We start from the raw sequence: 72,089 nt of genomic DNA, 5'->3' as shown, positions 1-72,089 counted from the left end.
TACTCCTCTCACACAGACATACGTACACACACTCTATCATATCACTGTTAGCTTCCTCACACATGTAACTCCTTTAATCACACAGATAGAAGATTTGACTTAAAAGCCACTCGGTGTAAAACAAAAGAAAGCCATGTACTTTGCAGTGTTCTGTACCATTTATATGAATTACTGGAAATCAGTTTGGTTTGACTTTTGTTTGTGTTAATCTTCATTTGTCTACCACATCACTGACTGTTATCTGGTATTGATGTTTGTCTCTAATGGTTTCTTCAATAGAAATGGCATTGCTAGTCAAACACCATCAGATTAGGTAACAGACAATGTCAGTCCATTTATATTCACTTTGTTTGTCTAGTTACTAATCATTGGCTTCTATTACCACTGATAAAAGCCCACACAATCGCAGATGGAGCGTGAAAGAGCAAAACGCCATTTAAATCAAATCGATGTCAAACTGAACTAGAATAGAATAGAATAGAATTACTTTAATGATCCCAGACTGGGAAATTATTTTGTAACAGCAGTAGTGGGTCAGCAAATAAAAACTTTGTACATAACATAAATAGAATCCAATATATACATAGTGTATATATACAGTGCACAGTGTGCTATAAACAATAAACTATAATAATTTATACAACAAAATATGCAAAATATACTATAACAATAATAATATATACAAAACGAAGAAAAAAACAGTAGAGAGAGCAGAGTTCTCTGTCAGGCAGAGGTGAGAGAGTTATTATAAAAAGTGATGGATTTGGTTGATGGAAGATTTCCTGAATCTGTTGCTACGACAGCGAAGCTGAAGCAGCCTTTTGGAGAAGGTGCTCGGCTGTCTGACCAGTGTGAGTTGGAGAGGGGGGAGAGGATTATCCATGATGGATAACAGTTTTTTCAGTGTCCTCCTCTCCACCACAGCCTCCAGAGTGTCCTGTTTGCAGCCAATCACAGAGCAAGTCTTCCTGATCAGTTTGTTGAGTCTGTTGGTGTCGCTGGCGCCAATGCTGTTTCCCCAACAAACCACAGCAAAGAAAAGTACACTGGCCACCACAGACTGATAAAAGATCTCCAACATATTGCTGCACACGTTGAAGGATCTCAGCTTCCTCAGGAAGTAAAGTCTGCTCATCCCCTTCTTGTAAACAGCTTCAGTGTTAGATCTCCAGTCCAGTCTGTGGTTGATGGTAACACCCAGGTACTTGTAATCCTCCACCGCCTCCACATCCTTTCCCAGAATGCACAAATGTTGGAAAGCCGTGTTCCTCTTCTTCCTGAAATCTATCACCATCTCTCTGGTCTTGCTGATGTTCAGCCGCAGGTGATTCAGTCCAGTCCACTTCACAAAGTTGTCTTCCAGTGCCCTGTACTCCTCCTCCTGTCCCTCACTTATACACCCAACAACATCCGAGTCGTCAGAAAACTTTTGCAGGTGACAGGACTCAGTGTTGTACTGAAAGTCAGTGTTGTATAAGGTGAACAGGAAAGGAGACAGTACAGTCCCCTGTGGAGCTCCTGTATCACTTACCACCTAACCTGGCCTGCAGTCACAGTCATGCGGGGGAGGCTGCTGGTGTCTTCAGTGGAGGACGAGGAGATGGAGGAGGAGGTGAAGGTGGAGGAGGTGGAGGCAGAGGAGGAGGAGGTGGAAGAGGTGGAGGAGGAAGAGGTGGAGGAGGAGGAGAGGTGCAGCACAGGAGAGCTCACAGCAGGGGATTGAGGGGGGAGGGGAGGAAGCATTTGGGGCAGTGAGGGTGTGTGGGGGTCTGGAGGTGTCATGGAGACGACAGAAGGCTGTGAGCTGAACCTATTGAAGATTCTGTTCAGCTCGTTTGCCCTCTCCAGGCTGCCTGATGACTGTCTGCCGCTCACCTTACACCCAGTGATCTGCTTCATACCAGTCCACACATTCCTCACATTGTTCTTGGCCTCCAGCTTCCTCCTGTAGGCGTCTTTACAGGTCCTCAGCATATCCCTTGATGGTAACACCCAGGTACTTGTAATCCTCCACCGCCTCCACATCCTTTCCCAGAATGCACAGATGTTGGAAAGCCGTGTTCCTCTTCTTCCTGAAATCTATCACCATCTCTCTGGTCTTGCTGATGTCCTGTCCACTTCACAAAGTTGTCAACCAGTGCCCTGTACTCCTCCTCCTGTCCCTCACTTATACACCCAACAACAGCCGAGTCGTCAGAAAACTTTTGCAGGTGACACGACTCAGTGTTGTACTGAAAGTCAGTGGTGTATAAGATGGGTCTATTAATTCACGCGTAAATAAACTCATGGTGTCATACAAATAGTGTTTTAAGTGACCTCTAACCGCGCATTCACACCAAAAGTGATGGAGGCGATGAAAGTGTCAAGCTGCCATTTACAGTACAATCAATGTAAATGACGCTATGACACGCGATGCCGCTTCAGGCGACAAGTTCTGAGCGATAAGATCAATGCGATGAAGTGTCCATCGAGTCTATTGCCTCATCGCGTAAAGCTGTGCCACGACAGCTAATCAGCTTTGAGATTGCGGTAAGCGTCATCGAAGTTCTCCCTGAAACATCCAGGGGCTCACTGGGCTCCCCAAAGACGCCATTGTTGCAGTCCTTGGGGGAAACCAGTCTGTTCCTATGGATATAATATAATGGATATAACTATGAACTGTGGGTGGCAGCGCCGTACCTTTAGGCATCTAGTCTGCTGGAAATCCAGAAGAAGCAGACATTGCAGAGTGAAGCTGAGGAGGAGACCAGGCAGCACCTGTTACGGCTACAGAGGTTAAATCACTGATGGCCTGATCTCACTACAACACAAGAGCTAATTTCTGTTCTTTTAGAAGCATTCAGACCCCTGTTAGCACTAGCATCACTTCCATTTAGCACAACAGCAGAGTAGGCTGAGCTGGGGGCTAGCTTCAGTTAGCTAGCCGCCTCTGCTGCTACCTGCGAAAGATGCAAATATCAAAAATGCTACAAATGTTAGCCAGCGTCGTGTAACTCGCATTCTGGGCGATTTAATCACCTCCATCGCTTTTGGTGTGAATGCACGGCTAAGCACGTCTCTTGAATGAAATTAAAGCAATTCTTACCTTTCTGTCATTTTCTACACTTTTCTTTTGTAATCTTGTGATGGAGTGTGAGAAATTACCAAAGATTGACCTACCTTATTTATCTATGATGTAAATCCTTGATTAACATAACAGTCAAGCTGAGAATGAGTGCTGGGGGGATTGTGGATAGGAGTCACATGGGGGTTTGCAAATGGTGGCATTTGGGGTGTCGTAAAACACTGATAAACATCCACTGGGGTCATAAACATTGGGTAGTGTGTTTTGGTTACTTTGATGTCATTGTGTCTGTAAGGAGCTTTGATGTAACTGTATAAATGTTGAAGTGACTTGAAGACAGGCAGAGATTGTTGAGACCCGGCTGTTGGTAGACCTCTCTCCTGTTATGCATACAGTATTTAGTAAAGACATGATTTGAGAACTGAGGACTCTAGAGAATTTCTTTCACAGGAGTTCATCCCGGTGGACGAGAAGGTCGCCTCCTTACGCCTGCGGGTGGTAGGGGGGAAAACTCTGACTGTTTGTGCATATTCACCGAACAGCAGTTCAGAGTATTCGGCCTTCTTGGAGACCCTGAATGGAGTCCTGCATGGGGCTCCAGTAGGGGACTCCATTGTTCTGCTGGGAGACTTCAACGCCCACGTAGGCAATGATGGAGACACCTGGAGAGGCGTGGTTGGGAGGAACGGCCTCCCTGATCTAAATCCGAACGGTCGTCTGTTATTAGACTTCTGTGCTAGTCACGGATTGTCTTGAACATAAGGATGCTCATAAGTGTACGTGGTACCAGAGCACCCTAGGCCAAAGGTGGATGATCGATTTTGTGATCGTATCATCTGATCTGAGGCCGTATGTTTTCGACACTCGAGTGAAGAGAGGGGCAGAGCTGTCAACTTATCACCATCTGGTGATGAGTTGGGTCAGAGGATGGGAGAAGATTCAGGACAGACCAGGTAAGCCCAAATGAGTAGTGCGAGTGAACTGGTAATGTCTGGAGGAGGCCCCTGTCCGAGAGATCTTCAACTCACACCTCCGGCGGAGCTTTTCTGGCATCCCTGTGGAGGTTGGGGGCATTGAACTGGAGTGGGCAATGTTCAAAGCTTCCATTGCTGAAGCTGCAGCGGTGAACTGTGGCCTCAAGGTCTTAGGTGCCTCAAGGAGCGGTAACCCTCGAACACAGTGGTGGACACCGGTGGACAGGGAAGCTGTCCGACTGAAGAAGGAGGCCTTCCGGGATATGTTATCACAGAAGACTCCGGAGGCAGTTGCAAGGTACCGACAGGCCAGAAGGGCTGCAGCCTCTGCTGTGTCAGAGGCAAAGCAGCAAGTGTGGGAGGAGTTCGGAGAAGTTATGGAGAAGGACTTTCGGGCAGCACCAAGGGGCTTCTGGAAAACCATTCGACATCTCATGAGGGGGAAACGGGGAACCGTCCAAGCTGTTTACAGTAAGGACGGGACGCTGGTGACCTCAGCTGATGAGATAATCGGGCGGTGGAAGGAGCACTTTGAGGAACTCCTCAATCCGACTAACACGCCCTCTTTTGTAGAGGCAGAGCTGGAGGATGATGGGGAATCAAAGGCAAAGCCCCAGGGATTGATGAGATTCGTCCAGAAATGCTTAAAGCTTTGGGTTTGGAGGGGCTGTCTTGGTTGACATGTCTCTTCAACATTGCGTGGAAGTCTGGGACAGTGCCAAGTGAGTGGCAGACTGGGGTGGTGGTTCCCCTTTTTAAAAAGGAGGACAAGAGGGAGTGTGCCAATTACAGGGGTATCACACTACTCAGCCTCCCTGGTAAAGTCTACTCCAAGGTGCTGGAAAGAAGGTTTCCTCCTATAGTCGAAACTCAGATTGCAAGGATTCTGGAGGGGGCCTGGGAGTATGCTCATCCAGTCTACATGTGCTTTGTGGATCTGGAGAAGGAGCATGACCGGGTCCCTCGGGAGATACACCGGGAGGTGCTGCGGGAGTATGGGGTGAGGGGGTCACTTCTGTGGGCCATCCAATCTCTGTACACCCAAAGCGAGAGCTGTGTCCGGATCCTCAGCAGTAAGTCGGATTCGTTCCCGGTGGGGGTTGGCCTCCGCCAGGGGTGCGTTTTTTCACCAATCCTGTTCGTGATTTTCATGGACAGGATATCAAGGCGTAGTCGTGGTGGGGAGGGGTTGCAGTTCGGTGGGCTGAGGATCTCGTCTCTGATTTTTACAGATGATTTGGTCCTGATGGCATTGTCGGTCAGTGACCTTCAGCACTCACTGGATCGGTTCGCAGCCGAGTGTGAAAAGGGGACGATGGAGCGTGAGTTTGGCCGGAAATTCGAAGCAGCGGTGGCGGTGTTACAGTCCCTCTACCGCACCGTTGTGACGAAAAGAGAGCTGAGCCGGAAGGCAAAGCTCTCAATCTACCGGTCAATCTTCGTTCCTACCCTAACCTATGGTCATGAAAGCTGGGTCATGACCGAAAGAACTAGGTTGTGGGTACAGGCGGCCGGAATGGGTTTTCTCGGGAGGGTGGCTGGAGTCTCCCTTAGAGATAGGGTTAGAAGTTCAGCCATCCGTGAGAAACTCTGAGTAGAGCCGCTGCTCCTTTGCGTTGAAAGGAGCCAGTTGAGGTGTTTCGGGCATCTAGTAAGGATGCCCCCTGGGCGCCTTCCTAGGGAGGAGTTCCAGGCACGTCCAGCTGGGAGGAGGCCGCGGGGAAGACCCAAGACTAGGTGGAGAGATTATATCTCCACACTGGCCTGGGAACGCCCTACCCCCCAGTTAGAGCTGGTTAATGTGGCCCGGGAAAGGGAAGTTAAGGGTCCCCTGCTAAAGCTGCTGCCCCCCGCGACCCGACCCTGGATAAGCGGATGAAGATAAGATGAGATTAGAGATCTTAAAATGCTCCTAATATATGTATGGCATTCTGAATGTAAAAGAAATACACCAGGTGTTAAATCTCATCAATATTCAGTTCTCACATATTTCTGATAAATGTCTGACCAATTTGACGAGCTTTCTACCTGACGCAGCACCCCTTCCAGTTGCCTACCCATGCCATTTCTTGCGAAAGGGAGGGAGGAGGGAGAGTCAGAGGGCAGGCAGGGGGAATAGGGTGGGGTTCTGTGTAAAACTAACTGATAAATGATGCACCCGTGTGGTTGCACGTGGCATCTGTGGTGTATGTAGCAGCTTCAATAGGATATAATGGATGCTTTCTGCTGCGGGCCTACCACAACAGCCACGGGTGTGTGTGCAGTGCACCCCATGTATTTTGGCAACAACAATCGCAGCATGTTTTGTTCACATACAAGGGGTGGTGTTTGCAGCATAGGACCAATCGCATGGACATCTACTGGCAGCAGAGCAGCATATTTTACACAGCAAACTATGATATTATATTATATTTTATTATATTAGACATATACCAAGAAGTTACCCACAATTCAGGCTAAAAGCAACACAGTTGCAGCAGCAAAAAGTAGAAAGGATAGCTGGCAAAAAAAAATAACCCTAACCCCACTGTGTGAATGCGTAAATGAGAAGATTTAAATATCACTGTAAAATGAAAAAATAGCGGCAGGCACAGCTCCAAATCTTGAACAGAGTGTCAGGTGAATGGCAGTTATATCATAAAAGAAACTCTGGCACTTATAGATAAATAGCCTTATTTATTGTGAGCAAATCTGAACACAATTTAAGCTGAAATTCTTTGGCAATAAAAAAGGAAACTATTTATTTGTGAGTGCTGGAGTTTTCTTTCCTTTATAATGTCACTGCCCATAAAGGGCAAAAGTAGACCTGACTTTTATTAAATCTGTGTATTGCACTCATTTAATGTGCTGTTTCGATGTATAATGGTGGGTTTTATACATGGTGTGTATAACAATTTTGGTCTATTTTCTCAGCTGCAACCCCGTCTGTATCTCTCATGTAATTGATCATATAGGCCAGTAGGCAGTACTTTTATACATGTTGAGATATTAACTGGGACATAAGCTGTGTTTCCGTGTCAAAAAATAGATGCAAATAAGTTTTGTTTTCCATCAGCTTGTTGTGAGTGCGGTTTGGTCAGACGTTAGCGCTGCGGTGGTGTGGTGGTTAGCACTGTCGCCTCACAGCAAAGGGTTCCTGGTTTGAATCCCGGCTGGGGCCCTTCTGTGTGGAGTTTGCATGTTCTCCCCGTGTCTGCGTGGGTTTTCTCCGGGTTCTCCGGCTTCCTCCCACAGTCCAAAGACATGCCGGTGTTCGTTTCATTGGTGACTCTAAATTGCCTGTAGGTGTGAATGTGAGTGTGAATGGTTTGTTTGTCTCTGTCTGTCTCTGTGTCCTGTGATAGACTGGCGTCAGTTAGGATCGGCTCCAGCCCCCCCGAGACCCGATAGGGACAAGAGGTTGAAGATGGATGGATGGATGGTTTGTTTTGTTTGTTTAAATGACCCCCAATTTTCAGTTAATTCCCATTAATTCCCATGGAAAGTTTCCATTTTGGAATACTTAAAAAATTCCCCAGCTTAACTTCCCATGGAAAGTTTCTAGAACGTTCTCTGGAAATATACCGGTAATTTACCACCCCCTTTGCAACCCTAATTGGTGCTCATATGTGTTGCTCCCATTTAGAGATTGGAATTGGTACTTTACAATCTTTGTTAAAGTGAAATTTCGGCGTAAAAACATCCCAGGGTCTTTTGAGGCAAATTGGGTCATCAAATAAGCCATCGAGTTATTTTTTCTTGTATGAACTACTAACGGAGATTTTCCGGAGGATCGCTATTAGCCTGTATTGGTTAACACAGTAGGTTTAACCTAAGCCTGTACCTCATAGAAATGCAGCCTCGGCTAATCAGTTAGCACGCCTCTTTACATTTCAGTCGGTCTGATCAACTAAATACGTATTTATCAAATAAATACTGAATGTTTGCAAACATTTTTATGATAATGCTTTAACATCCACTACTTGCCACCACCATGTCTCTCAAAAATGACTGCATCTACTGTTGGCAAACGTGTGTGTGTGTGTGCGTGTGTGCGTGTGCGTGTGCGCGCGCGTGTGTGTGTGTGTGTGTGTGTGTGTGTTGAATTTTTGCCGTCGGGACATCTCTAGTTTAAATCAACTGTAGAAGTGAAGTTGTTTATTTGACTCTTCTCTGGTCTTCTCTCTCTCTCTCTCTCTCTGCTTTTTAAAGGAGACTGGAGGCAACCAAAATGGTTACCCTTTGTATTTCATGAAGGTGTCGAGAAAAACAAATGGACCGAAAACACTATTACACTTAAGTTAGTTTACAGCTGCCCCTCGAGACCAAACAACATTGAAAAACTCAGCAAAACTCAAAGAGCATTCCAGCGTTTTCCCCCTTGATGAAATCAATGCCCAAATAGCAGATCAGATTTCCGGGCAGTCACATGCCTTGCACTGCAGAGGCTACTTTGTAATTCGAATACAGCCAAATAATATAATTATAGATCACTGCTCAGACAGCCAGGGTCTATAATGTTGATGCTTATCACATTGTTAGACATCTGCAATGGTGAGACTCAGAAGCCCTTTCCAATCTTACCTCATTAACTCCGCAGCAAAAGCTTCAACTAGGTTAATCTGATACCCAGGGATTAGAAGGTTAATAGTGTCACACACACACACCTTACTGCGTGAGCCTTTTTTTTTTTCTTCTTGCCTCTTCACATTCCCTCCGTCTGTTTCTCTGTCACTGTAGTGTCATTAGATACGCAGGTTCAACATTTTTATAATTTTAGATTAACAATAAACATTTATTTATAACAAATTGCTTATAAGTTTATGTTGCTTTTCAAGATAAGACATATTTGGGCTATTTTGAGTGAATAACATTTAGATAAACAACCATAACCATCATAATAATGAACAGAAACCAAACTACATTCCACTGTAATGTGGAGGTCAGACACTGATTAAAAACCCTTTCACAGAGCACAGACTGAGGCTCTGAGTCCTTAAAGAGGAGGAGGAGCAGACCCTCCCCTCTGCTTCCTCCACTCTCCATATATACAGCAGTCGTACACAAGCCAGTCGTCTATTAAAACGTCTTTTTTTAATTCATTTTTTAAATTGTCCTCCTCGTCCACTTTTTGTTCTGTTGCAGCCAGCGGCCTCTTCACGCCAGCAACACGCCGCCACATTTTTCCTTTTTCTTCTTCTTCTCGTTTTTTATTTTGAAAGTCCAAGAAAACGGCAGGGCTTGCTCAGCAACAATAGGCTTCCTGATTGGTCAATAACACACAACACTTGCTCAGTGTTGTGCTGTCTTATTGGCTACACGCCAGCGTGGCAGGTAGATTGACAGTTTCACCCGCCAATCACAAAAGTTACTCGCATTTGGCGTGTGGTCGGGGGCCAATTTATTGCCCTGATGTGGACAAAACAAGACATTTGAAGACCTGACCTTGGGCTTCGGGAAACACTGATAGAATTGGAAATTGTATTTCTTCATCAAATACAATGGTAGAATGTAGTGAAACTGATTCATAAATCAGTGCCTTTAAGCCATGCTTGGGGTTGAGTGTTCTGCTTCCTCATGTGGACAAGCAGTTCATAGACCAAACAAAATCCAGTAATGGAGTTATAATGGTCAGATCAACCGACAGTGAAAATAATTGTTAGGTGTAGCCCTGTGTCGTTTACTCTCTCTCTCTCTCTGATCATGTCTGTTTCTAGTTGTATCTGCTGGTGCGTCATTGTGAGAAGAGGAAAATGCCCCTTGACAGCATTATTAGGACTGTCTCCACGTAGCTGTTTGAGTCACTTGTGGTGACAGTCTCAGAGCTCACTGAGTAGCCCCTCAGCAAGAGCAGCTACCAGTTATGTACAAACCTGCTGCAAAGAATGGAGCCATTTTATCTAATGCAGTGTCAGGCAGTTGCTTGCAGCATGTCACTGTGTGACTATGAGAAAGCTCTTCCGGCATTACTATGGGAGATTAAGTGTGACAGGGACCACTCCGTCTATCCATGTGAGAGGCTGGGTCAGAGTTAAAATAGGCTATGACTTAAAATATGACCTTTTGTTCAAGGATGGGTTGTAGGAAGGTAGACAGTCATCCATCACATCAGCTTACTGGTGATCTGAGGGCTTTGTTGACTCTGGATTATGGTACAGCCTTTAAATGTCCTTAAAGACTTTGAGCACAACACCGCCATCTAGTGTCTCAAGATCGTAGTCGCAACAACAGCAAATAATTCCAGCAGTCCGGTTGCTAACGTTAAATACTGTTGTAAATTAATAGATTAGTCTAAATGAGTGGTTCCCCTGCTTGATTCATCACTGACATGGAGCAGGCTGATCACTGACACACTCAGCAACAAACCTGGCAACCCAACCAATTCTTTTTTGTTGCGACTTGGACCTTAAGATGTTCTGCTCATTCTCCATATTCAACCTCTAATCTCTATTTTTCAAGTATAGAAAATGGGAGTTTCTGTTCTTTCTGTCTGTCTTTCTGTTGTATGGCAGCAGAGACAGGAGCAGTTTCCAGGGCTGCTGTCTGTCACTGAAACCTTCTCACGTCTTTGACTCTTCTCACCTTCACATCCCTCTGTGGTGCGAGAAAGAGGACCCAAGGGATAGTGAGGAAGTGAGTAAGTGAGGAAGAGCAACAAATTCCTCCTGCTCTCTTTTCAAGAAATGCGTAGAGCCCGAAGCCTAGTTAATCGACTTCCCCCTAAAACTAGACAATACAATGGGATCACAGCAGCTGTGACTGAATTTATTATTCAAAACTATGGATGGGAAAAGACACACAAGTATTATTTTAGTCCCGTCATCCCGTCCTAGTCTTCCTACTGAATAGAGGGTTCAGCACCTACTCATAGAACTGGAGTTACATTTAGGTAACTACTACATATGTCCACAAGATTCAGACAGTAAACATGAACACGTTGTGATCGACTCCAGCCCAGTTGAAACTGACATTCACTAGTTCAGTTTTTTAGCTTGACTTGAGCGTAAAGGACTGGATGATTATCTCCAAGATGTTGAAACATGTTCATAGTGTTTGAACCTTTACACTCACCTTTAGACGCCACACTTTGCAAGCTGGATATTTATCTTCAACAACTCCTAGACATCCAAAATGCTCTACACTGCTGATTCAAGGTGCTTTTTTAGTGGAAAGTGCTGGAATTTCAGTTCTCTGAAATGTTTTCCCTCACAAGATTAGTTTTCGCAGGACAACAGTGCAGGAATCAGGACACAAAGATATCGCTGCTTCTCAGTTCTTACGGTTATGAACTTGTGACCTCTCATCTCTCATCTACATCCGCTTATCCGGGGTCGGGTCGCGGGGGCAGCAGCTTTAGCAGGTGACCCCAAACTTCCCTTTCCCGGGCCACATTAACCAGCTCTAACTGGGGGATCCCGAGGCGTTCCCAGGCCAGTGTGGAGATTGTGACCATTTTCTTAAAATGAGTTAAGTTACTGGTTTCCTTAAAAAAAGAATTATTTTGTTAGAGGCAGATTCTGGGCTTGAAATTAACCTGGATGAAATAATATAGACATTTATTACTAGGCCTAAATATCATAACTGTAAGTTCATATTTGAGAGTGCATTGCTACTTAAGTACACCACCTGATATTTTGGTTTCTGCTGTTTTGCCGTAGGTTATGTGTGTATATTGAATGAAGTTTGATTGCAGTGAATAGGGACAGTGGGTGTAGGGCAACCTTCAGCATAGGAACGATGACACTCAAAACAAAAATTGCGGCTCCCAAAGAGGTTAGCTTAGATGCTAAAATAGCGTCATCAGATGTTTTTCTTTATTGGGAGAAGGTAACGTCACTGAAGGCTATTTTTGATGGATGGTTCTGTGAAATAAACCATCTGAGTCAGGTTACACAAACACAAACTGATAAGATGTAAACAATACCAGCGTCACTGGCTGGTAACCAGAGAGACTTGCTCTAAACCATCACCTGATTTGAATTTAAGATGTCTTCATTAGTTTACTGTGATTGAGAGTGCATCATAGACTGTTTAAAAAATGGATGTAACCTCTCCGTCAGGGTCCGTTCTCTCAACTTAATCCAATCGTCCTCGCCTACAGGAGTCTCCGTCTTGTCAGACTTTGACTCCACCTCATTTCCTCTTACCAAAAAAGGGCATGTATGTGACGTTGGGGGGAGGGAGGTACGTCCATCTGGCTGATGTTTACCTCTGAGGAGATGTGAGGGCCAGCGGCTAGCTGTCACTCAAGAGGCCACGCCCCTAATTGGTCATACACTTTAACCTCCAATAAAATAAAAACAGACTAGAATGTTTTTTTTTTGTACCAGGCCTTAAACAGGTTTAATGATGCTGTGAAAACGGCCTGTTTAACATGGGGGTCAATGAGAAACTGCTCTGTTATGAAACATGCCCCTAGTGGACACTCAGAGAACTGCAGTTTTTGGCACTTCCTTATTGGATCAACCAGGAAGTCACTGTGGTGGGGGTGTGGAGCATAGACATATAAAGAGAAGACGCCGCATCGAACGTTGGGCCGCGAGAAATGCGGCCGCCATCTTGGACCGGTCATTCTCCCAGATCAGTTCTATGATTGACTAGTTCAGCCTATGAGTTGAGCAGCAGAAGGAACAAGATGCCAGAGCACTGTGCAGCGTATTCCTGCTCTAATCTAATATTACAATATTACAATTCATAATCAGTACGGTACAGTACAATTTTAAACAATTATACATAAATCCATGCATTTTTGAATGTTATGGTGAGTCCCTCAGGCTGTCCCTTATTATATTATTATTATCTTGTCACAGCAGAGGCGTGGAGATTAGCCTCTGTGGGAATGTTAGTTAATTTACCCCCGGCCAGATGTGTGTGTGCGTGTGCGCGTGCGTGCGCGTGCGTGCGCGTGCGTGCGTGCGTGCGTGCGTGCGTGCATGCCTGTGTAGATATGAAAGGAGAAGCAGGGAGGAGAGGGGTTGTCGTACATGTGGTCTAGTGTAAATGGATTGCATATCCAGCAGTAGGTCAGGGGTGTGGTGTGGTTTCATGAGAGGAAGACACTTCAGAGACAGTTAATCTCAGGTCACCTCAGATATTCTCAGTTTTGTTTTTTTAAATATTGAACATGACATTGACATGAATTATGAGATAATTTTTCATGTCATGTCACTTTTTTTTAAAAGTTTAGACTATCAAAGGAGAAGTGGCAGAATCTGATCAATATCCTTTGCTGTGAAACTGTTTCATCAAACAGGAGCAACATGATGTGGGGTTTATTATAAAGAATGAATTAGAGATTTACGAGGCAAGCGTGAACATGTATTTCCACTCTGTGCCCGATATTCGCACAGCTGAACAAAATGTTCCATACATTTTTACTTGGTTCTCCACATCTCCACTTAAAGCAGGACGAACGTCACATGTTTGTAAACCAGAACTGATGAGTCCAGGCTTTTTTAGTTCAGTTGTACCACAGAAGTTGAAACAGTCTGAAAAGAAAAAATCATAGATTTATTTAACTATCGTTAACGTTAAATCGTTTGTATAATTTAAAATGGATATAACTGAACTATGCCCCGTGTTTTTGTTTGCACATTAAATACAATTACTACATCATTAAAATATGTAATAAAGAAGACATTCACATAATTAGACCTTGCCTAAAAACAAGGACACAGCCATTTTAGATACTATACAAAGTACTCCTACAACATCACTGTCTTTACCAATTAGAGCTTCACTCAAATTGGTAACTGTGCAAGAACAAAACAGTGTGAAAATGATCGATTTAACAAAATGTTATACAGTGGGTACGGAAAGTATTCAGACCCCCTTAAATTTTTTACTCTTTGTTAAATTGCAGCCATGTGCTAAAATCATTTAAGTTCATTTTTTTCCTCATTAATGTACACACAGCACCCCATATTGACAGAAAAACACAGAATTGTAGACATTTTTACAGATTTATTAAAAAAGAAAAACTGAAATATCACATGGACATAAGTATTCAGACCTTTTGCTCAGTATTGAGTGGAAGCACCCTTTTGAGCTAATACAGCCGTGAGTCTTCTTGGGAATGATGCAACTAGTTTTTCACACCTGGATTTGGGGATCCTCTGCCATTCCTCCTTGCAGATCCTCTCCAGTTCTGTCAGGTTGGATGGTGAACGTTGGTGGACAGCCATTTTGAGGTCTCTCCAGAGATGCTCAATTGGGTTCAAGTCAGGGCTCTGGCTGGGCCATTCAAGAACAGTCACAGAGTTGTTCCGAAGCCACTCCTTCGTCATTTTAGCTGTGTGCTTAGGGTCATTGTCTTGTTGGAAGGTGAACCGTCGGCCCAGTCTGAGGTCCATAGCACTCTGGAAAAGGTTTTCGTCCAGGATATCTCTGTACTTGGCCGCATTCATCTTTCCTTCAATTGCAACCAGTCGTCCTGTCCCTGCAGCTGCAAAACACCCCCACAGCATGATGCTCCCACCACCACACTTGACTGTAGGGATGGTGTTGGGCAGGTGATGAGCGGTGCCTGGTTTTCTCCACACATACCGCTTAGAATTAAGGCCAAAAAGTTCTATCTTTGTCTCATCAGACCAGAGAATCTTATTTATCATAGTCTGGGAGTCCTTCATGTGTTTTTTGGCAAATTCTATGCGGGCTTTCATGTGTCTTACTCTGAGGAGAGGCTTCCGTTGGGCCACTCTGCCATAAAGCCCTGACTGGTGGAGGGCTGCAGTGATGGTTGACTTTCTTGAACTTTCTCCCATCTCCTCACTGCATCTCTGGAGTTCAGCCACTGTGATCTTTGGGTTCTTCTTTACCTCTCTCACCAAGGCTCTTCTCCCCCGATTGCTCAGTTTGGTTGGACGGCCAGCTCTTGGAAGAGTTCTTGTCATCCCATACGTCTTCCATTTAAGGATTATGGAGGCCACTGTGCTCTTGGGAACTTTAAGTGCAGCAGACATTTTTTTGTATCCATGGCCAGATCTGTGCCTTGCCACAATTCTGTCTCTGAGCTCTTCAGGCAGTTCCTTCGACCTCATGATTCTCATCTGCTCTGACATGCACTGTGAGCTGTAAGGTCTTATATAGACAGGTGTGTGGCTTCTTTAATCAAGTCCAATCATTAGAATTAAACACAGCTGGACTCCAATGAAGGTGTAGAACCATCTCATGGATGATCAGAAGAAATGGACAGTACCTGAGGTAAATATACAAGTGTCACAGCAAAGGGTCTGAATACTTATGTCCATGTGATATTTCAGTTTTTCTTTTTTAATAAATCTGTAAAAATGTCTACAATTCTGTGTTTTTCTGTCAATATGGGGTGCTGTGTGTACATTAAAAGGAAAAAAAATGAACTTAAATGATTTTAGCACATGGCTGCAATTTAACAAAGAGTAAAAAATTTAAGGGGGTCTGAATACTTTCAGTACCCACTGTATATATTTTTATACCACACACACTCGCTCAAATGTGGACCCTCCCTCTCCTCTCCACTACCATGACTATGCGACTGGCAGAGCATGGATCATTTCTGAATATTTATTAACATATAGGGTTTGGCTCTTGTTTTTTTTTAGTGCTTTAAATGGAAGTGTGTCTGTTTGACTTGTATTTAGTTGTGTCCAAAATTTCATCTCTCTCTCTGACCTAATTGTATTGATACTCTTGATTTATATGTATTTTAATTTTCTCTGAGTGTGTGTATGTGTATGTATGTATGTATGTATGTATGTGTGTGTGTGTGTGTGTGTGTGTGTGTGTGTGTGTGTGTGTGTGTGTGTGTGTGTGTGTGTGTGTGTGTGTGTGTGTGTGTGTGTGTGTGTGTGTGTGTGTGTGTGTGTGTGTGTGTGTGTGTGTGTGTGTGTGTGTGTGTGTGTGTGTGTGTGTGTGTGTGTGTGTGTGTGTGTGTGTGTGTGTGTGTGTGTGTGTGTGTGTGTGTGTGTGTGTGTGTGTGTGTGTGTGTGTGTGTGTGTGTGTGTGTGTGTGTGTGTGTGTGTGTGTGAGAGAGAAAGAGAGAGAGATTTATGTATTCATGTATGAAATATAGCCTATTAATACTCTATAAATTATTTCTATTGTTGTGTTTATATTTATAGTGTTTGTAAAACACCTATCATACATCACATATATCATATATCAGAATATTCTATTACTGTTAATCCCACTATGAATATTAAAATACGCCGAACCGTGTCCTGTCCTTACACTGAGTGGAGCGGGCGACCGGTCCAAGATGGCGGCCCCACCGCTCGTCAGCGCCAATAGGCCCAACGTTCGATGAGGCGTCTACTCTTTATATGTCCATTGTGTGGAGAGCATGCGTGACATGAAAGCTGTAGCGATTTCATTCATGTTCTGTGTAAATGGAGGCAGGTCAGATTTCATAGTTACCCCCTCTAGTTAACACAGCTGGATGTGTCACTGGTAACCAGTGATACCCACACTTCTACTCTTTTGAATTCTTGCAGCATTGCTTCCCCCTAAGGAGTTTATCACAACTGTGGAAGTTGACAAATGATCTAAGGATTACTTATTGTCATGGCAACACTGAATTCTTATTGGAAGATTTGAGTGCATCTGAATGTGACACATACAGTATCTGAAATGCAGCTTTTTGTTGTTCACAAAAGATTTGAGGCAACTTAAATCAGTGCTTTATTACACAGTAATAGTCAATGCTGATTTAACTATAGCAACTACAGCTACATGTACAGCTGTCATCTATTAAATCCCTATTGTGCACTAAATGCAAGTTCCTTTATCTATTCCTAGTCTTTCAGCTAAACACTATTGTAAATAGAAATGTTATGCCTGTTAGGACAAAATAATGTCCGGCATTCCTCTGTATACTGCAACTTGCCTGAAGTGCAGAAGTTACTTTATAAATTCTCCTCTGTTGAGAATGGCCTTTGAAAAACTGCCCATTGTTTAGTGTGCATCCACACCACAAAAATGTTGACTATAGTCCATCAACTTATGTAGAAATATCTACTCTACTCTCACTTGCTGACATTGCTTCTGGCCCACAGAGCTCATTCTTGGTGATTAAGGCTATTAATCTAAAGCTGTTTTCCTGCATCTATTTACCTCAGATTGAACCGATACAGCAGTTTTCTGTTAACAAGTGCAGCCTTATGTTGTGGCTGCCTGATAGGAAAGCTGATTAACAATAGATTACTCATTTTACATCTCAAAAGTCTCTAGTCTGTTTGAAATGAAATAATGTCAGATACATACTTTTTCATTGGTGTTTGAACAAAGTTTGCTGTGTTGTCTATTTTCGGTAACAAACACATTTATGCACACAGTTTTTAGGGGTTTGAGAAAGAAAATACCACTGCGTCGTGAGTGACATGTCTTTATTCTTTGACTTTTAGTTGCTGAAAAAATTATTCCTGACAATGACTGATACATGACTGATTTTTGAACAAACGTAAGCTTGAACGTGATTGTGTTACATCCCTTGACTGTTTGCATTGAAAATTGGAATACTGAATATTAAATGTGGTTTATCAAACTTACATTTGAAAAATGATTGAACTTACAGTATAATTATTTAAGAAATCACGCATGACTGATTAACATTTAAAGAAGTCTCAAGTACGCATGCTCTGTCGATTATTACTCCCCCTCCTCACTCCGCAGCAGTGGCTTTGGACCCTGAAATAGAATAAACCAGGAAGCAACAGCGCCAAAAACAACGTGAAAAAACAACAACACCACAAGCTTTACCTTTAAACCGAGGGAAGTCTTCACCATGGTAAATAACGTCACTACAAAGAAGACCCGTTTCTGTCGAAATTCTGTTCAAAAGTCGGCCATTTTCTTCGAGTTACTCAGTCATTTTCCCATTCTCCCCTGCTCATGTATACATGGGGACAGGGCCAATTTCAGCCGTGCTGGGTAACACAGTTGCACCTACTCGCCAATTTGGCTGGTTGAATTTAATTGAAGTCTTCTCAAAGGGCATCTGAATTAATAAACTAATGGCAAAGTAAAACAATGACACTACAACTCCCGAGATTGGCAACTATCAATATGTGGTGGAAAAAGGAAAGAGTCTTCAACGACAAGTGCAAGGCAGGTAGAGAGTGTCTAACGTATGATGCCTTTAGGAAAACAAAGTACTGCGCAGATTGTATTTTCTTACGGCGGGGGAAAAGGAAAAGCGGTTTCGTTTGTGATTTGTAATACAAACTTCAAATGTGAAACTGTAAAAGAACACAAAGTTTCCGTAACTGATCTAATATACGGGGGAAATGTCATGATGGTCAAATGTTTTGAGATGCACCTGTACATGATTACTGCTTGGATATCCTGTATACAGAGTCATTACTAAGGCTTTCAATGAAAAATATTTAAATGTTCTATGGTTTATGAATTGTATGAATTTGGCTTCTGTGTTTGTTGTTGTTATAGATACAGTACATGATCAAGAAGAAATATTAATAAATGCTGTATTCAAACAGACAGAATTCATCTTGCCAGGTTTTTTACAGTAGAGTTATCCCTCTAATTAATCTTCTACATCTCTGCACCGTTTTTTATTTTATGGATAAGAAGCTGACCTTTATATAGGGTATTTTTTTCTTAATATACTATATATACACATTTGTGGCTAGTGAGAATGCTGAGTGGCTTGTAACTTTTGAAAACCACTAGCAATAGTGTCTGCTCAGCAAAAAAGTAAGTGTCAAGCCCTGCATGGGGAACTTCAATAACCTGATTATTCCCTTAACCAGGGTAAGACCATTTTCAGGTTACTGATGTGCATGTAAACACACTGAGTGACACAGAGGACTGATTGTTCTTCAGACACTCAGTTCGTTACATGCACAGCAGTAACCTGAATATGGTCTTCCCCCTGTTAAGGGAATAATTGGATTATTATAGTTCCCCGCATGTACATGAGAGGGGGGGGGGGGGTGAATGGGAAAATGACGGAGTAACTCGACCTCCAGTACAGTTGGTGGCGCTGCATCAACATACAGCTGGTTGTAGTCGTCCCTCTGTTTAAAGGAAACTCTCATGTTGTTGTTTTTTTCAAATTGTTTTCGGCTGCTTCCTGATATATGGTATTTCCGGTTCAGAAACCACTGCCGCAGAGTAGGGAGGGGCAGTTACAACCAACGGAGCATGCACAGATGTTTCACCAATCATACTTCGGGAAAGCTGTTTACATGCACGAATAGTCGGGTTACTGAAGGAGATATCGGAGTCTGTTAACGTGGGTTGTAGGGATGGGCGTGAGTGTTTCAATTCAATAACATTTTATTTATAGTGCCAAATCATAACAAAAGTTATCTCAGGACACTTTAAAGAGTAGGTAAAGACCACACTCTATGACTTATTTATGATTTACACAGACCCAACAATTCCTCCGTAGAGTACGGTGGCAACGAAAACCTTCCCTATAACAGGCAGGAACGTCAGACAGACCCAGCTCTGCGGAGGACGGACATCGGTCAGCACCCGTTGGGGAGGAAGAAAAGGAGAGAGAAAGAGAGAAAAGACAGACAGATGGACAGAGAGAGAGACAAAGACAGACAGAGAGACAAAGACAGGCACAAAGACAGACAGAGAAACAGTCCCAGAGGAGGACTAGTTAGAAAATATGGATGTCAACAAGCTGTTTCAGTGAGTCATGCATTCGTCCTCAGAAAAACCCACTGGTGTGTTGGAAGTCCAACAGGCACCAGTACAAAAAAACTGAGCGTTGTGTGAAAGCAGCACCTGCTGATACCTGCCACAACAGTGCCAGAGGAGTGCCTGTTCTTCAGAGCAGGACTGATCATTAACAGAATGGGAATGCAGATTTAATTATGTTTCTGTAAGGAGACAATGTTTTGAAGTTGTAGTTGTAATGTGTAAAAATGTAAAAAATAAAAAATAAAATAAAAAATAAATCCTTCAAGGGAAACTGTGACTGTTTTGATTGAGAATAAGTGTTCGCGATCCCTCGATCTTGGAATGAACTACTCGTGCCCATGAAAACTCTGATTTTACCCGGGCCAAAGTGGTTACATGGCATACATGTATCTTATTACTTCTATTGTACACAGTAATGACATAGCATTTTCTGGTAATTCAATAAATACATAGTCGACATGAGATGACCACGTGGTAAAGCCTATTTATGTATACTCCATACTTCATGTTAGCTAAACAGAAGCCCTATGGTTTGCTTTGTTCCCACGCGCAAGGATTAGAACGCTAAATGTCCAAATAACATTAATATTGGCCCAACACAGTACAATACATACGATAGACAATTTTATATAATGTTGCTGGTATTTGTTGTCTTATCTCCCAGCCCTAATGTGCATGTATGGAAGGATGAAAAGACTCTTTGCAGTCTGTGTACAAGACAGATGAGGAATGTCAACACTTAAAATGGTGACACTGGTCAGTGTAGACTGGGGTAACTTCTGTTATGGCAGTTATGGCAGTGGAGGGCTCACAGTTCTCAGGCACCATGCCTGATTTTAGGCATAGAGCTGTTTTAAATTCATATAATACTTCATTAAATACATTGGGCCTAAAAAATGTTTTGTCCGGTTCCGGTTTGCGGCTTCCAGTTCTTTCTTTTTTAAATAAAAACAACGGCCTCTCGTTGGATCTGCATGCAGACGACTGGATATACGGGAGTGCTTATTAATGTTATATGGTCGCAGGAGAAAGATGGACATATGTAATATCTCCATTGTTTTCCCATGCAACAGCGTTACAAACAAAACTGTAGGATTGGGTTTGAAATACTTCAAAAACGGTACTAAAGAAGTCAGGCAGTGCACTTTTTCATTCGTGTCTGCAGCCGGCAAAGTGGACCGAGTTGACGGATGGACTGACACCGCCAGATGTTTATTTCCGGAAAATCCTTAACTATGTGTCCTAGCAGGCGAGATGAGCGAGTGTCACCAATAAAATCACTTTGATTACTTTGTCTCCTGTGGTAATGCCCTATAACTGCTGCACTTTTGTCTGACGCCCAGTGCGTGTTGAAAGTGCCACGATGGACAAAGTACAAAATCTGTGCTAAAGTGCCCTTATGGGAGTCAAAATCTGTGCTAAAGTGCCCTCTAGGAGCCAAAACGTGTGCTTATGTGACCTCATGGGAGTCAATATGTGTGCTAAAGTGCCCTCTAGGAGCCAAAACGTGTGCTAATGTGCCCTCACAGGAGTAAAAACGTGTGCTAAAGTGCCCTCTTGGAGCCCAAACGTGTGCTAAAGTGCCCTCTTGGAGCCAAAACGTGTGCTAAAGTGTCCTCATGGAAGCCAAAACGTGTGCTTAAGTGCACTCTAGGAGCCAAAACCTGTGCTAAAGTGCCCTCTTAATAGGCGAGGAAGCGCTATATGTGCCCCTTTTTCCTTTTCGCCCCTGCCCTTCAAAAAGTCTGTGCACGCCACTCCTTCTGACATGTGACAATGGAGATCTATGGTTTGGTCAGATACATTTTAATATTGCTTAAGATGTCTTCAATGCCAATGGTCCAGAACTAGTTTTTAGGAGTAGAAAAAAGTACACAAAAAATAGTAAAGAGTATCCATCACTGCCGTAAAGGAAAATTACAAATAAAATACATTTCCTACCTATCTATTAACAACTTTTAAGGCTCACAAAATCGTCTCTTGCTTTAAGAGCGGCACAGAACAACCAGAGTTTGCATCAAGGGCTGGATTCCAAAGCAGTGTCATCCCGCCTGCCTATGTTTGGATGGATAGTCTCTGCAGCAGTAGCAGCTGGCACTGGGCCTTAGGACGGATGCCTCTCCTCCTCGTCTTCTTCCCTTTTGTATTCCTCTCGCCTCTCTCCAGGACTGAAGACTAATGGAAAGAAAAGGAAGGGAAGGGAGTGAAGGAAAAGTCCAAAGACACTAGCAGGGCTGGCAGGGAGACGGCAGGAAAGAGAGACAAGTAGTTGGTTCATGCTTTCTGTGCAGCTAAACATGAAGGAGCACTGTACAAATGCAGACATGCCATCTGTTTACTTTGGCACTCTTCTGTCTTACACCTCCTATGATGATTAAAGACCTGAAAACTTTAGTACATAAGTCCTGCTGTAAGTAAATCCAGCTCTACACAGCAAATACAAAATCTCCCAGAAGTGCTTATTATGTTTGCTTATCGTTCATTCCATTCCTGCAGGGCACTTATTTAGTTTACCATGACAATGCTGGCAGATTCACCTCCCTAAATTTGTCGTAGACTTTAAAATGCTTCTAGCTGACACCTCTTGACTGTCTCAGTTCATTTTCTATTTCCAAGCGGCCTTATCAATGATAACAACGAAACATGACTTACAACCAACCACAGCAACGCAGTTTGACCTATAACTAATCACAGCAACAAAGTGTGACCTACAACAAACCACAGCAACAAAGTGTGACCTACAACCAACCACAGCAACGAAGTGTGATCTACAACCAACCACAGCAACGAAGTGTGACCTACAACAAACCACAGCAACGAAGTGTGACCTACAACAAACCACAGCAACGAAGTGTGAACTACAACCAACCACAGCAACGAAGTGTGACCTACAACAAACCACAGCAAGGAAGTGTGACCTACAACCAACCACAGCAACGAAGTGTGACCTACAACCAACCACAGCAACGAAAAGTGTGACCTACAACAAACCACAGCAACGAAGTGTGACCTACAACCAACCACAGCAACGAAATGTGACCTACAACCAACCACAGCAACGAAGTGTGACCTACAACAGCCACAGCAACGAAGTGTGACCTACAACCAACCACAGCAACGAAGTGTGACCTACAACAAACCACAGCAACGAAGTGTGACCTACAACCAACCACAGCAACGAAGTGTGACCTACAACCAACCACTGCAACGAAGTGTGGCCTACAACCAACCACTGCAACGAAGTGTGACCTACAACAAACCACAGCAACGAAGTGTGACCTACAACCTACCATAGCAACGAAGTGTGACCTACAACTAATCATAGCAACGAAGTGTGACCTACAACCAACCACAGCAACAAAGTGTGACCTACAACCAACCACAGCAACAAAGTTTGACCTACAACCAACCACAGCAACGAAGTGTGTTCTACAACCAACCACAGCAACGAAGTGTGACCTACAACTAATCACAGCAACGAAGCTTGACCTATTACCAATCACAGCAGCGAAGTGTGACCTACAACAAACCGATTTTATCAGGGTTTTTTACATGGATTTTTGCAAGTTACTGAACAGTGCAACCAAAGTATTTCCATGTAAATAGGCTATAGCCCTAAAAGAGAAAAATATAACAGAGCATTTAGGCCAAAGAAGCTTTCTGAACAGATTTGAATTAGGGTGCCAAATACAATGGACATTTAAAAAAGAGCTCCCTAAAGCTGCCAGATTCCTCTGCTGGATGTGGTGTGGCTGGACTCTGTTTCACTATCAGCAGTCTGTCTCTTTAGGTGGTTGAAAAGGTTTGTTGTGTTACCATCATGTACCAAGCTTTGGGCAGAAAGGCAGCATCTGTTAAGTTACGTGCTCGCTGGTGCACAGGACATTTATCTGTTTTCTTAGGTGCATATTTTACAGCTTATTCCACACATTCTGTGAATAAGTGTGGACAGTGTTAATGCAACGTCCTAGTCTGATGCTCATGTGCTGTTAGGACACGGTAGTTTAGTTTTCATTTTCTGATGAGATATTCACATCACTGCCTGTAGTTTGCTATGATTGGTTGATCGGTGTGTGTTTAGGGCGGTACATGAGGCAGACTAGCCAATAGTTTTGATTTTGACTGAAGCTGATGTGTCTGTGCAGAGAATAGAACAGTAGTGGATAGAATGTGCTCTATAGACGATACTATGATCTCTCTTCTTTGGCAGATCTTCAGCACGTTCTCATCCTTCACGATCTAATATTGTCATATCGCCCACCTACAACCACAGCAACGAAACATGACCCACAACTAATCACTGCAACGAAACGTGACCCACGACTAACCACTGCAGTGAAACGACCTACATCTTAGTCTTAGTATTATCAGATCTCAGTGCTGCATTCAACACAGATGATCACAGCATGCTTCAGGACCGTCTGGGTGGGACTTTCTGGCACAGTATTAAAATGGTTTGAATCCTACTTGAAGGACAGGGACTACTTTGTGTCTATAGATAACTACACATCTGAGCGGGCAAAAAAGTTTCCCCAAGGCTCCATTCTGGGGCCTCTTCTGGTCAATATCTACATGCTGCCACTGGCTCAGATCATGAAAAAAAAACACAACATATGTTACCACAGCTACGCAGATGACACACAGATTTACATAACAATTTCACCAGGATAGTAGTAGTACCAGACTATAGTCCAATACACGCACTGAGTAGATCAAAGTCAGAAACTGGTGTAGTCATGGACTCAGACCTAAACTTCAACAGCCACATTAAAACAATTCCAAAGTCAGCCTACTATCACCTAAAGAATATATCAAAGATTAAAGGACGTATGTGTCAGCTGGATTTAGAAAAACTTGTCCATGCATTTATCTTCAGCAGGCTCGACTACTAACAGTGTCTTTACAGGTCTCCCTAAATAGTCCATCAGACAGCTGCAATTAATCCAGAATACTGCTGCTCGAGTCCTCACTAAGACCAAAAAAGTATGTAAATGACACTGGTACAGTATGGAGCAGTTGGTTTGATAAGAAGCAGAAAGTCATTAAGGGTCTGATGGACCTCTAAAGTGATTCATCCACCTCTGCTGCACATCTGGCAGCAGAGTGATCGTTTGAGGCTCACTTGATCCATCAGACCCTTGATGATTTACTGCTGTTTATCCAACCAACTGCTCCATACTGTACCAGTGTCATTCGTGGTGATGTTGATGAGTGTGTAAAGCCTGTAGCTTAATACACAAGAAGAATCCAGGCTGGAATTCCTTCCAAAGGTGCTTCCAACAGCGTACGGAGAAAAAGGAATCATACACTTTTGCACATGTTATATTTCACATTTTTTATTACTAAAAATCTGTTTTTGCTTTGTCAATATGATTTATTGTGTGTAGACTGAAGGGGAATAAGATGGATATTATATACGATAAATTGAGTCTAAATTGCAACAAAGCACTGTATGTGAGAAATAGACAATACTGGAACAGTTTGTCTGTATCAGTCTAGTTTGATCAGAGTTCAGAGCGGTCATTGACACTGTTTCAGAGACTGCTTGTCTCTCTTTGGTCATCGGCCGGGCTTAGTGGATCTAGAAGGTGAAGAATGAAAAAGTGTCTCATGGAAGAAAGAAGTGATCAAAAAAGGTTTACAGGTTCATCCATTGTGGTTTGTTTTGTTCGATGGACCCACAAATAGTATTTTGAAAGGGTGACACGTCAGACTCGAAGACTGGATAGATTCAGTTCTTTTTTGTTGAGCCAGTCCTTAGTTAGAGGAAGTTAGATGCAGCCTTTTCAGCATTTTTGACAAGATTCAGTTGGTACACAATTTCACAAACAAGACTTCAAGTGTAGATGCTGTTTCCATTTTCTAAGTAGCCAAAAACAGTTTTTCATCCAAATTAGGTTAACAGCAATTTCTGTTGGACATCAGTGATGCGGAGCACTAAATGTCCCAATTCCAAAAACAGTCATAACATCACCAAATGGGATTTTACACTCACAGTGAAATACATTTTTTGCCAATGTAACAGAACTAGTCCATAACAGTATGTACGCTGTCAATAGGTCAGTTTAAACGGAATGGAAGTGATCGCTTTGGTTGTAAGTTGCATGTACTGTAGGTCATGCAGCGTTCACCTAAATCCAAATTACAGCATGGAGCAATGATTAAAAGGCGGCGAGAAAGCCTGAGAAAAATCTGTGTTACAGCAGGGGTTCGAAGGATGGGAAGCCACAAGAAAAAAGTGAGGGAGAGAGAGAAGCGGTATCAAGATGCAGGGAACAATCAACACTTAAATGTAAGACAGTATGGCAGATATGACAAAGGAGCGTTCGACTGCGTGAGAGAAGCTATAAGGCATAAGACGTGTGTAAATGTGGTGTGAAAGGGACAGAGAAAGGCCGACTTTATTCCAACAGTCTATAGCTGCGAGTCAGACTAGGTTATGGGGAGATGGAAAGGGCTAAAAGTGCATGAAGAAGAGTAAGATGATAAAAGGTGGATGAAGAAAAAGAAGAGGGAGGAAATATTGAGCTGGGAGATGAAAGCTGGAGAAGGAGGTTTTTTGTGATATGCCACTTCACTGCTACCCTTAATTCAGCTGTCAGAAAAGAAATATTGTAAGTGCTCTGTAAGTGCACCCATTTCTTTTAGTGATTGGACAAATGCGATGCTATCTAATTCAGATACAGAGTGTAACGACTCATAAATCCAGGAAAAGAAAGGTGAGTGAATAACTGAAGAGAGAAAGCCATGTCCTTTTACTTCAAAGTAATGACTAGGTGGTCAAGTATATATCTGAACTGTCACAGTTCAGACGGTAAAGAAGCACTGCGAGGGAGGAGGGACACAAACTAAGGGAAGGACCAGAAAGAAAAGGGGGAGAGAGGCAGTCCCACAAATTACAGTTTGTGACAAACTTTTAGGATAGAGTGAAGGATAATATTGATCTTTCGTGACAAGAGAAGGCAGACCGTGGATTAATAACGAGCGTGGTACAAAAAAATAGATGGAGACGTAAAGTTTTTTGGATTTAAGGAAGACAAGCACACATACCAATGTACTAATTTAGTAGGCCCATAGGCTAACACAGTGCTGAAACCACTGGGGCCGCCCCGTCTTAGTCGACTTATCAGTAATTTAGGTCTCAGTCGAAAAAGATTTATTTAGTCGATTACAGGTTTTTTTCTTCATTATAAATTCCGCCGCTTCCGCTGAAATTGTCTGCCGCCGCGCTGGAATCTTGATTGAAAAACAGTTGAGTTCTATCGAAGCTCAATCAAACTTAAAGCAGACTGACTTGATAACTTCAGAATCAAACTTAAAGCAGACTGACTTGATAACTTCAGAATCAAACTTAAAGCAGACTGACTTGATAACTTCAGAATCAAACTTAAAGCAGACTGACTTGATAACTTCAGAATCAAACTTAAAGCAGACAGACTTGATAACTTCAGAATCAAACTTAAAGCACACTGACTTGATAACTTCAGAATCAAACTTATAGCAGGCTGACTTGATAACTTCAGAATCAAACTTAAAGCAGACTGACTTGATAACTTCAGAATCAAACTTAAAGCAGACAGACTTGGTAACTTCAGAATCAAACTTAAAGCAGACTGACTTGATAACTTCAGAATCAAACTTAAAGCAGACTGACTTGATAACTTCAGAATCAAACTTAAAGCAGACTGACTTAATAACTTCAGAATCAAACTTAAAGCAGACTGACTTGATAACTTCAGAATCAAACTTAAAGCAAACCTGGCCTGTGTAGACCCTGTTTTAGAGACCTTGTGATGAGAGAAGTTCAGAGAGGGATTGTAATGTCTAAGTCATGTTTTGTTTGGTCCAACGACGTCACCCAACCAAGGCTTAGCTCGTTCTATTACCTTGTGACCATGTCTGTCTGGATGGGGTGTCTCCTCCTCTAAAAGGTTGAGCACCAGTGGGATCGGGGTCATTCCTGCTAAACTCTGAGCCTTGTGAGGAAGCAGGGGTGAAAGTATTTATGTCTGCAGAAGAAAATACTTGCTGATCCTGTTGGTTGATCTTTGTTTGAGAAATCCATTTCCACAACAGTATCAAGAAGCTTACAGTGAGTTCAGATACATGCATGTTCAATTCAATTCAATTCAATTCAATTCAATTTTATTTATAGTGCCAAATCATAACAGAAGTTATCTCAGGACACTTTACAGACTAGGTAAAGACCACACTCTATGATAAACAAAGACCCAACAATTCCCCCGTAGAGTACGGTTGCAACGAAAACCTTCCCTATTACAGGCAGGAACGTCAGATAGACCCAGCTCTGTGGAGGACGGACATCTGTCTGCAGCAGTTGGGGAGGAAGAAAAGGAGAGAGAAAGAGAGAAAAGAAGGACAGATGGACAGAGAAAGACAAAGACAGACACAAAGACAGAGACAGACACACTTCCAGTAACTATAATAATATCTATAGTAATGTGAATATGACTTATATGTTATGGCAGTTGATACAGCAGAATAGTAGAAACAAGCACAGCTAAGGTTATAGATTATAATAGTAGCAGGAAGCGTCATGCAGGACCACGGCAGCAGGCACCACCACGATCAGCAGAGACCTGCAAGACGACAAAGCACAAACAACTCCGGGGAAGAAGCTGAATTAGTAACATGCATTGATGAGACATGAATGATACAGACAGAAAGGAGAGAAGCTCAGAGTATCTGGAAAAGTATTATCCCCCGGCAGACTAGGCCTATAGCAGGATAATTAAGCAGAACAAAATCAGCTTAAAAATAAACAAATTGCTAAGGGCTCGTAAGTCCTAGCTGTAAGATTTATTAAAAAGGAAAGTTTTAAGTTTACTCTTATATAAGGGGACAGTGTCTGTATTCCGAATAACACTTGGGAGTTGGTTCCACAGGAGAGGAGCTTGGTAGCTGAAGGCTCTGCCTCCCATTCTACTTTTGGAGACTCTAGGAACGACAAGTAGCACTGCATTCTCAGAGCGCAGTGATCTAGTCGGATAATACGGTACTATGAGCTCTTTAAGATACGACGGAGCCTGACCAAAGCCTGTTCAGATGCTTCACGCTACACAAACACAAGTGGTGTTATCACGGCTTCAAGGGCACAGTTACAGTGACATGTGGGAACTCCTTAGCAATAATCACACAGCATATTTAGTAATCCATGACTTTGAACTTTTTTTCAACTCATTGATGATCTATATTATTATTTTGCTGACATTTGGCTTTGTTTTTACAAGTTCACTTTTATAATTAGATAGTAGCAGTTGCAATCCAGCCCCTACTGACAACAGAAAGGTGAGTTTTGTTGCATTAAAGATGCTCAGATCAATTCATGGTTTGGTTCAGGAATTGGTCTCTCACCAGCAGAAATATCTGTTGGCACCTCCTAGCATCACAACATGGGACTCAGTTTCTTCAATATTTCAATCACACACAGCACGCTTGCATGACACACACAAACACACACACACACACACACACACACACACACACACACACACACACACACACACACACACACACACACTATTGCATTACTCCTTTGAATTCCTCCAGCAGAAACATGTATCTGATGTGATTAATTGGGCTCTTGGGAGCTGTTGTTCTCTCTTTTCTGTCTCTTTCTATCTTTAGACACCTCACTTTTCCGTATAAAAGGTGTGGACACGGAAATACTTGCCTGTGAATATTTCAGCAGTGATGCAAGTGTGCGACAGTTGTTAAATAAAGGGTTTGAATATTTCAACCAGCTCATCTGTCACGGCTGATTTGGGACAGAGGTCCTTGTGGGGATGCTGCTGAAGAGAGGGTGTGTTTGTGTGTGTGGGGGGGGGGGGGGGATGGTAGTTGTGGATGAGAGAGCGATCATCAGAGCAGAGGAGAGACAAAGTTTATCTGTGAAGATATCAAGTGAATAAATGAGAGCTACAGTTTGCAGTTTGAGCACAAATAAATGCTGCAGCTCCCCCAGACCAGAACAGGAGTCTCGTATCTTGGTTCCGCAGCTGCCCCAGAGTGGTGTTGTGACGGGGGTTAGCTCCAAAGTGAATATCGATTCTGGTCAGGAGAAAAAAATGTCTCCCCTTGTCCTTTCCAACCACAGGCTAACACTGAGCTACATGGACATGTGTGTGTGTCGCTGTTATTTGTACATGAATGTATTAAAAAAAAAGCTGCAGGTCAAAAGTCATGGCTTCATGGTGCATTACTGCCAACTAGTTGACTGGAGTCACAACACTCTCATTCATGGACTCACTCTGTCCCACTCAGGAGCAGCTGCTCAGTCAAATGAGCCACCTAGTGGTAAAAGTCAGTATACCGTTGCGCTGGGGTGTTTAATATGTTGGACTCTGTAAGATTTCCATCTATTTAATTGCCTTTTAAATAAAGATCTATCACAGGGTACGTTAAAACAATTGCGACCCACTAATAAAAGCACTTGTTGCCTTTTTGCAAATTATTCCAATATATGTGTGTCTGTGGCGACATTCGCAGGCTGGATGTAAACAAACTGCCATGTTAGGGATGCTGCTGACCCAGATCGTCACCAACAGTTATGCTGCATTCACTTATAATCGTAATTTCCAACTTCTGAGTCAGGCTTGTAGTTGGGACAGAAGTGTAATATGTGTGAGGGGGACGGACTGAGAGAGGTGTATGTGTTTCAATAAAGTTAATAAAAGAGCAAAAAAAATCGAAATACTGGTAAATGGAGAACGCACATAGTGACCGTGAACGTGACAAGAAGGAGGCTCTAAAAGAACAGGCTCACCTGCAGTTACATCGTACTGCCAAAGAAACAAAATATCTAAAAAGTTATGGAGCAACTTTAATATCAAACTGGTTTGAAATGTTTTCTACTGACCCAAGCCGTTTCAAAGCAAATGATTCCGGCAGTCCCAGGCCTGACATCCATTGACACATGAACACATTATACTGTTTTTGTTTCATGTTACATGAGATGAGTTGCATTTGTATCTCCAATATACAAGCAGATGCATATTTCAATAGTTGTCGAACTGACTGCTTGCCTGCTCCATTGGTGTCATGTCTGCTTTGGGATGCTAAGGATGATTCCAGAAGCCTTATGAATCATACAAAAGCAAATACCTCACAGCCAAGTAATGACAGCAATTAATTAGCGTCAAGAGTTCAAAGGGCAGCACTATTTTTGCTGTTGACTTTAATGTTTGAGAACAAAATTAAACCTCGTGAATGTCCCCTTGGCCCCCCTTCGGAAATGTCTCTGACAATGTCATTACTGGATGTCCTCGCCATTTTTAATTTCCTATTTTGGGAACACGATGCCCCTGTAAACCTTTTGTGTTGTTCCTCAATATGCAAATCCCCCATCTGCGATGATAACTTTGTGACCCTTTGTCAGTTTCCGAGACCTCTGGGAAAACAAATCGTCGGTCCTTTCATCCAAAAAAGTTTCAGACTGCCTGTTAATCTCAGTGAGGCAGCCCTACCAAACTGCATAGTAAATTTTAATTCTAAAGTATCTACAAAAAGTTTCTTCAGATTCAGAATGTGTCCGGATGAATTTAAGATAATGTGCCTAAAATGAAGCAAAGGACTTCCCGAATACTTATTTAAAGCATTAAACTTAAAGTTTGAACAAGATAATTTGAATATATTTGTCATATTCACACCCTACAGTTAAGTGTTTTCTTTTTTTTTGCACTACTATTCTGCACTGTAATTGTCTCCCTGTTGTATCGAAAATAGTATCGAGTATTTTCCAGGGTATCAGTATTAGCTTTGAAATTCTAGTATCGTGCCAACTCTAATCTCCATATTGTATCGGACACACTCTTATTTGACATCCTTGTATTCTATCCCTGTGTGTTGCTGACTAAAGTGTCTCCGTAGAGGATGAAGGCCCGGCCACATTTCCTTTTTCGCCAACCTTGTAAAGGATTTATTTCTCTTAAAACTAGTTGTGATGAGGTGGTATCATCCATTATCACATTGAGGTCTCCTCCAGATATACCCTTGGTTTCTTCAGCTATAGTATCAAATCAGGATTTAGCAAATCTCAGGCGGTGCATATATGTTCACCAAGGCAACCGGCGATTCCTCATTTGTCCCCTTTACAGTAATATAAGGTCCTTCTTTATCTTTTAGTTCTTTTTAGCACTTGCATTTGATTACATTGGAGTGGGTAATATAAAAAGTATTTTAGAATCCAAATCTCTTCTTCTTTTGTATCCATAGGCGGTTTAGGGTCTGTTAACATTGGAGTAACTCCCCTCAGGACAATTAACAACATTTTAAACAACAAGCATTCGTCTTGCGTTGTTATCCTTTTGCTGGGATTTATTGCAGGCTTGTTGTCTCCAATTGCTTTGCATATGTTATCCTGGATAGCTGGAGCAATCAAAGAGAGTAGAGCCTCCGGTATCACACCCCCATGTCTTCCATTTTATATCCTCCTCTCCATAGGTCGCTGTCTACCTCCTCTGCACTGCTTCAAGTCTTCACTCCACCAGCCCGGTAGATGTGCAGCTTGTGTCGAGGTGTCAGGTATTGGATGCCTTCCCCCTTTAGAGTCCACTTAATGTTTGCATATGCTTTGCGTGGTTGCAGCACACTCACAGATCAGTCATGGTCAAAATAGATCATTCTTACACCCCCTACACTTTTTTCACAATCTTCTTGACATTAAACTGCTGATAGGTGAGGATAATACGATTGTATTATGAAGGTCACCCATTTCAATTATGTAAATGCTTACAGTTATGCATTTTTATTAGTGTGCAGCTTTGAGTGACAGGTGGGTGCCATCACAGGACATAGTTGGCTTCACTTGTCACGCCTAAACTCAAGTTGTCAAGAACATCAAGCAGTGGACCAACGAAAGCATCATCACACTCCAAGGATGCTTTGAATCCACTGACTGGGACAACCTCCTGGCCCCCTCTGATGACATTAATGAACATGTGGACACTGTGTCATCGTACATTTCCTTCTGTGTGGACAACATCATCCCCTCCAAAACGGTCACTATCTACCCCAACAACAAACCCTGGATCACCAAAGAGCTCAAGGAGATCCTTAACAAGAAGAAAAGGGTCTTCTTCACCGGCTCTGAAACGGAGAAAAAGGAGGTCAACAGAGAGGTCAAGCATGCCATAAAAACTGCCAAGCTGGAGTACAAGAACAAAGTGGAGGAGTGCTTCACGCAGGGTAACCTCCGCTCAGCCTGGCAGGGACTCAAGAACATGGCTGCTGTGAACACTGCTGCCAGCAACACAAAAACCATCCAGGTTTCAGGCAGCAGCTCTTCATCTCTCCCCAACGACCTTAACTCTTTCTACACAAGGTTCGAGCAGGACAACACCACCCAGCTGGAAGAAGCGATGTCCAAGCTCAAGCCCAGTGACTCAGCAGCCTTCACCTTCAGCGCAGAGGACGTGGTAAAAGCCCTCAGGAAGACAAGGGAGAACAGCTCACCTGGCCCAGACAACATCAGCGGCCGCGTCCTGAAGCACTGGGCTGAGCAGCTAGGGGGCGTGTTTCAGACCCTGTTCCAAAAATCCATGGACAGCAGCATAATCCACCAGCAATGGAAACACTCAACAGTTATCCCCATCCCCAAGAAGAGCGCCGTCAAATGTCTGAATGACCTTCGGCCGGTGGCCCTCACCTCTCTTGTGATGAAGGCCATGGAGAGGATCATAAAACAACACATCATCAGGGAAACCCCCTCCCAGATGGACCCGCTCCAATTCGCTTATCGAGCTGGCAGGGGCGTCGATGATGCAAAAACATTCATAATAGACACTGTTCACAAACACCTGGAGCGCCCCAACACCTCAGCCAGACTCCTGTTTGCAGACTTCTCTTCTGCATTTAACACCATGCAGCCCCACATCCTGGCTGACAAACTCTCAGCCCTCTTTCATCTGGACCAACAGCTAATCCTGTGGATACTGGACTTCCTGACCAACCGTTCACAGAGAGTCCTGGTCAACAGCATCTTCTCCGACCTCCAACACACCTCAACCGGCTCCCCTCAGGGCTGTGTGCTCTCACCTCTGCTTTTCATCCTCTACACCGATGACTGCAGAACCACACAGCCTAACTGTCATCTGGTGAAGTACGCTGACGACACTGTCCTCCTGTCTCTGCTGTCAGGCCCATCTCTTCACCACGGACCAGCTCTTCAGGAGTTTGTGGAGTGGTGTGACAGCTCCTGCCTGGAGCTGAATGTCAACACTTACCGGACACATGAACTGGCTATCTACCTCCACTCCTGTCCTCAAAGCTGTGAACTACTGGTTTGATGCACGATTCCACTTTATTCTGTTCACTCTGTTTATAATGTTACTGGTCTGTTGCACTACGCCACTTATTTATTCTGTTTATAATGTTACTCCGGTCTGTTGCACCACTCCACTTATTTATTCTGTTTACTATGTTACTCCCGTCTGTTGCACCACTCCACTTACTTATTTATTCTGTTATTATGTTCACACCGGACTTATTCTGTTACTATGTACTTACTGATCTACTTGATTCTGTTAGTTATTTTTAATTTATGGTATTAATGCACTACTCCACTTTATTCTGTCTATCAGGTCTTATATTGTATCCATCACAGCACTATGGTCACTTTATTTTTCAGTATTCATCTGTTACACAGAGCTAGCATATACTGCTGTTTTCCTGCCATGCACCACTATCACTTTATTATTTAGTATCTGCACATAGCTTATAGTTATATATTATATTTATACTCTATTACTGCACAATAGTTCTGTTTACGTCTGCTCATTACACATATGTATCATGTCTGACCTCATCTGAATCCGATCACTGTCCACTTATATCTTTTCTGCACTACAGTTCTGTTCATACCTGTTTTAACAGTCTACTGCATGTTTACATTGTTTACATCATATACACCCGTTCACATGTCTGCTTACATCTGATACACGCATGTCTTTCTACATCTCACGCCGACGATGTTCTCCGTATCTAACCTGTACTAACACACTAACATCCTGACACTTATTCTACCTGTACTAACACACTAACATCCTGACACTTATTCTTCTTCTACACTTTATTCTTGTTGTTAGGTGAAAATGTTTTTGTATAGTTGCACTGTCGTTATTTGCTGCTCTGTGTGCCCTGAATTACCCCCCGGGGACAAATAAAGTTTTTTGAATTGAATTGAATTGAATCCACACCCCTCCTCTTTGCCCATTTTTGCATTAGCCTGGAGGCAGTGTGTTCTGTGTTTTTGTTGAACTGCTGTGCTTTGAAAAAGTCCTGGTAAACTCTGTTCAGCTTCAACCAAAGTTAGCAACAGTCTCCCAGATGCAGGTGAAGTATGCAACGTATGCTTTTTATTACAGAATACATGGTTGAAGGCAGTGGCAGTGCTGCAGAGATGTTTCAGCCTTCTACAGTGTTAATTTAATATTATTCCTCTGTATCAGACAGCAGCGCAGCCCTCTGCAGATAGACCCAAATCCTATTTTTGCTTCAGGGGGAAGCGGAGAGCTCCCAGCCTGACAGCAGCAGCTCCTACTCTGGCCAGGAGCAGAGATCACTTTGCTGCTCCACCGTCTCCAGGGCAGCAGGATCCGTCTGTGGCACAGTGTTCAACACTGTAGTGACAACATAAACAAATATCACGTAGATGATGACGCAGCTAGCTGTGAACATTGTGTTTACTATAACTGTGATATGAAAATTGGACTCTGCTGTCCACTTACATCTCAAGGAGAAAGCCCACTCCTTTGATGACAACAATGTCCACATCCTGGACAGAGAGGACAGATGGTTTGAAAGAGGAGTAAAAGAAGCCATCTATGCAAAAGTAGAGAAACCATCGCTAAACAGAGGAGGATGTCTGAGACACCACTTACCTCCAATTTACAATGCTGCCCTCTCATCCTTTCCCAGGAGATTCAACAATCTAACCTCAAAGAACAACTGTTCACAAATGGCCTCCTGTGACTCCAACGACTGTCGTTAAGACTCAATAGAGCACTTACAAAGTCGAAAGATACTTCCCCCCAACGACTGCCGTTGGCACTTGGAGCACAGTGACATCACCGGCCTTGTGAGAGGTTAAATACCTGGATCTCACACCAGTTAGTTGGACCAGTCCCAGCCTGGTCAGATGCGTACATGAACTGATGAAGCCTCTTGGATGAAACGTCTTCCTAGAGAAATAACCAAGTCCAGTTGCTTTTGACTGAAATTGCTTTGGGGATATACATCAGTTTACCCCCTTATTTGAATCCCAGTAATAATGAATGCCCTAAACTAGTAAATAAATGTGCAAATGATAAATGCAAAGTAAACTTGCAAATGTGCAGCTACATTCAAAAACATCATGTAAGCATTCCTTACAGAATTTCATCCGGCCTGAAACACATGAACACGCCTCCCGGCCACAGGAACTATGCAGGCAGGAAGTGATATACGCTCAATCTTATTTTGGTTTATATCCTTGATTTGTTCTTAATTTGTTAGTACCAATGAAGTGCGTTTCCATTAGGGTTGACTACCCGGAATGCGGTGGGTCTCTCATTGAAACGCCTCTGATATAACCCTAATATATACATATTTCTATTTTTTACAATCTGTCACCTGGTCGCTACGTCGCTAAGTCCAGCCCTCACACCCTGCATGCTGTGGCTGGTGGGCTGCCCAAAGGTCGCCCAAGAATGTCCTGAACACAGCAAAAAGAAAAGAGAAAATACAAGCAGAGGGCAGGGGCTATGCAGATACAGACACCACCACACACTGCTAGTGGCTCATAAGTGATGATTGAGAAAATGTTTTCTTTTTTCTTTTTATTTTTTTTAGAAAAATCCTACTCATTCTACCTGGTAATGAAAATGTTTTATAGAGGGACATGAATTGTGAAATTGTATAATGCAGCCATATTTGCCATTTACATTTTAATTATGTTTAATTATTTATTTTTCCAAGTGGCTGTATGACACAATTAACTGCGAGCAGACATGAAAGAATAATCTCTTTCAATAAGATACAGATTGTTGGTTTCCATGACTACACCCCAGTTGCAGAGCAAGCTGTTGTGCATGCAGTTTATAAAAATGGAGACACTTGAATTCTGTGATAAATAATCTATTGTCTTCTTTTCAAATTGGTGGCTCTTTGACTGTGGCTGGCTCTGGGGACGTGAAATGTCACCTCTCTGTCGGGGAAGGAGCCGGAGCATGTGAGGGAGGTGGAGCGCTACCAGTTAGATCTGGTGGGGCTCACCTCCACACACAGTCTCGGTTCTGAAACCGTACTCCTGGATAGGAGTTGGACCCTATTCTTCTCTGGAGTTGCCCAGGGTGTGAGGCGCCGGGCTGGTGTGGGGATACTCACAAATCCCAGGCTGGGTGTTGGAGTTCACCCCGGGGGAGGAAAGGGTCGCCTCCTTAAGCATGCGGGTGGTAGGGGGGAAAACTCTGACTGTTGTTGGTGCATATGCACCGAACAGCAGTTCAGAGTATCCAGCCTTCTTGGAGACCCTGAATGCTGGGAGACTTCAACACCCACGTGGGCAATGAAGGAGACACCTGGAGAGGTGCTTTGTTTTCTGTGTTAGGACTCTTCTCATGCTGCTGCAGAGGTTTGCTGTTATTTTCAGCAGTATTAGTGGTTAGAAAAGAGGTTTGAATGCCTTCACTGTACTGCCCCAAGCTAATCAGTGTTAGCCACGTCCCACTGTTAGGGACTATCCCAGATTGCTCTGTTAGTAGTTGTTACACGAAAAAAACTGTCTCAATGGCTTATTTGATGTTTGTAAGTGCCAAAAAAGACCATGGGATGATTTTACGCTGGAATTACACTTTAAAGGCCATAAGACAGCAACATTTAAAACAGTGTCATTTCTCAGTGAAATCAATTCATGCCAGTGAAATGAGTGGATCCGCTACACAGAATTTCAGCTACACCAGGCTGCCTGGCATGTTCATGGCTAGCTCACATCTCAGTAGTTCACCACCTAGCCCTGGGAGTAGTCCCCATACGTCACCAAGACCCAGGTGACAATAAAGAAATAATAAATATGGTGATGACAGTTCCCTAAACAAGTTGACCAAATTTACCCCCAAACATATTCTATATATAATACTATCCATACTGTACAAGGCCAAGTGTTTGTGTGTAAGAGAGAATAGAAATAGTTATTACATTACAAAAGCATTGGACAGCAGCAGCCGTATTATCATCCTCGCGCCAGGGGAGAGGAAAGGTTACTTCATACAGACAAAATGTGGAGATAAAAAGGAAACAAACAGACACAATCGACACCTGGCATTCTCAATATACCAGCTTCTCTCTAAGTACAGGTAGGCTGAAGAAGAGAGGATTGTATCATGACAAAAATATGGATTATATTTTACTTCCATCGTCCATTGAAACCTACATTAATACTTTATATTAACACTATTTTTAACTTTGAATATGTCCTTGATTTGGACTTCAGCAGAGAGCTGTGGTGGTGCTGAAGGTGTCTTTGCATAGTGCTCATGTTAGCCGCAGTGGGTGGAGGGGGAGTAGATCATGTGAGGGTGAATGGGAAAAGTAATTGAAAATGGTCGGTATCAAGATAACAGCTTCTAATAACAGATGTTTTTACTCCAGAATTTTGCTGACGACTTAAAACTTTGATGATGAGGAAAATACAGGAGATGGAGAAAATGAAGACGTGGGTAAACTGAGAACAAGATCTGACTCATCCACGCAGGCAATGGCAGGCTGGGAACAACGCGCTTAGAGACAGCAACAGTTAAGGCGAGTAATCGAAGTAATTAAAGATGGTTATTAAACCTAGAAGATATATGCATGTATAAATGCACCGAGACATACAGGCTGGCTAAAGCAGCTAATTGCTTTGTTGGTCACTGAGCACCTCCAGACAAGTTACAACAGGAAGCAGTGCTGCTTATCTACATAATAATATAAATAGCAGAAAGAATGGCAGCTAAAGTCAAAGAAATGTGAATGATAATTGTAAATGGTGGTGAATAATAGAATGATGATTGCTCCTCGCTCCCAGATGCTCACTGCGGTGTAAATGACGCCTGGCAAAGCTGAAATACGGTTGGACTCGTCTCAGGCCGTGCCATGTTGATACATTTTGGGCAGCAAGATATGCCCTTTCCTTGATATGCCCTGTGATAAATTGAATTTGTTAGAATACTTCCAGGTGGCACGGTGCTGTGGTGGTTAGCACTGTCGCCTCACAACGAGAGGAGGAGAGGAGGGTTCCTGGTTCGAATCTGGACTGCGGCCCTTCTCTGGGGAGTTTGCATGTTCTCCCCTTGTCTTCTCTCCGGGTTCTCCAGCTCTACAGTCCAAAGACATGCACGTGTCTGATGACTCTAAATTGCCCGTAGGTGTGAATGTGAGTGTGAATGGTTGTCTGCCTCTGTTTGTCTCTATGTGCCCTGTGATAGACTGGGGTCCTGTCCAGGGTGGGATCGGCTCCAGCCCCTCTGCGACCCCGATAGGGCCAAGAGGTTACTTTCTCTCTCCCATCAGCCTGCCATCTGCTTCTGTACCATCTTACTCGTCTCAAGAACAAAATGCTCGAGAGCTTGTCAGCTGCTCATACTGTTTGCCTTCTAAAATATTCGAAACACTAAAGCAAAACTACATTTTATTTATAGTGTCAAATCATAGCAAAAGATATCTCAGCAAAGGCACTCCATTCATAGTAGGTAGGTCTAGACAACAATGATTTAATGCAACAGTGGCCTTGACTTAATTCTCAGACCAGGAAGTGTGTGGAGTCAGACGAGCAACCATGTGACATTTGTGTACATGTATGTTTGGTGTGTGAACGCTAACCGAACCAAATGGAAAATGCAGCAATGTTGGAACTTCACCCCTGAATCACCCAAACTATGGGTGTGAAAGCGTCCTAACAGAAGTATCAATAGACTGTATACAAAGATGACAGCTTGATGGAAACCTGTGCACAGAGGTTAGTGATGTCTGGACTATAGACAGGTATACTGTCTGGAGCAGAGACTGTATATAAAATTGGATGGCTTGACAGCTCCCAAAAGTGAAGCCAACACATGGTAGCTGGCTGCTAAAAAGTACACCACATAATACAACTTTTAAAGATGGTTAGTGTCATTTTCAGGTTGTTCTGATCAAGCTGATGTTTGATTAAGTTTTCATTTTCCGACAAGTTTGGTCTTAATTAGTTATTTGATGCCATTTAAACTGGGTGATATAGCTTTGATCAGCTTGTGATTGGTTAGACGGGTTTACAGTGGTGCCGCTCCACCGCCTCCTCCCTACTGTGCAGACTAATTTGGCTTCACTTTTGTACCATGGGAGAAAGTGGAGAAAAGAACGTATCTTTTCTAACTATATATTTATACAGTATATATAATGTATTATTATTATTAATATAGAATATTGGCCAACTTATTTAAATTACATCTTTATCAATACATTGCTGCATCCCTCTCAGATATAATGTTTTTTATTTCCTTAGGATGGCAAAAAACATCCTTATAGTTATTTATCATCTTTTCATAGACTGCAGAACTCTCAGTCTCCCCAGGGCAGGTGTTCATTGTCAGTAATAATAATAATAATAATAATGCTGTTACTCGCTGCTCTCCACGATTGCACAGAAATGTGTAATAAAACTGCTGCTGGGAGTGCCAGATCTGTCAGACATATACGTACACTATGGAGCCTGGGCTTTGGACTAACACGTGCCTGATAGTTAGGTGCATGGGGATAGATTTGTACTTGAGTTAGTCACTGTTTTGTTTAGTCAGTAGACACCCTTACCTACAGAACAAAGAGAGGCGGTGAGACTGAGCAGACTGGGGGCGTCATAGACAAGAGCACTCAGCAACAGGCAGAGAGAAAAGATTGAAATTGTCCAGCACCAACAGGAGCAATTGTTACAGGGAGGAAACCAGCAGGGCTATTGGATGATAATTACTAGCTGTAATAATACAATTGCATGAAACTTTCAGGAATATGACAGGAGAATATGTATGCCTAAAGCAAACAATGGAAAGAGTAATGGTAGGGAACGTGTGGGAGGTGATTGACAGTTCAGAGTAGTGAGCTGTTAAAGTTCTACTGAAATCAATGCAAGAAAAATGTAACCTTTCAGAGGGCACAGCGGTGTACAGAAACTGTGAAGAATACAAAACACAGAAGCCAAGTCCATATATGGAAAGCTGCTCCCAAGGTGTACACATGCATTAACACCTAGACAGGTGATGCCTCTGGGCGGATGAAAACATTTGAGCTGCAGCACGTGTAGGGCGCTTGCTCACATCAATGCAACATAGATTAACTGTGTTCTTGTGCGTAGCAGTTAGGCGTGATTGCTCTGTAGAAATGTGTTCAGTGATGCAATGAATCGTTTAACAAAGGATTTCATTGACAGCTGTGTCGACTCTAAAGGACGTTATGGATAACAGTGGGAAACACACACAGCTGTTTCCAATAAAGGCTGCCTAGTCAACAATTATTTGCATTTGTCTTTGCTTCCTCACAAATGATAATGAATTCAATAAAGTATGCTCTCAGTTGCATTGGCAGCATTTTTCATTAAAACCAAAGGAGCAGAGCTCAAATACAATGCTATCCCCTGGCTTCAATTACAAGTAGATGGAATGCTAACTGGCCATTATACAGAATCTGAAAAATGAACGAGTTGAGTGTAACTGGTAAAAAAAACAAAACAGAGCTCCGACTGCCTTGCCTTCAGTTCAGCTCACTAACTAGTGAACTTACGACGGATAATTTAGTTGGGTAAAAATACCATTTGCAAACAGAAAGCTAAACTATTGTGTACAGCATATACTGTATGTTTTTGCAAGGCTTAGAGATTGAATATGTAAAATCTTTATTAAAAGCTATATTTAAAAAAAAAAAAAATACACCCACAGGGCGTTTTGAGGGGTACAGAATGAAAGTATTGCTTTTCCATAAGAAAAATATATTTAGTCTGAATTATTTTTTTTTTTTTTTTGACGGGTTTGACAACGACTTTCTGTCCCGTTCTGTTTCCATTGTACCAGCCTATAGCAGCTGGCAGTGTGTGTCGTCAGGGTTGTCTGTTGTTCGGCGCAGCTAGGTGGTTCAACTTTGTATTTGTCAGTTCTCTATATTCATTCTCACCACACAACTACTTACAGCTGTTTGTGCAAACCTCAGTCCCTCCATCTGCCTTTAGCCTCACAGTCACTGCTGTGAAAGCTGCTGCTCTGCTCACACCCATTTGGCTACAGAAACAAGAATCATGTTGAGTTGAGAGCTAGGCTAGCTAATGGATTCCACAGCACTCAAAGAAAGACTTCCAGTTGAAGACTGGCTAACGTTAAATACTGTTGTAAATTAATTTTTTAATCCATATTAGTCTTTACCCTGTATGATTCATCAGGCTTATCACTGACATACTCGGCAACAAACCTGGAAACAAACCTGGCAACCCGACTGCTGGAATTATTTTTTGTTGTTGCAACTATGATCTTGAGACACTAGATGGTGCTGTTCTGCTCATTCTCCATATTCAACCTTTAATTATTAAATAAAATATTTGTTCTACTTCCATACTTCTTGTAGAGCACATTGAGTCTTTGACTGTCGTATGAAATATGCTATATAAATAAACTTGACTTGACTACTTTGAGACTTCAAGACCTGAGGAAAGGGAGATGGGCGGGCTTGAGCGACTCACTCACCCTTGCAGTGCTTCACTGACTGTGTAGTCCCACTTACAGAACTAAAACACGGCTGTTCAGCTTACTAATCAGTGAACTGAGAGCGGCCGTTGGTGAGGGATGAGCCGGTGAGCTGAGAATTTTTTTGGATAAAGATACCGTTTTCAAACTGCTTACAACTTGGGTCGGGCGATTTTGAAATTCCCCTTCTGGCGATATTTGCTATAAGAAAAACTACAATATACAAGATTATCGTCCAAAAAAAAGCTGAGACTGAGACAGGAAAGCAGCAAGAGTAAAACAACCTCATTGTTTTAACAGAATATATTCTGCTTTAGCTCATATAAAACACAGATCCTGTCAGCTTGTTAGCATGTCATAATCATAAACTATATAAAAAAAATGGACATAGCTTTTCCATCAAGGTCCGTTCTCTCAACTTGATCCAATCTTACTCTCCTCTGGGAGCCGCCATCTTGTCAGATTTTGATTTCGCCTCATTTCCTCTTACCAAAAAAGGGCATTGATGTGATGTTGGGGGGGGAGGGAGATGCGTCCATCCAGCTGACGTTTTCTGAATTAGCAACATTAGCACCACCGCCCGGGAGCTAGGCTAACGGACCACGTTACTAGATAATAAACGTAACTAACATATTGTGTTCCTAAAACATCTTTTGGTTCAGTTGATCGAAGAGCAAACCATCTTGTCACTTGGAAACACCACCACACAAATGACTGCAGTCCACGTGAAGATGATGGAGTTAGCATGCTAATCCTGACAACTAGCCTCAGAGGAGAAATGACGGCCAGAGGCTAGCTGTCACTCAAGAGGCCAAGCCCCTAATTATTCATAAACTTTAACCCCCAGTAAAATAAAAACTAGCCTGGTCCAAAAAAAATCACCCCCCTCAGTGTTGTCATGGAGATATGACCTAAAAAAACAGACTAGAATGTTCTTTTGTACCAGGCCTTAAACAGGTTTAATGATGCTGTGAAAACGGTCTGCTTAACATGGGGGTCAATGAGAAACTGCTCTGTTTTGAAACATGCCCCTAGTGGACACTCGGAGAACTGCAGTTTTTGGCACTTCCTGATTGGATCAACCAGGAAGTCGCTGTGGTGCGGGCTTGTTCGTTACTAAGTTGGTTTGTAACCAGTAGGCTAACGACAACATAATCTTCTTCATAATCTGATTGGATCAACCAGGAAGTCGCTGTGGTGCGGGCTTGTTCGTTACTAAGTTGGTTTGTAAGCAGTAGGCTAACGACAACATAATCTTCACGTCACCGGTTCAACTGATAACAGACACTCGACTGTCTTGCAGTTGTTACAGGCATGAACTGACCTGAGTCACTCGCCTTGTTCATGGAGTCACAGCGGTGCATCTCTGCAGGGTGAATACGCCAGAGAATATATGGTATATTCAAAATTCACAACAGGCGTTGCATAATTGAATATCCTCCCGTTATAATGGACATGTGAGGACCATTATTGGGGCCAACCAATATTATGTTGAATGATGCATTCGCCATACTCAACTGAACTGAAAAATGAACAGATGATTTCAGGACGTGATTGAGTTCAATTTGTTCAAGAAATTGTTCCTTTGAACGAATTCTTGGCAAACAACTCAACACTACTCAGCATACAGCTGTAGTAACGTAACAAGCTCTGTCAGCTCTTTATACAATGTTTGCGTAATGGTGTATATATGCTTTATGCGTTTATACGTATGCTCCAGGTGTAAATGTGTGCAACTCCCTGTCATGGAAGGCGTGATATATACAGCAAAAAAAAAAGAGGACCATAAAATGAAGGAAATATGTCTGAAAAATCTGTCCCAGTTCTTTTGCATGGATGAAATGGTTCAAGGTTGGCAAGTGGGGTTTGTGTTGCCTTAACAACCCTGCATCGCTTGCCGACTGCCATGGTGATACATCAAAAATAGGATAGTAGTAAATAATTGTTTATTGCTGGGTTGGTTGGTAGCTTGGTAGCAAGATAGAGAAGCAGACTGTCTTGGTAATGTTATGGTATGTTAAGGGCAAGACATACCGGCACACAATTAAGTATTATGTGATATTAAAAAAAGAGCGGAGGCCCTTTGTTCAGCACTGTGAAAGTTAAATTGCTCTGGTCCTTACTACTTACAGCGGGGGCGGCTGTGGCTTGGTGGCAGAGTGGGTCGTCCTCTGTTCGAGAGATTGGTGGTTCGATCCCCATCTCCCCCTGGTCCACATGTCGAAGTATCCTTGGGCAAGACACTGAACCCCGAATTGCTCCCCGTGCTGCGCATGGGTGTGTAAATGTGGTGTGAATGGTTAGATCAGATTAGATGGTATGTAGATGTCCACTGCCATCAGTGTGAATGTCTGTGTGAATGGGTGAATGTGACAGATACTGTGAAGCGCCTTGAGTAGTCAGATGACTAGAAAGGCGCTATATAAGTACAAGTCCATTTACCAAGTCCATTTACTTCCTAAAGGACCACACAGAGGTGTTGCACTGGTAAAATGGAAGCTAGGGGGATATGTTGAGAAAAAGTCTTAATAGCAGGGCTGTAACTAACAATTATTATCTTTGTTTATTATTATAGTGATTATTTTCCCAGTTAATCGACTTTCAACTCAGAATGTTTTTAGTCTATTGGATGTTTCTATTGAATAAGACCAATGAAAACAGCCCATCCTCACAATTGAGAAGATGACATTTTCTGCATTTTAGGTTTCAAAATAGTTGTCAGTGTATCATTATGCTGTCAGGATTTAGTGAAAGTCTAAAAAAAGGGTATTTTTCATCGAAAGTTACCAACATTAGCTTAATTACTTTAGACAAAGTAGAATGCTGCAGCACATCTAAAGATGCATTACAAAGTTACTTTAGCAAAAATAGAAACAAACATTCACATGATGTCGGCCATGTTGTTTCCTCATTGGTCTCCTGTTTGAATTAGTATTTTTCTTGAGTTAATAGCAGATTGAGTGTGCAGTGATCAGCCAGTAATCCTTTTTAACAAGTAGGCCTGTTAGATTATTTGATCTGTTTACAGCAAGAATCTAGTCAGCAGAGTTTAAAGGGGTCCTGTTACACTCCTTTTCAGGTTCATACACGTTTACATGCTTTTAATGTTAAAAAAAAACTTTATTTTTCTCATCCTGCTCATGGCTGCTGCACCTGTACTCACCCTCTATCTGGATTATTGTAGTTCCCCTTGTATACATGAAAGGGGGTTGAATGGGAAAATGATGGAGTAGCTCTTCCTCCGGTACAGTAGGTGGTGCTCCGCAACATACAGCTGGACAGAATACGGCTTTTTTTCCAGTTTACCTTTGAAAGACACAAACAGGTCTTCTTGGTAGTCATGCTAGTTGCCATGGCGAAGTCCTCCCTTAAAGTAACGCTCTATTGTTGTTTTTTTCACATTGTTTTTGGCGCCGTTGTTTCCTAAATTATGCATGAAGTGAGGAGGGGGAGTTAAATTTTTACTCTACGGGGGGAGAGCGCAGACGCACAACCCAATATTACTCCAGTTAAGCTGTTTACATGCAAGAAAAATCGGGGAATTGAAGGAGTTCTCTAGGTCTGTTAATCGGGGTATGAGAACTCCTATTTTTGCGGTGTACGGTGTTTACATGGTGTTTAAGAAACCGAGGTGTGCCCTTAACCTGAATATAATCTGGTTTTTAAACTGCATGTAAACGAGTGTTGCAGTGAAAGCCCCTCTACCAATAAGCCCAGTCTGCTCTGATTGGTCCGGCCCTTCCTGGTCTCCTCCCTTGCTGTTCCATATTACTCCTGCTAGCATGTTGCTAATGTTGTTAGCAATAGACTGGGGCAATAAAGCAGCGATTTCTACTGTCAGAAATCACAAATAACGCTTTATAAACCAACAATGTTGTAGGAGGCGTGTGCTCGCAATTTAGGGAGTAATGAACACAGGCATCAAATATTACAGCTTTTGTTGCTGTTAGCATTAAGCTATATGTAGTAAACAACAGCACGGTCCTTTAGGTGCTGTGCGTAGCCCCATGTTAAAATGTCCAACTTTACAGCAGAAAATACATGTTTAGAGCTTGGAACAAAAGACGGTTTTGGTCTCTGTAGCTATTTTCCTTCGCAAATATCCACCATAGATTTATTTTCATCTGGTACAGCAGCAATAAACACAGCAGCTTCCAGATCTGAGAGGAGTTTGTATGTTTGTTTGTTTGTTTGTTTGTTCTGTATTCTATTCATTTTTCAGTTCAGTAAAGTGACAGTTTTGAAATGTATTCAGTACCAATCAGCTGACACACAAACAGAACAGAAACTTGTTCCATGTTTGTCCTTGTCCCTGGTGATGGACACAGTCAAAGACAAGCTGAGCAAGAGGAGTAGGTAAGAAAAGGAAGAAGTAAACCTGTAAAAAGAGCTGATGCAAAAGGGACATAAAAACAGGGGGAGAAGACATATGATGTGAGCTGAGTTAGACCGAGGGAAGAGAAGATGAAATGAGAAGAGAGGAAGAGAATCAAAATGGAAAAGGAGAGGAGGATTAAAGATGTCGATATGGTCAATGAGGCTAATGGCAGTAAATGACATTCTGTCTTCTATCTCTTTCTCTCTGTCTCTACAGGTTTTCCACAGAACAAGAAGAGAGACTTCAGAAGGACACGCTGAACGACACACACACGCACACACACACACACACACACACACACACACACACACACCGACATTTGATCATGACATAAAAATCTTTCTAATTTGACTGCGAGCAGTGGTCTGTGCCTTTGAGCTCCAGGTTACACAGCAGTAGGCACACGTTCAAAGTATTTGTCATTGCAGCAGAAAGAAAAAAGCGTGTGCGTGAAGGTGTTTATTTGGCATCAGATGAACATGGGCAGGGCAGACAGCTGGCATAAAGTGGGCACTGCCCGGGTCTTACCCCCGGATTACAGTTTAGCAGATTATAAGCAGCAGTCACCTCAAGCTCACCAGCCTCATGAAACCTACGCTGCCAGCCAATAGGGTGTGCACAGACAAATACACACAGCGGCACAGCTGGAGACCACGATTAAATTAGTGCAACTGGCAGCCGGTGTCCAACCCTATCTTAACACCATACACACATCACTGGCACAAAGACGTGTATACACACACACACACACACACACACACACACACTCTGGGATGCAGGACAGACGCTGGCCCCACCCTTCCTCTCATTGTCCTCACAAAGCCAGCTGGAGAGAAGATGAGATTTGGGGCTGATTGGTTTTGTCTTTTTTTCCCATCGTAGCCTCTGCGCATCGCTCCATCCGCCACTTTCACCTTTCTTTGGCGCAGCTTCGTCCCTGGATGAAGGGTCGTCGTAAAAATCGATCAATCGTGGAAGAACATCGGACAATCGGCTTGTGATGCTTTTCATCTCTGTGGCTACAGAGTGGAGCAGTGAGAGAACTTCTTGATTAGTTGTTTGACTTTTTTGTGATTTCTCAAAACTATATCGACCTCAACTACAGAACTGACAAGAGAAGGTGATGGCGGCGAATGCTGTACTCATTGAAACTCATTAACACTTCATCTTTTGCCACAATGAAGTGAAGCTTTTTATCCCTTTTGAAACTTTTCTCTGAGGTTCTTTAAACTCCACACAGCTGATATTCACCTAATAGCTATCAGAGCCTCTGAAGCAGGCAGACTCACACAATGGACTGAAGGGGGTGGAAGAGGAAAGAGAGACCTTGAGACAGAGGGAGAGACTTGGCCAGGTGAAGCTTGAGAGAGAGAATACTGAGAAAAAAGAGGATAAGACTGGGCTACGAAGGAAAAAAAAGAGGAATAAGAGAGGGGTTTTTTTGTGTCTAGGACTGCCAGAGACGTGATGGAACACCCTGTAGGCCAGACCTCCTCCCTTCTGCCGCTCCTCCTCCTCCTCCCATCTTCCCTCCCTCTCTCCGCTGCTCTCAGCTAGTCTACCAGCTTTTTTTTGGCTCCGTCGCTTCAGTGCAACGAGAGACAGAAAGAGAGAGAAAGCAGAGCGCTGGAGCCAAGCTCAAGATTCACGCAGATGGCAGGGGAAACAAGAGGAACCTGCTGCATCCATCGACACCGTGCCCTGAATTTCACCGAAGATGGACATTGCTGTTAATCCAAAAAAAGAGAGAGGGAAAAGAGAGAGGAGGACTCAAAGACAGTGGAAGCCAGAGAAGTGAGAGTTAGAAAGTAAAGAGGAAGGGAATGAATGCAGCGTAGAAAAGGCGATAAGAGCAAGAGAGACAGAGACTGTGAGAGCTCACCTCTCGTTAAAAGCAAAGGAAGCAGTCAGGCTACAGCTGTGTGTAATTCAGCTGCGACTCCAGTGTGTGTGTGTGTGTGTGTGTGTGTGTGTGTGCGCGTGCGCGCGCGTGTCGAGACATTTCTGCGCGTGGACGGGCACAGAGCTGTGAAGAGAGAGTGAGAGAATCCGGTGGGAGGTGGAGAGAAACAGTAGAGAAAAATTGACTCTGACACACTGTCCTCAGTCAGTGTGTGTGTGTTTTAGTAGCCTGATACAGTGAGTGATCTTGTGGTCCAAAGTGTTAGTCAGGGGGTCGTCCCGGTCTCGCCGAAAAGGCCTCGGTGGCTGTTGCGTGGACGCGGCAGCACAGGAGGTGGTGGTTGGCTGGAGACAGTGGCAGGCCTAGGGTCGGGGGCATGGCCATGGGGGGGCCGCATCCCGTCCTCCACCCTGCACCGGGACAGGCGCTGGGGCTGGGGGTCCTGGGGCGGGGGTCCTTCCAGGGGAGCTCCCAGACTCTCCGAGCTCAGGCCCTGGCTGAGCGGAGGAACGCTAGCTGCGGCAGGAGGTGGAGGTAGTACTGGGGGAAGAGGTGGGGCGGAGAAAGGAGGCAAGGCGAGATGTTCCCGCAGGGTCTGGGTTCTCCTCGGCTCGCTGGTTCTCGTCTTTCTCACCTCACTCTTCTTCTCTGTATCGCTCCGTGGGGGTGTCGGCTTTAATTACCTGGAGCCGCCTGGGTGGGAGGAGTCAAGGCGGGTAAAGCTAGTGCCCAGCTACGTGGGTGCACACAGACTGTCCCCGTCCGACACTTCGCAGCAGAAGACGTGTGCCTGCCCACGCTGTGTCGGAGACCCCGGGGTTTCCGATTGGTTTGATGAAAACTACGACCCGGATATCTCACCTGTTTGGACCCGAGACAACATCCAGCTGCCTTCTGATGTCTACTACTGGTGGGTGGTAAGTAACGATATAATTTACAACTTTACATCCTAGAGTGTGGAACAATTGGTACAATAAATGTGGTGACAAGTACTGTCATTTACACCTGATCTGGTATAAGGTCGAAGGAATAGTTCAATGTTTTGGAAAATATTGTAATTAGCTTTTCTTCCCAAAGATTAGGTGAGAAAGTCGATTGCCCTCTCATGCCCGTACAGTAAAAATTTAAGCTACATCCAGCAGCTGATTAGCTTAGCATAAAGACTGAAAAATGGGAAACGGCTAGCCTTGCCCACCAGCGCCTTTAAAGCTCATTAACACTCAAAAGGGAACAAATGAGATATAACGTGTTAAAGGCGCTACACTCAAAATATTGAAAAAAGTACCTCCACATGGTTCTCACTGACTGTTCCCTAACTGGTCAAACACCGACGGTTTGGGACGGCCTTTGGTGTTGGTGATAGAGGCACACGAGGCACTCACAAGCACTAATGCAAGCAGAGCCGGACTGGCTTCAAGACAAATAAACTCTGCTACGGGCGTCATCACTCCACTATATCTTTACAAAGACAATATTTGTTTGCTTCTTTATTAATGCTCTGAATATCAAGTGCAGCCTCTTTAATTGGTGAGCTTAAGGGGTGCTAGTAGGCATTTAGTTAGGCTAGGTGTTTGCCCTGCCTTGCAAGGCTAATTGACTGTGCCTCAGCTCCATACTTATGATGTATGCATCATTTTCTCTCATCTGATCATCTAAACTCTCTGAAAGAAAGTGAATAAGTGAATATCCCAACATGTCGGGCTATTCCTTTAAGGTAAGGGTGTCTGTATTCACCAACATGACAAGCACATTAAATACAATGCAGCCAAACCCTTTGTTTCCATGTAAAGTAAAGCTTTGCATTGAAGGTTGTCTGCGTAACGCTCAGAAAACACAAACAAGAGGGGGCCATTAAGCAGAGATGACAAGTAACAAAGGACAAATTAGGGATCGACCATATGGATTTTTTAGGGCTGATGATGATTTTTTTCTTCATCAGCCTTAGCCGATGACCGATACGGGCTGCTGATTTTCTTAAGACGATATTTGGAGCTGATACTATTTTTTCTCAGTATACATCATAAAAATGACACAATGATGATAACAAACGTTACGAGTCTCAATCTTAGATAAAAGCAACGTTTATTAAACTTATAAAAGGCGTCTCCACCAACACGGAGCTGCCTGTGGACGCCTGTCTGTGACTAATGCCGGGAAAAAACTATCGTTGAACGCAGCAGCCCGCATCGGCTGATACGATACACCTAAAAAACGCAGATGTTTTGGTCTATCACTAATACAAATACTTTGTTACTGTACTTAAGTAGATTTTTCAGGTATCTGTACTTTGTCTGAGTATTTATTTTTCTGATGACTTCTTACTTTTACTCCCTACATTTATACTTTCTACTCCTTACATTGTAAAAACAGGCTTGTTACTTTTTTTTTATACCTCCACAAATGACGACTCGACGTGAAAATATACGTAAAAGACACAACGAACTAGAGAGGGAAAGAGGGAGAAGAAGAGGGGGGGAAAGGTAACCGTGGGACGAAGTCGTGTCAGTGAGGGTACGGTAGAGAGAGAACCGAGAACTTGTACTGTAGCAGCGACATGGAGGCCAGGAATATTGCTTGAATAGAGAAAGAATGCGAAGCGGGGAGAATTGCCGATGGCGACGCTCCAGAAGTACCAAAGCTGTTAACAGTTATCCAGATGCTTATGCAGTATCTCTGGTCAGTTCAGTCCTGCTTATTCTGTGTGAACTTCTTTCTTTTTACACAGTTATCAAAGGATGTATTGTTTCATTAACTTTTTTACTGTAGCTATTGCTCATACTGGAGGTGTGAGCAAATATCGGTATAACGTAACAATAACAGTGAGCCTGAATGTGATTGATCAGCACTATGTTGACAGAAAGATGTCAAATGACTTACAATCATATTCATAAAAAAATGCTTCAAAAACATTTGCTGTTTGAAAAATCCCTCCATTAGCCATCGGCATGCACTGAAGGCAGGTTCATGCTGCACAGCCAAACCACAGCCAGACAGCCAACCTGAGCTTAGGTTACGGTGAGCTGATGTTTGAAGGTCTCCCAGCTAGCTGTAACTTGCTACGCTGCATAGATCTGGCGTCGGTTGCTCCTTACCATTGGCTGATGGACTGATTTGCAAACCGTAAGCCAGCTAGACCAGCTCTGGGATTCTGGATGAATCACCTGACGAAGAAGAAGGATTACTTTATTAATCCCACAAGGGGAAATCTAATTTTTTTCACTCTGTTATTATTATTATTCATGTTACACACACACATGCCCGAAATACACACAAATGCACAAACAGGACCTATATACATGCAATTAATGGTGTAATGTCAGAGCGAGGGGGCTGCCAATGGATCGGCGCCCCGAGCAGACCTTATCCACTCAAGGCAGTATGTCAGCTAGCTAGCAATTCACCCGCATTAGCATCAGCTACTGATTATTCCACTGGCAACCCGACTGCTGGTATTATTTTTTGTTGTTGCGTCTAGGATCTTGAGACACTAGATGGAGGTGTTCTGCTCATTCTCCATATTCAACGTTTAATCTTTACAGAACACATTGAAGCATGAACAAACAATATTTATTGAAAATGAAATTTTCTATAGAATTTAACATCAATAAGATGCGAAACATCACATCCTTTGTTTCTCAGCATATTTGACACAGTTATGTGTATAATGTTGTATTATTTATTCTCTGAGGACATTTACTCTTTAACATTAAATTCAGTAAGTCACTATGTTTTGAATCTAATATCCCTGATATGCATCAAAAACACACAGAAAAGATCATGGATTGCACACTATTATCATTATAGTATAAACATTTAAGTCTTTTGTTTTTATAGTGCCAAATCATATCTCAGGACACTTTACAGAGTAGGTAAAGACCACACTATATGACTTATTTATGATTTACAGAGACACAACAATTACCCCGTAGCGTACGGTGGCAACGAAAACCTTCCCTAAGTCGGTTACGTGGGAGATACGAGTTTATTAGGATGTCACCAACATAGAGGGGGTAATACATCGTAATCACAGATCTCTCTCCATCCTCCTCATCCTCTCTCGTCCTCCTAACCAATCCCCTATTACAAGTATTACATGCTCCTCATGTATGCCTGCCAATCACATGTCATGTTCGCACATCACATGGTTGGTCACCATGTCTGAAAAACGGAAATGAATATGTCCTCAAAGAGACAGAGTGGGAGAGAGAGACAGAAAGCACTTAATTAAAGAAAAGTAGCATTAACACCCCTTGTGTGTGTGTGTGTGTGTGTGTGTGTCTGTCTGTCTGTCTGTCTTTCTGTCTGTCTCTCTGTCTGTCTGTCTGTCTGTCTGTCTGTCTGTCTGTCAACCTAAGTGTGTAAGTTCCAGTGGTCTAGAGTCCTGTTTCAGAACTGTAGCCTCAGTCCAGCTCTGAAATGGTAAACACAGGCCAACAGCTGCCAAGCCATTGGGTCACACACTGCAACAAGGAGATGATGAACTGGGAGGAAGATAGAGAGAAAGGGAAATAAATGAGAGCATGAAAACACAGCGAGAGGGGGATTTGATAGGGAAGGAAAGGAAAAAGGGTAAATCACATACAGATCAAAGCAAGGAAAGGGCAAACACTGCCGCTAAGACAACTGGAGTGAGGAAATTACAAAAGACGAGAGTGAGGGATGAAAGAGATTTGCAGATAAACTAGATAAACAGGGAGGAAAGGAGGACAGATATGAATATAGAGCATGTGGAAGAAAGCAATGAAAGGAACCAGAGAAGAAGCAGGAGAAAGAAACAGGACCTTACCAAGCAGGATCACATACCAGTTTCTGCAGAGCTATTAAAGCAGTGCTTCTGTGGTGTTGACCACGTGTTGTCCCTTCAGGGATGCTTTTCTATTGTTCTGTATCAGAGAGAACACCACGTTCTATTTCATGGGGTCCTCTGGCACTTCCACATGGCCTTTGTTTCTCCAAACAAATGCTGGCCATGAATGTCGTCAACATGTCACTCCGAAGCTTTTGCGTGGTTTTGAACTGGGAAGTTTGTTTGAAAAATGTTTGAATATCCTGGAAATCCATGCCGACATAAAAGAGGCTGTACTCAACATTCAGAGCATTAATTTAGCAGCAAACAGATAGATACAGTCAATTAATGATGCCCTGAGCTGAGAATGAAGTCACCCTGCATCGTAGCTTCCCTGTTGTTTGTGGTGATAGCTGCTCACATTACTTGAAATGATCCGGGCCGCGGCGCGAATACATCTTGCTTTTACATCATCAAACCTCAGAGATTAGTTTTGTTCTGACTGTATTTGAATGTTTCATCTGACCAAATCTGCAGGAAACACTTCACCTCTGCATCAAACCACCGTTAACCGTTCGGCGCATCTTTTCAATGCTCGCGCTCATGCTTGTACACATGCGCACGCCTGGCCCATACATGTATACATGCTTTACTAAAGCCCACCTCTCTTAACCGGGCCGCCGCTGGCAAGCGCGTCGTGCATGGTTGCACTCACACTGGTCAAATGAACTAGACTTTAGCTGTGAAGCGTGCGTGGGCACCGTACGGATGGACAGTGTGAGTGCGCCTTTAGCCCCTGGGGAAAACGGGAATATTTCGAGGTTCTGGTCAGCCAGCGGATATCAAGGTCAAGTCTTCCTCTAGCCTGCACCTGCCATTGTTTCAAGAGTCCAAACTTTTTGTATGCGTTTTAGGTGCAGACAACATTTCGGCTTATCTATAAACAGATAAATAATGACAAAAAGCTAATAAAGAGCTAGATTGTCATCAGATGCTAGCCGATGGGCTCCGAGAATGTTCCTCCTTTTTTGCTCTCCACACAGCTGTTAACCTGCATGCAACCAAAGCGTGCTTAAACATGATTGGTCAATACAACTCCAAACGGAAGAGAAACCAGAATGGGGTCCCGTTGCCTACAGATTCTGCATGCATATACTTGTTTATCTTTAAAACACACCCTCAGTGGCAGAGGGAACCAGACCTTTAAATGGCTTATAGAGTCATATTTTTGGAATCCTTTATGTAAAGATGAAGAGGATTTAGAGATCTTTCTATTGGTAATCAGAAGACACCATAAGAGCTTGTTTCTTGGTAAAGAGAGTGAGAGGCAGACAACACTCATGCACGTTGAGAAGTAGCTGTGTAAGTGCTCCCAATTGAATTACTCACTTTTCTCTTTCTTAGTCCAAAGAGGTTTAACATCGAGATTTGATGTAACCAAACAAAATGGTGAATAACCTCGCTGATCTTTTTTTCTCATCACTTCACTTGCTTTTAATGCCACGGTCCAATCAACCCATTGTAGGACGGAAGAAAAACAAACAAAGTGATTTAAGTTTATATTCTCTTCAATCAAAGCTAATGTGTTATTGTGCACTCCTGCCTCAGAAGAGAAAGGAATTGAGCATTAAAGCATTAAATGAAAGAAACATTTTGAAGAATGATTTGTTGTGCAGGACAGAAGTGATGTTTTAGTTTGTTAAAACATTTTCACATTCAAGAGAATAAGCACTCAACCGCCAATATTTGTGGATTAGGTGAGCCGATGTCTTTGATCCACTTGGATAACTCACCGTAGGTGATGAATCAGTTTGTATGTTTGCAGTGTATTTATGATATTCAGTGCAAAACATTTGAAACAAATAAAGAAGTGATGAATACAGGTTTCACATTGGCTTCTAGGGTTTGGTTGAACTGCTTCAGTCTTTCCTCAGTTCTTACTATTGGACTTCTTACTATTTGCTAATTCCAAATTAATGTTTAGCTAAATGAGGTTCCCCAAATTCTAAATATTCAGATTTCCATGTCTTTCATGATCATCCACAGAATATGGCTGTGATGTCCTGAACATTGGCAAAATATGTCCTCTTTAAGGTGCCAGAAAATACTTCATAAATATAAAATAGTAATATGTAAATCAGTAAAATGCTAAGTGCACTTGTACTTATACAGGGTCTTTCCGGACTTCTGACCTCTGAAGGTGACCTGACTCCGTCAGATGGATTGACTTGCATGGTTCTCATGGTTCTCTGCATATCCATCTGGGAACTCCAATCTTTTGGGAAGGGGCGAAAATACTGGTTGCTGATTGGATAAACGGGCCAAATCAACCAATCAGATCAACGAAGCATATGACGTACTAACAGTTTCGGGCAAAGCTCAGAAAGGAAACAACATGTGGGTAAAGGATATTTTCCGTTTGTGTAACGTGAATTTAAGGATCAAAGGCCAAATTTCAGGAGCCCGGTCCATATTCAACAGAAGGATCCAGAGAAAAAAGAGTTAGTGAGCAGCTTGCTCTATAGCTGCTCTCATCTCATCTGTGGAAGCCTCCATGTTGTTTACACTCAACAGTCTCTTCTCGTTTCCTCACTTAAATCCACCTCTAAACCAAAACTGATTGGTTCGGTCACTGGTCAAACTTCTCCAAATGTTCTCTGCTGCAGGTTACCAGACTGATCTGAGAGTAAAACACAATGGAGCTCAGAGATCAGGATGGTCTCACGAGACTATACTGAAGGTGCTTTTACACCATTTGTCACAATCGCACATTGACACAGACATACATACACTAATGGCAGAAGCAACCTGCTCATCATCTAATAATGTAATCAATCAAATCAATCAAAAGCATTCATTTTGTAAACAGGAGCTCTAGCATAATGAGCTGTAGCATAACATTACTTCCAACAACAACAGTTTTAGGGGTCCAACATATTACATTCAGCAGACAATCCTTTGTAAATGTAGGTGTGAATCTGTTGTGCTTATATATACATACATGAAGAGGTAGGTGGTGTCCGTGCAGTTTAGAGTGAGAGAGAAACATCAGACCAAATCAATGGAATTTGCAAATTTAGGCATTATGTTTTATACTTTTAGGTTTATTGTGAAATGTATTTTCACAAAGGTTTGCATTGTCTGTAAAGACCAAAAGCTGACCAGACTACCTCCATTATTCTTCAATGATTCATACATTAGCATGCAAACATTGAATGTGTCATTGGTACAACCCTTGGTGCATACATGTCCACTTTTTTTTCTAATGAAGCTAAGGTTAAACTTAGGAGCAGCGGGTGCATTGGCTCCTGAAGTAGAAATGTTCTGACAATGTGAACTATTGGTTCATAGTAAATGATACACAACAGCTAAAGGTATTTACTTGAGAGTAGGTGCCAGGAAGCTTATACTTATGGTGTCAGAGGACAGCTGAGAGGACGCAGGCAAGATGGCATTTGGCATGGCTGCCAGAAAACATCCGCCAAAAATGAGAAGCCCCTGAACGACAGTGGTGCATCGAGCCAAGCTGGCTTTGGCATCATGCGGGGAGTCAAGAGGCAAAAGAAGGATGGAGGAGATCAAGGAGAATGGAAAAAGAGAGGGTAGGAGACAAAAGTGTAGAGGTACACAGTCGGAGAGAGTAACGTGAGTAAAAGAAAGATTTAGTGGTCTCTGATCAGCACTGATGAGCACAGGCATCCCAGAGAGATAGAGGTATGGTGAGAGACAAGAGGAGGAGGAGAAACAAAAAGGGAGCAAGGGAAATTAAAGAGAAGGAATTAGACATGAGGGCTAAGAGAGTGCCAGAGAGGATGCATGAATAAAAAAGTAAGCGAATGAGATCTCTGTTGGAGAAAGCGAATTAAGGCCAACGGTGGGTGAAAGGGAAGTGGTGACAAAGAAGGGGGAAAATGAAGATCACTGTGTGGGAGAAAGGGAGAACGACAAAGATGGAAAAGATGGCTATGGAGAAGAACAGCCATGTAGTGGCTGCCAGTACCCTGATGCAACTTTTGTGTGTGTTTGCTATTTTGTTTTGGGGGACTTTTTGAATGTGTGTGCAGGTGCTGGCTTTGTCTTTACGCGCACGAATGCACATTCATGCATTCTTGTGTAGTTTGGCAGATGGTAAAGTTGGAATGAGATTTTACCTTTTTTTTTTCTTCATTTGGACAACTTCTCTTTTTCAGCCGCCGCTAGTATGTGTCATCATTCTCTTTACATCCCAAAACTCTGATCCACAAGAATCTAAAAGACACTTAACTTTTTAATGAACAGTCAGGGCAGAAAGATATTTTTACAGTAGCACATACTTTTACTTTACTTTACTTTTACTGCACATTATGACAGTACTTTTGTATAGATTACTATTGTAAATTGATATTCGATATATATATATATCTACTGTTTTATATACTTGTTTAATATTTCTGTTTTTCCAAATATGTAGTATATTGCATATACGGTATATATTGTTAATATATACCGTATACCGTATACCGTGTTATTAATGGGTTGTTTGAATAGCTGGAGTTTGCAACGAAAATAATTAATTAATTTTTTACAGAAAATGTGCTATATCGCTATATAGGGTATATGGTTATTGGGATATGAAATGACCTTGATTTTGGTGATATTGCCCGGCCCTATACGCTTCTAAGAACATGAGCACTCAGTCTAAAGTTCCTGGAGTCTGCCTTATAAAGCACTGGTGTTTAACTAGACGCTAACAATTTGTCACATCGGTCTTAAAACAGCAGATGTGGATATAAACACTGAAATGGATTCTGCTGATATAGTCATTCCTCGGGTTGAAATTGCACATTAAAAGATCCCTTTCTAATACACTTCCAATGGAATAAATCCACTGTAGGTGGTGCCAGCCTGATAAATGTCAAGTGAGTGAGTTAGTAAGTGAGTTAGGGTATACTCCAATTACCATTCCTACTGTGAGAGGATCAGTGCCGTGCTTTAGCGCGATCATACACACACATTACAAGTAATATAATCCAATTTGTGTGTCGTAGGGATCAGGCAGTGGAGCTGTGTCATCAAAGTCAATCATCCCACCTGTCAATCATGGCTTTTCACTCTGCTTTTAAAGCATCAAAGAATGAATTCAAACCTAACTTATCAGGAAAAAATTAACACTTGAACAAACATAAATACGATAAAACAACCTAAAATGACAGAAACCATCTTTTGGAAAAATGTATTATGTGGTGTACTTTGTGTTTTTAGTTTGGCCCGTGTTCCATCCGCTAACATGAGGCGGGTGGGGATTATGAGCTAGACTGCAGCCAGCCAACAGGGGGCAATCCAGAGGCTTTGGCTTCACTTTGGGGAGCCGTCCAGATGTCCATCTTTATATTCAGCCTCAGCTCCAGACAGTATAAATGATTTTTATGATCCAGACATCACTAACCTCTGTGCACGGGATGCTGTGGTTTTCACATAGACGTCATTAATCGCACAGCTACGCAGGTGACGCTGTTTCCAAGGGGGAGGCAAGAGCGAGCTAGCTAGCCAGTCTCTAAATAAATTGCTTCTGTAAAGTTGGGCATTTTAACATTGTGGTCTAAGTGGCCATCATTTTCTGCATGTGATGCATAATCTTGATCTATTACTACTTACTCGACATAAGCTAGTGTGGTATTACTTCAGTATCAGGACAGTCCCTTAACTTAATATTAGCTTTTAAAGGGTTAAGAGCCACTTCTTGTGATATATCAAACTCAACATGTTCAGACACTGTGTGAACACCAAGACCAGACTCCTCTCACAAGCCCGGATACAGCATCTACGATTAAATATCGATGTCACTGACACGACGTTGCTATGAACTACAGGAACTAATGACCAAAGTTAAAGAGAAAATGGATTTTCTTTTTGGAACATTGTCCTAAACCAACATAAAGTTCCCCTCAAAAATGAAACATTATAATGATCATGACTATCGTTATATCACAATAAAAGTGAAATCATTAGTAGGAATGTCTTAAAGCTTCCCAACTAATGCTATCCTGAGGTTTATTTTTCTTCCTCTGCATACTTTCAGCCACGAAAACCATTCAAATATTCAAATGTTCAGCTCTTTAAGGACATGTGTACTCATCTTCAACCAAATATTTTTTTAATACTATAATCCAATGCAGATAGTGTTCAAATCCTCTTCATTTCAACTTTAAACAATTGACAAGCCTTTGGACTTTTGATATATGTTACAGTTTTTGAATAATCACATTTTCACGCCATATGTAAAGTGTCTGCGCTTCCTCCCACTGTACAAAACAAAGCCTAAATATCCACGTCACATTTCCTGACTTCTTACATGACCTAGATATTGCGTGGGAAGCCAATCTCTCCATGGCAACGTTTGATTGCAGCAGGTGTGTGATGACATCAGTACAGTCCACCATGACTCAGCACTTCTGCTTGTCTGTCTGTCTGCTGCTCTGTCTGTTTGCTGTCTGTCTGTCTGCTGGTCTGTCTGCTTGTCTGTCTGGCTGGCTGTCTGTCGGCCTGTTAGCTTATCTGTCTGTCTGCTTGTCTGTCTGTCCGCCTGTCTGTCTGTCAGATTGTCTGCCTGTCTGTCTGCTTGTCTGTCTGTCAGCTTGTCTGTCTGTCTGCTTGTCTGTCTGCTTGTCTGTCTGTCAGATTGTCTGCCTGTTTGTCAGCTTGTCTGTCTGTCTGCTTGTCTGTCTGTCAGAGTGTCTGCCTGTCTCTGTCTGCTTTTCTGTCTGTCTGTCCATCTGTCTGCCTGTCTGGCTGGCTGGCTGTCTGTCTGCCTGTCTGTCAGCTTGTCTGTCTGCTTGCCTGTCTGTGTGCTTGCCTGTCTGTCTCCTTGTCTGCCTGTCTGTCTCTCTGTCTGCCTGTCTGTCTGTCTGTCTGTCTGCTTGTCTGCCTGCCTGTTTGTCAGCTTGTCTGCCTGTCTGTCTGTCTGCCTGTCTGTCTGTCTGCTTGTCTGTCTGCCTGCTTGTCTACATGTCAGATTGCCTGTCTGCTTGTCTGCCTGTCTGCTTGTCTGTCTGTCTGTCTGCCTGCCTGCTTGTCTGTCTGCCTGCCTGCCTGTCTGTCTGTCTGTCAGATTGTCTGTCAGATTGTCTGTCTGTCTGTCTGCCTGTCTGTCTGTCTGCCTGTCTGTCTGTCAGATTGTCTGTCTGTCTGTCTGTCTGTTGGTCTGCTTGAGTTAACTTTGCCAAAGCAATTCCCTAAAATATTAAAACAAACACAAAACCATTCAAATATTGAAATGTTCACCTCTTTAAAGACATTTCAGCTTATCTTCAACCTTTCTCTGCTTTTCATATTCTTTTCAAATAATATGTTTTTTCATCATTTTCAAATATTAAGCTTTTTTGTACTTTTTTGAAATATTAATATGTTTTCATATTTTTCCCAGTATTCCAGCTTTTTCCTAAATGTCTTTACAATACTTCCATTGTAGCATTGCAGTGTAGCTTCAGCCTTTAAGCATTTCCCCGCATCTTCCACAGGGAATGCCTTTTCTAGGGTCAATATAATATCAAATCCATTTTGTGTTATTCATTTACTTAATGTTAGTTTACCACTTGGTTTTAATTTCCTAAAGCACCCTAGTAACACTTTATTGCACATGTAATTGCTTCACATTCACGGTGTAACTTATCCTAACGTCTTTGACAGTCAGGTACTCAAAGGGAAAAATCATCCTCCTCCCCTCTTCACCTTTCTTTCAACTCCATTTACATACTTTTCCCTGCTCCTTTTCTCTTTTCAGTCAACTTTTTTATCCACCCTCCATTTATTCTGGTGGTTGAGGCAGAGAGGAAAGGCGTGTGTGTCATCTCTGGCTGCCACTTTTGTTTATGCCTCCGTACTTTGGACATCTCACTCTTGTTGGTGACAGACAGTGTAAAAAGAAAACTCGCCTGCAACACTCTCTCTTATGCAAGTAGTCCCAAAGAAAGAAAAACATTTATTGAAGACTCTCCCAAGTTTCTTGCTTTCTTTTGACATTTTGTATCCCTTCTTCCACTGCTATCCCACCTTTTTTTTTTTTACATGAGGACAACAATGCCTCTGCACCGCTGTCTGTCAGTCTGACGCAACATGGCTGTTACCTAAACACACTCACAGATACACACCCCGGCACAAGCACCTGTATGTTTGCACAAGAATGCTGTTGGCACACAGAGTCTGTTGTCACATCCAGTTTGTCTGCAGAGGAGAAACTCCACATCCTAACCCTACTTTCTGTCTTTCTCTCTAGATGTTACAGCCCCAGTTTAAGCCCCACAGCATCCAGCAGGTGTTGCTGAGGTTGTTCCAGGTATTTTATTATTAATTCATATTTCCATTATCCTTGTTCGATTATATCAGCCAAGTCATTACTTCACACTCTGGGGCAAAGACTGAGGAGAACAGATGAGCTTTATTAGACAATAGGGTTCATCAGTGACTTGGCTCATTCCTTTTTAATCTGTCCAGATTTCTTTTTTTACATTCGGACTCTCACTGCAGCACAGTGCTTTCTGGGTAACCATTTAGCAAAATGTTACAATTTTTAATCACTCAAGAAGTGGAAAAAATACACCATTAAGATGGCCATGTCAGTTTTATACTGGCCAAAATTGAATCTAACTTTGCAGCATTATTTAGCCCCTTCCTGACAAACTACCACGACATGCTTAGTGCCACTGGATTCCTCTGCTCACCTACCTGAGTAGTTGCCTCTTCAAGTGATATTCCAGAGTAAAAATCATCCCAGGGTCTTTTTCGGCACATTCACTCATCAAATAAGCCATCGAGACCATTTTTTTCATGTAACAACTATTAACAGAGATATCCAGGAGAGTCGCAAACAGCTGAATGTGGCTAACAGTGATTATCTCGGGGCAGCACAGTGAAGGCATTAAAACCTCTTTTTTAACCACTAATACTGCTGAAAATAACAGCAAACCTCTGCAGTAGCATGAGAAGAGTCCCTACACAGAAAACAAAGCACCAATGGGTCCTTCCTTTGGGATTGACTTTGGTAATCCACTTGAATGGACTTTACTATGAGAGGAGCTGGTACAGGGGCCAGTAGGTAAGTCTTTAAAACACTCTTTTAATAAACTCTGGGTTCACTAACTACGTTGTTGGTAGTTTGTTTTCTGTGTAGGGACTCTTCTCATGCTGCTGCAGAGGTTTGGTGTTATTTTGAGCAGTATTAGTGGTTAAAAAAGACGTTTGAATGCCTTCACCGTGCTGCCCCGAGCTAATCAGAGTTAGCCACATTCTGCTGTTAGCAACTGTTAGTGACTCTGGGATTTCTCCGTTAATCCGGCTGTTAAGTTGCGACGTAACACCCTTTCAAAATATGATTTCAGGGTCCAGGCCATTCCGAGCCTCGTATTTCTCCAATGCCGCAGTGCAGTTTTCCCCCTGTTGTTTGAACAGATCTGAGTTTTTAAAAAACAACGTAATTGTCATTTTACCTCTTTCTTATCGCTGAAAAAGATGTCTTACTGACGTTAGAGGTGATCGGAATTGTTCACATGGTCGGCCGTTGTGTCTGGTTTTGTTCCAACGGAGCATTTGCCAAAAAAGACCCTGGGGTGATTTTACCCCGGATTTTCACTTTAAAGTTGATAACTCTGTTAGAGTTCTGTTATTTTTTTTAAATGTGTTTCTGAAAAAACTTTATGCAAGAAATAGGCAATACAGTAACACAATATTGATTCATGAGCAGTCATTGACACTCCTTCAGAGACCGCTCGTCTGATTGGTTGTCAGCCGGGTGCAGTGGATTTATCAGCAGCTTCAGCTTTAGAGACAGTAATGTTGGCCAAGATTAATAGACCCATCCCTGGAAACACCCCTGGCAGAAGGGCCTAATGTATATTTCATAGAACGCGAAGAACTCACCCCAGTATGAGGGCAGGGAGTATTTTTACATGCCAATCCAAGCTGCATTAACTGGGGCTAGTGTCCCATTTCATTTCCTGTGACGCTTGTATCCAGTCAGCTTGATTCACTCATGGTCGTCTATCGCAGGTGATTCCCGGAAGGTCGCCGTACGGCTCGTGGGATCCAGGCCGCTGTCTGCGCTGCGCCGTGGTGGGGAACTCCGGAAACCTCCGCGGGGCCGGATATGGGGCGACCATTGACGGACACAACTACATCATGAGGTGAGGGGGGGTGGCTGCAACGGATAGTGATAGAGACCACAGAGCAGATGCAGGGCTGAAGATGAAGACTGAGAGTGAGAGATGAAGAAGGGAAGACAGGTTTCATGTGAAGGGAGCATATGTGTGCGTGCGTGCGTGCGTGCGTGCGTGCGTGCGTGCATGCGTGTGTGTGATCTCACATAGTTCAATATTACAGAAACAAGAGCGATTTCCTACTTCCAGCTTCTCTCTCACATAAATGATGATGTTTGTGAGTAATATGTATGTATACCTGCCGTTATTTGTGCAGAGGGGTGTTCTACGAAGCGCGCTGATCATCCCCAGGGTTTCTTTGGATAACCTGGATCGACAAATACTCCCAATCAGAGTTAAACTGTTCCACAAAGCTCACTTTAGAGTTAATTTCTCAAGCCAGGTTTCCACTTTAGTTTCAATGTGCGTTCTCATAAAAAGGGCGTGTATCACGTCCTTTAACTCACCCTTTGGATCAAGGTCCGCATATTTCACTAAAGAGGAGCATATCATTATAATGAACTCCTATGAGCCGTTTAAGAGTATGATAACAGCAAGGGGCAATTCAGTTGCACATAATAAGGCCAGGGAGGTGTGCTGGAAAAAAAGCCGATCGTATAAATTCATAAGTGAAAAGATTCTGAATATTTTTTTAAAATAAAATTTTCAAATGCAGAATTGATCGGCATTAATCCAAATAGAGTGATGCTTTTTTAAAAATGAAAAAACATCCAACCTGCTTTATTTCATGTTCAAGGAAATGCAAAGGTCTAATACACCACATTGACCATAATTCCATAACCTTTAGTGGGTAAGGTAATTCATTAAAGGAATATCTGTAGCAATATATGGACACGTCAACAGTCTGGTAATAACATAACAACCAGAACACTCTTAGTGGTTTCTGTGACATGAGAAATACTTTCAAAGTAATGAATAAAAATACAAAAAGAGCTAAATACTCAGCTCAGATGTTGTGGACACAGCCCGTGGATGATGAGGAGGAGGTCAGTTGAGTAGGCGGTCCCTAATGTGGACGAGAGTCAGTCCCTGTTCTCACTGTTAGAATGTTGACACATGTAGCCTGAACCAGCTCTGAATGTGGTTTTGGACATCCAGTCTCAATGCATCCTGAGAGTGTGTTCAGCTGTAGTCAGAGCTGTCCACTTGTGTTTGGATCACTCAGAACAGTTTGTAATGATGTTGTATTGGTTTATAATGGTTTGTATCCCACAGAGATGACAAATACCTAACATATGCACATCACATCAATGTATACATTCATCTCCAAAATGTAGAAGTGCATTGTTCAGCGGATACATTAACACAGTGGGTTCACCGTTCCCATCCAACCCCCACCCACCCATAAGTTTACAGGATATAAAGAACACTTTGGGATTAGGAAAACAAACATAGAGAGAAAGGGAAATAAGACCGAAGCAAACACAACAAAAAAGACTTAGACTTACACTAAGACTTAGACCTCTCCTTATTGATCCCTTTGGGATGAACTCCTGCAAGGAAATTAAGTTTCCAGCAGCTTACAAAAGACACAAGGGAGGTATAAAAAATGAGATTAAAACAAGAAAAAAAGAGGGGGGAGTGTCCACTGCTGTAATGGATCGTGCGTGAGGTTCACCCTTCTCCTTGTTAAGGGGCTCCTGTAAGGAGTCCTGAAAGTCGAGAAAGGACCTCCATTTTTTGAAAAATGATCGAGAGTGTGTATTTGATTATTTCTAGCTTTAAGAAATGCATAACATCATTGACCTTGTGGGAAATGAATGGAGGAGCTTGTTCTTTCCACCTGAAAAGGACCAAGCGCCTCGTAAGGAGTGTGGTAAAGGCTGCAGTGACAGCCCGAGGGTCCTCTGGTGTTGGACCGGAGAGGGCACGGATCGGATCAGGATCTGACTGGGTCCTAAACAGATACTACGTTTCGTATTAATCTTACTCCTCTATTCAGCTCTCCCACTGGTTTACAGAGAGGTCACCTGACTCCTGTGAGGTCACCAGCTTTATGTCCCAAGAAGCTGCAACGTATGGATGGTGCCTCTTCTCTACCCACCCTTGCAAATAGGCACATAAATCTGTTTGTATGCATCCATACCCCCGGTCTTGTTCATGTGATGGATCACGGTGCCAGAGAGTCGTTAATTGGCATGAACACAAAGCTATATGTTGTCTCCTGCAGCGAGTGTGTGTTGTTGCCACGTGCTAGTGACCTGAAAGCTGCCGCTAAAAGCATTAGCATTGCACTCTCCGTAGAGCTGTGTGGGTAGCCTCCAGCTTGGCTCTCCCGTTTCTACTTTCCCATCGCTGTGGTTTGAGTCTCATTTGTTGTTCTAATCAGCTTGGCCCACAACAGTCCCACTCACCACCACCCACCTCCATCTGTCTGCCTTTTCACTCCTGCTATCTGAACAAGAGTGTTTGGTTCACTGACAAATGGGTAGGCACACTCACTGGCCCTTTTTTTTCTCTCAGGTGCACCATCCTGTTTACATAAACAGCTCACTCCTCCAGACAGTGAGTCACATCTACTGTCAGTACAGCAAAAGTCTGAGAGCTGAGAGGTTCAGTGTCTGTCTGACTGAAGGTTGCACTGGACACAATGTGTTGATTACAGAATACACTGCTGGAAAGTGCTTGTGTTCAGACTTGTTGAGGCTATGTGTTGAACCCCTAACCAATATTTTATATCTTACTCAAATGGCTGGTTTGCTGGTAAGAGACTAGGAACCTTTGGTGTTTGGACCGCAGGGACCAGGGTCTACCTTTAAAGGTTGAATATGTAGAATGAGCAGAACACCTCCATCTAGTGTCTCAAGATCGTAGTCGCAACAACAATAAATAACTCCAGCAGTCGGGTTGCCAGGTTTGTTGCAGAGTGTGTCAGTGATCAGCCTGCTCCATGTCAGTGATGAATCAAACAGGGGAACCACTCATTTGGACTAATCTATTCATTTACAACAGTATTTAACATTAGCCAGTCTTCAACTGGAAGTCTTTCTGTGAGTGCTGTGGAATCCATTAGCTAGCTCTCAACTCAAAAGGATTCTTGTTTCTGTAGCAACAACAGACAAACCTGGCAAGCAGCAACGCCCAACGCTATTGGCTGCTACCATGGAAACCGAACAGAACTGTCAGAGTTTAAAAAAATATTAATTCAGACTAAATATATATTTTAATGGAAAAGCAATACTTCTGTACCCCTCAAAACGTTTTAAAAAAAATAAAGCTTTGATAAAATCAGAATCAGAAATACTTTAATAATCCCAGGGGGAAATTGTTTGATACGATTCTACATATTCAACCTGTGGACGTTTTCCAGGGACAGTTAACCCTATACATAATACATAATACACATAAATAACCACACACTCATTTACTGTAGAGAGAGATGCTCTTCGTTTTCCTCCTCTGCATTTCTATTTCATTTTCAGTGTGTTTTTTTAGCGTTGAGCAGCTAAAGAGACAGATGTTTCCCTCAGCAGCTGAAGGGCTGGTGGCCAACGGCTCCAATTGAATTCTAATGTTGGTGTGTGTGTCTGCTGGATGTGTACATACGACAGTACTTTGGCCATATCAATTAAGGAGAGCATAATGTCTGTTTACTGCAATAAACAACTCGTTTAACTGCCCCCATGTGGCCAATCTTCAGGTTTAGCACATTCAAATGATCATCTAATTTCTAAAATGTTGAACCACTCCTTTTAAAAAGGCCTCAAGTTGGTTTCAAAACATTCAGAAAGTGCTACCAAGCCAGCAGGAAACGAGATCCTGTGAAAGAGTTTTGGCACCTGTTCCACCTCTGTTGAAACTGAAAATGTCTCTTGTGCTGCCCCTCCCTTGCTCCCAGGATAAACTTAGCCCCCACGGTGGGCTACGAAGAGGACGCCGGCAGCCACACCACTCACCACTTCATGTACCCGGAGAGCGCCAAGAACCTGGCGGCCAACGTCAGCTTCGTGCTGGTTCCCTTCAAAACACTGGATCTTGTCTGGATCACCAGCGCTCTGTCCACTGGCCAGATTCGATTGTAAGAAGAGACACGCATGCACACACACACACACACACACACACACACACACACAGTAACACACATGTAAGTGCACAGACCTAACATGAATTCTGGACACACAAGACACACATAAGAACACTTAGGGGGCATAGATACACTTCATTTCACACGCACACACAAACTCACACAGAGTTGTGAGAAGCCGGAGAGTCGCTGGGCTAGAACAATCAGTCAGCTGTCAATCACCCAGAATCAGAAATACTTTAATAATCCCAGGGGGAAACTGTTGAACAATCAGTCAGCCGTCAATCACCCAGAATTCATAGCTGCAGCAATCACATAAAGTACTGATGGAATGTGTTTAATCAGTGTCTCTCTCTCTCTCTCTCTCTCTCTCTCTCTCTCTCCCTCTCTCTCTCTCTCTCTCTCTCTCTCTCTCTCCCTCTCTCTCCCTCTCCCCCCCCCCCCCTCTCTCTCTCTCTCTCTCCCCCTACTCTCTCTCTCTCTCTCTCTCTCCCCCTCTCCCTCTCTCTCTCTCTCTCCCCCTACTCTCTCTCTCTCCCTACTCTCCCCCTCTCTCCCCCTACTCTCTCTCTCTCCCTACTCTCCCCCTCTCTCCCCCTACTCTCTCTCTCTCCCTACTCCCCCCCCCCTCTCTCCCCCTACTCTCTCTCTCTCCCTACTCTCCCCCCCTACTCTCTCTCTCTCCCTACTCTCCCTCAGTACCTACGCTCCAGTGAAGCAGTTCCTCCGTGTGGATAAAGACAAGGTGTGTATTTTCAACATCCATTGCGATTACGTTTGACCATTCTCACACACTCACAGTAAAGTGCCGACACACACACACACAGAGGGATCCCGCATGGTTGCAATTATGTCACCCCCTCCCTATTGTTGATAAGGGATTACAGTTGGATTATAAAACTCCCTTTTGTTTTAAATCATCTTCAGCTCGCTCTTTAATCCATGAAAATAAATAAAGCCAAACTAATCCCTGCCATGTGAAGACTTTGTCAATACCTCCGCCTGGTCCGAAACGGTGTCTCTGGGCTCTGGCCCACAAAGAAAGACTAAGAGCAGTTTGTTGGGACTGAGCAGCACCAGGAGGTAGATGACCATAAAATCTTTATCTCTAACCTGCAGCACTGTGTTGTCAGTAAAGGTACTGCTCTGGAGTGGTTCAGATCATACTTATACAGTCAGAGTCCATCCTCAGAATTTATGACATCTCATCACACATTTACCTTTACATTCCTCGTCTTTTAACAGCTGTACGTTGGCAGGAAACGGGAGAGAGAGAGAGGTGGCGACTTACAGCAAATGTACTGTTAAAAACCTGGGTGTGATAATGGACTGTGATTTTTAAATTGGACAAGCAGATAAAGTCTGTGTTAAGATCTAACTTTCTCTAACCCTGGATGTTAGCAATGGTCAAGCTATTTTTATCCTGCCTTGACTAATGTAACGCACTTCATGTTGGTGTAACCCGGGCCTCTCTCTCACGCTTCCAGCCGGTCCAAAAGGATGCAGCCGGTCTTTTTACAGCAACTCACAGACAAGAGCACAGTCCTCCTGTACTGGCCTCCCTCCACTGGCTCCCCCTGTGTTTTAGGATAGATTTTCACTCATAAATGCCTCAAGGAGCTAGCCCCGATCTATTTCTACAACCTTCTACAACCATGTTTTCCCTCAAGGTCACTCAGGTCAGCTGACCAGTTGGTCCAAGAACAAAGCTGAAGCAAAGAGGAGCATGCACCTTTTCAGTTGTAGCCCCCAAACTCTGGAAAGAGCTGCCTCTGCATGTTAGGCTGGCCCCAACACACTTCAAATCCTATCTTAAAACTCATTTCTACTCTTTGTTTGTTGACTCCCCCTGAGAGGTGCCTTAGATACTGGATAATAGTCTTTTTTAATGTTTTTCCTATCTTTGGTTTTACAGCACTTTGGTCAACTGTGGTTGTTTTTTAAATGTGCTTTATAAATAAATCAAATTAGATTGGATACATCTATTCATTTGTTTAACAGGGCTTTTAATCTTATCCTTCACAGCAATCCCAACCTCATGGAGTATTCAATTATAACATGGTCAAATCTCTTCTTGTTCAGTTGGACCTTTTGTATATGCAGCAGTTATAATTTACACAGGGTTATCTGGGTTAACCTGTAATAATTTATAAATGATTTAAATGAAAGCTTTAAAGTTGGATTTATCTGTCCATTACTGCAGTGCCTGTTCAGAGCAGGCTGCTTCCTTGGGTCCTGGTGTTGCTGCTTGCAGTGTTCGGGGGAGGAGGGGGGGATTGTTTGCACCCCAGGAGTGCTCAAGAACGCTCATCCACACTCTCTTGAATGAACGGTTCTTCATTGACATCATATCCGCACATGTCTATGAAATGAGGTTGCAATAGCACTAATGCTACCTTCACACTGCAGTTCCAAGTGACCTGAATCTGATTGTTTCACTCATACGTGACCCTGATCTGATTTACTGAATCTGACATTTTCCAATCAGAATTAGGCCACATTTAAATGTGCTACTGAATCAAATATATATCAGATTTTTTTTAATGTGACTGCAATTTGAACAGCCAGGTCACATTTAATGTGACTTTGATGTCATTCTGACCTGTGCTGCACGATTTTGTAAATGAATGACAAATAAAGTTGATTGAAAAAAAAAGTGTGCCACTGGCGGTGGCCAGGAACAGAATCAAATAGAGTCATCATTCAAATATGAATTTTCTTTCTCCTCTTCCTCCTTCATGATTTCACCCACTCACAAATATGTCTGCTGCTGCCACACACTGTTTTTAGCATTAAGCCATAAAGTCCTACAATGTGATGATGATGGCGTGATGTCATCAATGATCAACTGCTCATGCGGGGCACTTCAGGAGCCTGAGCTGTTCACACAGCATTCTGTAGAAAGGCCACATTTAAAGACGTAATGTGAACAAACAAACAGTAAATCAGATTTGAGCAATAAATCAGAAATGTGCAGTGTGAACGTAGCCTAAGTGTTCTTGAGACATTTTTTCTAATATTGCATTTGAGCAAACTTTGAGGGCTAGGTAGTAGCAAAACTGTAATGCACATCAAAAATCTGAAAAAGTCACTTTGTCCAGCATGGACCATAGATGTTATGTGCCAAATTTAGTGAGGATTTTTCAAAATTTGTAGGATTTGGACACAATTCGAAATGGTGGAAAATCAATCTAGACACGAATAGGCGTGAAACAAATGGATAGATTGGTGTGGACACAGAAACAGTTTCCATGTGGGAATTTGGGTTTGATCCTTAGTTAAATGTGCAGCAAATAGACAGTATATTTGACTATTTCCCTTTCTCCATGTCTCTGTTCACCACACAGGTCCAGATCTTCAACCCAGCATTCTTTAAATACATCCACGACCACTGGACCATACATCATGGGCGTTACCCCTCCACTGGCATGCTTGTTCTGTTCTTTGCCCTGCACGTCTGTGACGAGGTCAGTTTCTCTCATAAGCACATACTGTAAACCTTGCATCACGCTGAAGCTACTCTTAAATCTTATTTATCCTGAAAAGATACATATTTGTAATCACACACCTGCTTTCCAACACGCCCTCTTCAACTCTTATCCAGGTGAATGTGTTTGGTTTCGGGGCAGACAGCAGGGGAAACTGGCACCACTACTGGGAGGAGAACCGCTACTCCGGAGAATTCAGGAAGACCGGCGTCCATGACGCTGACTACGAAGCCCAGATCATCCAACAGCTGGCCAAGGCTGGCAAGATCACTGTATTCCCTGGGAAATGACCAGCACATCACCATTTGTATTCAGTGTTCCAACACTGGTACGGCAACAGACGCTATAGAGGCTGCTTAGAACGTGGTAGATATCCTCGCTTTCACTAACCTGTACCAGTTTGGGTTCCCAGTTTGAAGTAAACCAAACGCTTACAGAAGGTGAAACAAAGTGGCCACGAAACGATTCAAGACAATGCTATTCCATTCACCATCCCTTACATTTGAGACATTGCCAAACCAGTGGAGGCTCTAATTGGAGAACACGACTCTTAGGAACCAGCAACATGTAGATCCAGATGTAGTTCTGCTCACTTAGGACTCAACTAGGAGGAATTGGCTCTTAGGGGTTTTCAAGGTTTAACCTCTAGAGACCAGTGCAAACCACAGATCACTTTTCAAGGGGCAGCTTCAACTCAGGAGGGAAAAACAAGGCTGGACAGCGGAAAATCCAATCACCACAAAGACTGACTTTCAGCCGTTTCTGAATCTGCATTCTTATTTGTACTTGTGTTCTGGTGGATTTGTGAAACGTCATCAGTCACAGCCCAAGTCCTGTTCCAATTCAATAGTCTGCATCTCGCAGAGTACGGTCCAAATGCCCGGGTGTGACTTGCTCCGCCCATTTTATCAAGGATGCATCT

General features: G+C 42.9%; 1 protein-coding gene across 1 annotated transcript; it reads left to right on the top strand.

Annotated features, from left to right (window-relative positions):
- Window positions 1–46,719: 46,719 nt before the first annotated feature.
- On the top strand, window positions 46,720–71,457 carry st3gal2 (ST3 beta-galactoside alpha-2,3-sialyltransferase 2; the record flags this gene model as incomplete). The annotated part of the gene is made up of 8 exons (XM_083916961.1): window positions 46,720–46,757; window positions 48,942–49,599; window positions 61,720–61,779; window positions 63,489–63,622; window positions 67,494–67,673; window positions 68,379–68,424; window positions 71,027–71,146; window positions 71,284–71,457. 8 exons carry the CDS (start codon window positions 46,720–46,722, stop codon window positions 71,455–71,457), a joined length of 1,410 nt encoding a protein of 469 aa, XP_083773087.1.
- Window positions 71,458–72,089: the final 632 nt, after the last annotated feature.

Source organism: Echiichthys vipera (assembly GCF_963691815.1).
Source record: "Echiichthys vipera genome assembly, chromosome: 7".
NCBI classification, from domain to species: domain Eukaryota; kingdom Metazoa; phylum Chordata; class Actinopteri; order Perciformes; family Trachinidae; genus Echiichthys; species Echiichthys vipera.
The sequence above is the reverse complement of the archived record's forward strand: the minus strand, read 5'-3'. Positions and strand labels throughout refer to the sequence as shown.